Here is a 72,089-nt window from a genome sequence, read left to right on the forward strand (position 1 = left end):
CCCGGGGACTGAGAACCACACTCGGTTAAAAAGGAGGCAGACAAAAAGCAGGAAACTATAGACCAGTTCGCCTAACATCTGTGGTTGGGAAAATGTTGAAGAGTTCATTCTTCAAGAAGCAGTAGCACGCCATTTGGAAAAGCATAATTCGGTCAGGCAGTCAGCATGGAATTATGAAGGGGAGGTTAATTCTTTGAGCATGTAATGAACAGGGTGGATAAAGTGGGTGTGGTGTATTTGGACTCCCAGAAGACATTTGACAAGGTTCCACATAAAAGGTTACTGTACAAGATAAAAGTTCACGGGGCTGGGGGTAATATATTAGCATGGATAGAGGATTGGCTAACTAACAGAAAACAGAGAGTCAGGATAAATGGTTCATTTTCCGGTTGGCAATCAGTAACTAGTGGGGTGCCGCAGGGATCAGTGTTCGGACCCCAACTATTTACAATCTATATTAACGACTTGGAAGAAGGGACCGAGTGTAACGTAGCCAAGTTTGCTGGCAATACAAAGATGGGAGGAAAAGCAATGTGTGAGGAGGACACACGTAATCTGCAAAAGGACACAGACAGGCTAAGTGAGTGGCAAAAATTTGGCAGATGGAGTGTAATGTTGGAAAGTGTGAAGTGATGCAATGTGGCAGAAAAAAATCAAAGAACAAGTTATTATTTGAATGGAGAAAGATTGCAAAGTGCTGCAGTAGTGAGGGACCTGGGGGTACTTCTGCATGAAACACAAAAGGTTAGTATGCAGGTGCAGCAAGTGATCAGGAAGGCCAATGCAATCTTGGCCTTTTTTGCAAAGGGGTTGGAGTATAAGAGCAGGGAGGTCTTGCTACAGTTATACAGGGTATTGGTGAGGCCACACCTGGAATACTGCGTGCAGTTTTGGTTTCCATATTTATGAAAGGATATACTTGCTTTGGAGGAAGTTGAGAGAAAGTTCACTTGGTTGAGATGAGGGGTTGACTTATGAGAAAAGGTTGAGGAGGTTGGGCCTCTACTCATTAGAATTCAGAAGAATGAATGAGAGGTGATTTATCGAAACGTATAAGATAATGAGGGGGCTTGAGAAGGTGGTAGCAGAGAGGATGTTTTCACTGATCGGGGGAGACTAGAACTAGGGGGCATAATATTAGAATAAGGGGCACCCCATTTAAAACTGAGGTGAGGAGGAATTTCTTCTCACAGAGGGTTATAAACCTGTGGAATTCGCTGCCTCAGAGAGCTGTGGAAGCTGGGACATTGAATATATTTAAGACAGAGATAGACAGTGTCTTAACCGATAAAGGAATACAGGGTTATGGGGAACGGGCAGGGAAGTGGACCTGAGTCCATGATCGGATCAGCCATGATCGTATTAAACAGTGGAGCAGGCTCGAGGGACCATATGGCCCACTCCTGCTCCTATTTCTTATGTTCTTATTTTCTTATATAGTGAGTGTCTGGTATGGGAGTGTGGATTTGACTCTATCTGTCCATCTCTGGTATGTGGATGAGGGTTTTACTCTGTATGTTAGTTTCTGATACGAGAGCATGGATTTTATCCTGTACCTGTCAATTTCTGGTAATTGCCTGTGGGTTTAATTCTGTATCAAAAAGGGCCACATTACAACATAATTCTAAAAGGACAAAGAGTGTTTAAAAATAACAAGCCTGAAGGCTCTGAGTCTCAAAGCGAGAAGCATTGTAATAAGGTGGACGAATTAACTGCACAGATATCTGTTAACGGATATGATGTAATTGGTATTACTGAGACATGGCTCCAGGGTAACCAAGGCTGGGAACATAACATCCAGGGGTATTAAATATTCAGGAAGGATAGCCAGAAAGGAAAAGGAGGTGGTGTAGTGTTAATGGTTAAAGAGGAGGTTAATGCAACAGTAATGAAGGACATTGGCTGGGATAATGTGGAATCTATATGGGTAGAGCTGCGAAACATCGAAGGGCAGAAAACGTTAGTTGGGGTTGTGTACAGACCATCAAACAGTAGTAGGGGGGTTGGGGATGGCATCAAACAGGAAATTAGGGACGCGTGCAATAAGGGTACAGCAGTTATCATGGGTGACAACCTGCATATTGATTGGGCTAACCAAACTTGTAGCAATACTGTGGAGGAGGATTTTCTGGAGTGTATAAGGGATGGTTTTCTAAACCAATATGTCGAGGAACCAACTGGAGAGCTGGCCATCCTAGACTGGGTCTTGTGCAACGAGAGAGGATTAATTAGCAATCTGGTCTTGCATGGCCCCTTGGGGAAAAGTGACCATAATATGGTAGAATTCTTCATTAAGCTGGAGAGCAACACAGTTAACTCAGAGACTAGGGTCCTGAACTTAAAGGAAACTTCAATGGTATGAGACGTGATTTGGCTGGGATAAACTGGCGAATGAAACTTAAAGGGTTGACGGTGGATAGGCAATGGCAGACATTTAAAGATCACATGGATGAATTACAACTATTGTACATCCCTGTCTGGCATAAAAATAAAACAGGAATGGTGGCTCAACCGTGGCTCACAAGGCAAATTAGCGACTGTGTTAAATCCAAGGAAGAGGCATATAAATTGGCCTGAAAAAGCAGCAAACCTGAGGACTGGGAGAAATTTAGATTCAGCAGAGGAGGACTAAGGGTGTAATTAGGAGGGGGAAAATAGAATACGTGAGTAAGCTTGCAGGGAACATAAAAAACTGACTGCAAAAGCTTTTATAGATATGTGAAGAGAAAAAGATTAGTGAAGTCTAATGTAGGTCCCTTGCAGTCAGAATCAGGTGAATTCATAATGGGGAACAAGGAAAAGGCAGAACAATTGAACAAATACTTTGGTTCTGTCTTCACTAAGGAAGACACGAATAACCTCCCAAAAATACTAGGGGACCGAGGGTCTAGCGGGAAGGAGGAACTGAGGGAAATCCTTATTAGTCAGGAAATGGTTGGAGGGAAACTGATGGGACTGAAGGCCGATAAATCCCCAGGGCCTGATAGTCTGCATCCCAGCGTAGTTAAAAAAGTGGCCCTAGAAATAGTAGATGCATTGGTGATCATTTTCCAGAATTCCATTGACTCTGGATCAGTACCTATGGATTGGAGGGTAGCTAATGTAACCCAACTTTTTAAAAAGGAGGGAGAGAGAAAACAGGGAATTATAGACCGGTTGGCCTGACATCGGTGGTGGGGAAAATGCTGGAATCAATTATTAAAGATGTAATAACAGAGCATTTGGAAAGCAGTGACAGGATCGGTCCAAGTCAGCATGGATTTATGAAAGGGAAATCATGCTTGACAAATCTTCTAGAGTTTTTTGAGGATGTAACTAGTAGAGTGGACAAGGGAGAACCAGTGGATGTGGTGTATTTGGAATTTCAAAAGGCTTTTGACAAGATCCCACACAAGAGATTAGTGTGCAAATTTAATGTCCACATTTTTTTTTCTGCAGTTCTAGTCAGGTAGAACAGTTCCACTTTGGAACAGAATTTTTTCTTCAAAAGGGGGCGTGTCCGGCCACTGACGCCTGATTTGAAAGTTTCCACAGTGAAAACGTACTCCAAACTAACTCAGAATGGAGCAAGTGAAGATTTTTGTAGAACTGAAAAAACCTGTTCTGCACATTAAAAAATCAGGCGCAGATTTCAAATTAGGCGTCCAGAACGAGGTGTGGGTGGGGGGGGAGGGAAGTCATTAAATTCTACAATCAATCCTTATTGTTTTTATACAAATATTATACAAATAAATCCAACCTGAATAAACATTTATAAGCAAAGAAGAGATTAAATAAAGCATCTTCCTATCTGTGTGAACGTTCTTCAGCCAGGGAGAATGCTGCAGCAAGCCTCACAAAATGAGGCAGCCGTTCCCGAAGGTGGGCGGGCGGGAGTGAACCGAGCGACTGAACGCAGGGGGGGGACAAAGCCGTTCCAGATGGCGGGAGGGAGGGAGGGAGGGAGTGAACAGACCGACTGAACGCAGGGGGGGGGACAAAGCCATTCCAGATGGCGGGAGGGAGGGAGGGAGGGAGGAAAGGAGACAGAAGGCTGCAGGAAGCCACAAAAATTGAGGAGCCATTTCCCGACGGCAAAAGGGGGATGTTGTCGGGAAACGGCTGCCTGAACTTTCTGAGGCTTCCTGCAGCCTTCTCAGTGCTGATGGCAATGTGCTTTTATTTAAAAATGTTCAAAAACTAAACAGCTACAAAGAACTACAAAAATGGCCGAGTGCCAATGTGTCCTTCACACTGAGCATGCGCGAACGCTCCAACGCGCACGCGCAGCGTTGCCGGCAGGAAAAAAAATAATTTAAATCGTACCCGCCCCCTCCCACTTACAAAATCGATGCGAGTGTAGGCTCCACCCCCCCTGGGCGCCGCACCAAGCAGACAAGGAGCTGCAGGGCTCTCCAGAATCGCGAGTTTTTTTCCGGCGCCGTTTTAGGCGCGAAAAACGGGCGCCCAGCTTGGAGGGGTGACCGTTTTTTATCGTGTGGAGTCTTGGGCCCATAGTATTGGGGGTAATGTATTGACGTGGTGGGAGAACCGGTTGGCAAACAGGAAGCAAAGTGTGGGAATAAACAGGTCCTTTTCAGAATGGCAGGCAGTGACTAGTGGGGTGCCGCAAGGTTCAGTGCTGGGATCCCAGCTATTTGCAATATACATCAATGATTTAGATGAAGGAATTGAGTGTAATATCTCCAAGTTTGCAGATGACACAAAGCTGGATGGCAGTGTGAGCTGTGAGGAGGTGCTAAGAGGTTGCAGGGTGACTTGGATAGGTTAGGTGAATGGACAAATGCATGGCAGATGCAGTATAGTGTGTATAAATGTGAGGTTATTCACTTTGGTGGCAAAAACAGGAAGGCAGATTATCTGAATGGTGACAGGTTAGTAAAGTGGGAGGTGCAAAGAGACCTGGGTATCATGGTACATCAGTCACTGAAGGTAGGCATGCAGGTACGGCAGGCAGTAAAGAAAGCAAATAGCATGCTGGCATTCATAGCGAGAGGATTTGAGTATAGGAGCAGGGAGGTCGTACTGCAATTGTATAGGGCCTTGGTGAGACCACACCTTGAGTATTCTGTGCAGTTTTGGTCTCTTAATCTGAGCAAGGACGTGCTTGCTATTGAGGGAGTGCAGCGAAGGTTCACCAGACTGATTCCTGTGATGGCAGGACTGACATATGAAGAAAGACTGGATCAGCTAGGCTTATAGTCACTGGAATTTAGAGGAATGAGAGGGGATCTCATAGAAACATGTAACATTATGACGGGAGTGGACAGGTTAGATGTAGGAAGAATGTTCCCGATGTTGGGGAAGTCCAGAACCTGGGGTCACAATCTAAGGATAAGGGATAAGCCTTATAGGACTGAAATGAGGAGAAACTTTTTCACCCAGAGAGTGGTAAACCTGTGCAATTCTCTACCACAGAAAGTTGTGGAGTCCAGTTCGTTGGATATATTCAAGAGGGCGTTAGATGTGGTCTTTACGGCTAAGGGGATCAAGGGATAGGGAGAGAAAGCGGGAGTGGGGTACTGAAGTTGCATGATCAGCCATGATCATACTGAATTGCAATGCAGGCTCGAAGGGCCGAATGGCCTGCTCCTGCACCTATTTTCTATGTTTCTATGTATCTTTCCATTCCTGGTGTGTGAGTGTGTTCTGTGCTGTATCTGTCCATCTCTGTTATGTGAATGTGAGCTCTACTCCATACCCGGCATTCTCCAGTATGTTAGTATTGTTTTACTCTGCACCCCCAATTCCTGATAGTTAGAAAATAAAACAAATACTCTATCAATTTTTGTTATGGAGTGAGTTTTCTGCTGAATCTGTCGGTCTCTGGTAAATGAGTCTGAGTTTTACTCTGTATCTATCTATCTCTGCTATGTGAGTGTGGGCCTTTCTCTGTATCTCCATTTCTGTTATGGGAGTCTGGATTTTATGCTGTATCTGTCAAGTTCTGACATTTGATTGTGGGCCTTACTCTATAACTGCCAGTTTCTGTTTAATTGTGAGTGGACTTTCCTTTGTACCTGTCAGTTTCTGTAATGAAAGAGAGATCTTTACCCTGTACCTGTCAATTACTGGCTCGTGAGTATGGGCATGTCACTGTCTGTCAATTTATGTTATGGGAATATGGATTGTAATATGTCAGCCTCTGATATGTGAGTATGGGTTTTATATTGTATCTCTCAGTCTCTGATATGTGAGTGTGGGTTTTATACTGTATCTCTCAGTCTCTGATATGTGAGTATGGGTTTTATACTGTATCTCTCAGCCTCTTATATGTGAGTATGGGTTTTATACTGTATCTCTCAGTCTCTGATATGTGAGTGTGGGTTTTATACCGTATCTCTCAGTCTCTGATATGTGAGTATGGGTATATACTGTATCTCTCAGCCTCTGATATGTGAGTATGTGTTTTATACTGTATCACTCAGTCTCAGATATGTGAGTGTGGGTTTTATACTGTATCTCTCAGTCTCTGATATGTGAGTATGGGTTTTATACTGTATCTCTCAGTCTCTGATATGTGAGTGTGGGTTTTATACTGTATCTCTCAGTCTCTGATATGTGAGTATGGGTTTTATACTGTATCTCTCAGTCTCTGATGTGAGTGTGGGTTTTATATTGTATCTCTCAGTCTCTGATATGTGAGTGTGGGTTTTATACTGTATCTCTCAGTCTATGATATGTGAGTATGGGTTTTATACTATATCTCTCAGTCTCTGATATGTGAGTATGGGTTTTATACCATATCTCTCAGTCTCTGATATGTGAGTATGGGTTTTATACTGTATCTCTCAGTCTCTGATATGTGAGTATGGGTTTTATACTGTATCTCTCAGTCTCTGATATGTGAGTGTGGGTTTTATACTGTATCTCTCAGTCTCTGATATGTGAGTGTGTGTATTTTTCTGTAAGTGTCAGATTTTGGTGTATGTTGAGGTTCAATCTGTGCTTCTCAGTTTCTTCTATGTTGGACTGTACCTATTTGTTCCTGTTACTTGATTGTGTGTTTTAGACTGTACCTGTCATTTCCTGCTATGTGAGTGTAGAATTTCCTCTGTATTTTCCAGTCTCTGGTATGTGAACGTGAGAATCAATGTTAATTTTTACCTGTATTTCTCTGATGTGTGAGTGAAGATTTTGCGTTCTCCATGTCATTGTTCAGATGTGTGGGTGTGGGTTTTACTCTGCCCCTATCAGTTCCTGCGATGTAAGTAACAATTTTACTTACTGCCTTTCAGTTTTCCGATATGTGCACATGGGATTTACACTTTACCTGTCACTCTGTGGTATGCAAGTGGGGATTTTATTCTGTTACTGTCACTTTCATATATGTGGGTGTGTGTTGTATTCTGTATCTGTCAGTCTGTGGTACGGGAATGTGGGGTTTATTCTGCACCAGTCATCTTCTGGTATGTTCGGGGGGTTTAAATACTGAATCCGTCAGATTCTGAAACATGAATATGGCTTTTGCTCTGTACCCATCAGCTTCTGATATGCGAGTGAGGTTTATACTACCTGTTTAACATTTTTTCTGATAGATGATTGTCTTTTATTCTCCACCTGCCAGTTTCTGGCAAATGAGTGTTGGTGTTTAATGTACTGTCAGTGTGATCTGTTTCAATGGTGAAACAGCATGTGATTACACTGCTCCATGTGGCTGTAAGATTCACAATGTAACTCTGCCACTTCGGATCACTGTGGGACTGACAGCTTCTGCTGCCTGTGACAATAGGATTGAGGCCAGTTCTGAGACTCTGCGCTCTGTGAGTGATAATCTACTTACTGTGTGTGAGAAGGAGCTGCCTGCACTGTTCCTTGTGTTCCAGGTGGAGGAATGATCACATTTGTTCTGGCTGGTTGAAGAATTTTGTTCTGAGAATAATAATACGAGAACATTATTAGTTCTAAGATATGGATGCGGGGACATTATGATGTATCTGAGGGAGTGACAATGTATCTCTCAATCATCAGCAACACGGTTCTGGAAAACTCAACTCACCGAAACAATATAACCCGTCTTTAAAATATCTTCTCCCACACTCCTCTCCTGGTGCCTGCAATAGATGCACTTTGTGAAACTCCTCACATTCTCACTGTCAGGCTGTGTTTCCACTGCTCACTGCCCAATAACAACAGACACAGTGAGATTGGAACTGAATCAGGAACATTCACTGCTGATTTGGAGAAAGAAAGCAGCAATGATTGGAAAGAGCGAGGTGATTTACTTTCTCTGTTAGCTTACACTATCCATACACAGTCCGAGAATGGCCTCTCGCTTCCCCCACTCACATCTTGTTCCGGAACTAGTTCCTGATCCACTCTGCCCTTAGACACAGCCCCCGAGGGAACTAAACCAGGAACGTTCACTCCTGGTTTGGAGAGAAAGCAGCAGATTGTAAACAGCAGATTCTGCCCATTCTGTCTCCCTTACCCTGGACACACGTTGTCGAAACACAGCCCGAGAATGGCCTCTCCCTTCCCCCACTCACATCACGCACTGACACTGATTCTTGGTCCACTCTGCCTCTTACACACAGCCCACGACTCCCCCTGAACTCCCCCCGGACTCAATGCCGATCTCTGAGCCCATCTGCGGACACACTCGCAAAGCGCTGCACTGCTGTAAGGAGGCTGCTGCTCGCTGCCTTACCCCGGGGACACGGTGTCACCATTCCCGGCTGTTTTAAACCATCTTCTTCCGCTCACTGAGTGAATGGCGATCACAGGCAGTGCTGGGGGAGGGGAGGGCATGTGCTCCTCTGCTCACTGGGAACGACACAGGGGGTGGGGCTGAACTGTGCATGCGCAGCTCTCTGCAATAATTCAATCTGTAAAAATCAAAGTGCACTTTTCCCAATTTACTTTTATCAGAATCTGAGCAAAGGAACTGGGCCTGGGGGGAAAGGACAGAGAATGATTAAAGCTGCAAGCCTTGTCCCTTGGAGATGATCAATTTGGGATCATTCCGTGCAGGGTGTTTCTCTCCATTAGCCCGTCTTCACAAAGCAATCCAGCAGCAACATCGGAGGGACGAGGGAGTGGGAGTGTTTGCTGGGACCGTGCAGGAGTTAATATCTGACAGAAACAATCCAAGATCAGTTCAATTACAGTAAAACACTCAGTCACTGAGAGTAATACCGAAGTGTATAATCAAGGGGCTTTCGTGAGGGAAGAACTTAATACAATAACAATTCATAATGAAGTCATACTCAGTAAAATAATGGGACTAAAGGCAGACAAGTCACCTTGCCCTGATGGTTTACATCGTAGGATCTTAAGAGAAGTGGCTGCAGAGATAGTGGACACATTAGTTGTAATCTACCAAAATTCCCTGGATTCTGGGGCAGTCCCAACAGATTGGAAAACCGAAAATGTAACGCCTATATTTAAAAAAGGAGGCAGTCAAAAAGCAGGAAACTATAGACCAGTTAGCCTAACATCTGTCATTGGGAAAGTGCTGGAGACCATTATTAAGGAAGCAGTAGCGGGACATTTGGAAAAGCTTGATTCAATCAAGCAGAGTCAGTATGGCTTCATGAAAGGGAAATCATGTTAGACAAATTTGCTGGTGTTCTTTGAGGGTGTAATGAGTAGGATGGATAAGGCGGAACCAGTGGATGTGGTGTATTTGGATTTCCAGAAGGCATTTGATAAGATTGCACATAAGAGATTACTACACAAGATAAAAGCTCACTGGGTTGGGGGCAGTATATTAGCACAGATAGAGGATTGGTTAACTAACAGAAAACAGAGAGTCGGGATAAATGGGTCTTTTTCTGGTTGGCAAATGGTAACCAGTGGGGTGCCGCAGGAATCGGTGCTAGGTCCTCAACTATTTAAAATCTATATTAATGACTTGGATAAAAGAACCAAGTGTAATGTAGCCAAGTTTGCTGATGATACAAAGATGGGTGGGAAAGCAAATTGAGGACAAAAAAAATTTCCAAAGGGATATAGACAGGGTAAATGAGTGGGCAAAAATTTGTCAGATGGAGTATAATATGGGAAAATGTGAGGTTATCCACTTTGGCAGAAATAATAGAAAAGCAAATTATAATTTAAATGGAGAAAAATTGCAAAGTGCTACAGGACAGAGAGACCTGAGGGTGTTTGTGCATAAAACACAAAAAGTTAGTCTGCAGGTTCAGGAAGTAGTCAGGAAGGTAAATGTAATGTTGGCCTTTATTGTAAGGGGGATAGAATAAAAAGCAGAGAAGTCCTGCTCCAAGTGTACAGGGTATTGGTGAGACCACACCTGGAATACTGTGTGTTTAAGCAGAGAAGTCCTGCTCCAAGTGTACAGGGTATTGGTGAGACCACACCTGGAACACTGTGTGTTTAAGCAGAGAAGTCCTGCTCCAAGTGTACAGGGTATTGGTGGGACCACACCTGGAACACTGTGTGTTGAAGCAGAGAAGTCCTGCTCCAAGTATACAGGGTGTTGGTGGGACCACACCTGGAACACTGTGTGTTTAAGCAGAGAATCCTGCTCCAAGTGTACAGGGTATTGGTGGGACCACACCTGGAATACTCTGTGTTTAAGCAGAGAAGTCCTGCTCCAAGTGTACAGGGTATTGGTGAGACCACACCTGGAACACTGTGTGTTTAAGCAGAGAAGTCCTGCTCCAAGTGTACAGGGTGTTGGTGGGACCACACCTGGAATACTGTGTGTTTAAGCAGAGAGGTCCTGCTCCAAGTGTACAGGGTATTGGTGGGACCACACCTGGAATACTGTGTGTTTAAGGAAGGATATACTTACACTGGAGGCTGTTCAGAGGTTGATTCCGGCGAGGAGGGGGTTCTCTGATGAGGACAGGTTGAGCAGGTTGGGACGATACACTTTGGAGATCAGAACAATGAGAGAAATCCGAGGTGTGAGAATAAAATAACTCAGCTCTTACTTTACCAAATTGGCCGCGCATGCGCTTTGCTGCTCACTGTACCAAGATGGCGGAGGACTGACCCTGCCTTCCTGTACAAAGATGGCCGCCGTTACCCGGGACCTGTGACCGGGAGAAAGCCTCGAGGCTGCAGCCGCCGATATTCCGGTTATTATTCCGGGCTTCCGGCGGGCACCAGGTGTTTCTGAAGCCTCCCCGGCTCCCCGCTGGTCCTTTACTCCCCTCCGCCCCGCGGGGATTGAGCTGTTTGGCGTAACACATTTCACCACAGCCGCTCCGCCATTACACGCACCGCGCATGCTCCACATACCGCCAGGTCTCGCGCCTGCGCACTGGGCCCCTGTAGTCTGGGCTCGGCACATTCTCCATCGCGGGGAATGCTGGGTAAATACCCAAGACCACCTCAGTGACTGGGACATGATTTCCTGGGCCCCCATTGGGCACTGAACATGATCATTCTGGCCCTCAGTCATTGTTCCTGCTGCTCTGTATAACCCTGTCCCTGAGCTGGACAGTAATGTTCTGCCTCAGGATTGTTTCAAACACCCTGTGTCCAATATTGGATTTCTCCATAAAAATAGACTCATTAATGTTCCCTTCCCTTCCATTCTGGGCTTTCTCTTACTCTAGATTATTTCACTTCTCACGCAATTCATCTTTTCCCACATCAAATCCCAAACTTGTTTCATTTGAGTATCCGGCTTGTGGATGTCTCAGACTGAACCGGCGTGTCTCACTTTACACTCATTTAAGGTTCCTTTCAACCAACCCTTGATAGAACTATCGTAAGACGGTAAATCTGTTATTTCCTGTATTTAACGTTTGTTGAATGCGGTTAATAGATCTCCACACATACTGCATGTGATCAACTTTAAATGTTCTGACCTTTGAAATTGCCTTTGCTAATTTTGATGGGTTAGTTGATTACAATTACTTATTACTAACATACCCTGCAGTATTTCTTGCATCAAAATAATTGTTTAAATACTTCCTTTATCAGGTCTTTAGGTTCCCCACTGATCTCTGTTTCTTCTTGTGGGGGAATCTACAACTAGGTGGCAAAGCCTGAGCATAAGGGGGCGCCCATTTAAAATGGAAATGAAGAGGAATTTCTTCTCTTTGAGGGTCGTGAATCTTTGAAATTCTCTACCCCAAAGAACAGTGGAGTCTGGGTCATTGAAAATATTTAAGTTGCAGATAGCGTGCTTTTTGCAAGAGAGTGATGTCAAGGTTTATGAGGAGATGGCAGGGAAGCGAAATTGAGGCCAAGATCAGATCAGCCAAGATGTTATTGAATGGCGGGGTGGGCTGAAGGGGCCAGGTGGCTTCTGCTGCCCCTATTTCTTATATTCTTAGCATTGGTTAGGGGCTGGGTTTTGATGTAAGTTTAGTGGTTGTGTTTTGTGGTTATTTGTTAAGATTGGGATTAGTGATTGGGATCGTCAATAGGATATTCGGCTTAGGATTTAATGATTAACTTAGAAAGCACTATTGGCAATATAGGTGTTATTGGACATGCTCTTTTCCATTTCATGTTTTTAACCTCACAGAGCCGAGTCACAAAACAGCCTCACAATGTGTTCATTCAAGGAACCATCGTTCCTGCACAAGCCTCGTTTCTTTCTGTCAACAACACATCGTAATCTCTACATTTCTCATGGAAAAATAAATTAGTGACATTAGATTTTGGTATTTTGGAACAATAACAGATGGATACAGTTGTTGCACTGGTTACATCGAATCATCAACCTGCCTGAAAAGGACTTCTAACAATAATCTGTCACCAGGCCCCACCAGTCACCGTCTGATTATTCCATCGTCTCTTCATTCATTATCCACCATTTCCCCTAAATAGAGCTGCTTTCACCGGCATGACCATTCTCCATACTGAGGCTATCTCATTACCAAGCAGAGCATAATCACTGGCACGGATGGTTTAGTCCGAATGGCTGATTTCTGTGTAATTCTATAATTTTGAAGTCTCATTGTAAGTGGTCCCTGGATTTGATGATTCATTGTAACTGGTCCCTGGATTTGGAGCCTCAGTGTAAGGGGTCCATGGATTTCATGCCTCAGTGCAAGTGGTCCCTCGATTTGATGCCTCAGTGCAAGTTGTCCCTGGATTTGGAGTCACAATGCATGAGGTTCCTGGATTTGGTGTCTTAATGTAAGTGGTCCCTGGATTTTGTCACGTATTCAACTATCATTGTAACCCATGTATAAGCTGACCTAAGTTGTACACCTTGAGAACATTGAACACAAGGCGGTGAACTTGTGGCAGACACTCCTAACCTGGACTTACAGGTATAAAAGGGAAAGCTCCACCCACCTTCATCGCTTGAGGCCTTGGTAATAAAGGTAACTGGTCACAGAGTGACCTTCTCTCAAGTATGGGCCTCGTGTCCATTTATACTGTATAGTAAGTACATATCATTGGCGACGAGAAACTGGGATTTAAACCACGTGAGCATAGCCACTAGTAGCAGAGAAGAGAGGTACTGTGTTGGTGATGATTGGGACGACTTTATTGAGAGACTACAGCAAAGTTTTATCACTAAGGAATGGTTGGGACAGGATTCGGCCGACAAACGCAGAGCTCATATCCTGACGGTTTGTGGATCCAGAACGTACTCCCTGATGAAGGCCCTTCTAGCACCAGAGAAGCCGGAGATAAGACATTCGAAGAGCTCAGTAAGTTGATCGGGGAACACCTTAAACCTGCGAGCAGCATGCATAAAGCGAGACACCAGTTTTACATGAACTGGCGGTGAGAAGGACAAAGCGTTCCTGACTTCATGCCAGATCTCCGACGACTGGCGAGCCTATGTAAGTGCACAGATGCAGGCAGAGCGGAGATGATGCGAGACTTTTTTATTGAGGGCATCGGGCATGCTGGGGTTTTCAGGAAACTGATTGAGACCAAAGACTTGACCTTGGAAGCGGCGGCTCTGATAGCCCAGACTTTAACTCAGGGAAGGAAGAGACCAGAATGATGTATGACAAAAATCTTGGCTCAAATAGAAACATAGAAACATAGAAACATAGAAAATAGGTGCAGGAGTAGGCCATTCGGCCCGTCGAGCCTCCACCGCCATTCAATAAGATCATGGCTGAACATTCACCTCAGTACCCCTTTCCTGCTTTCTCTCCATACCCCCTTGATCTCTTTAGCTGTAAGGGCGATATCTAACTCCCTCTTGAATATATCCAATGAACTGGCATCAACAACTCTCTGTGACAGGGAATTCTACAGGTTAACAACTCTGAGTGAAGAAGTTCCTCCTCGTCTCAGTCCTAAATGGCCTACCCCTTATCCTAAGACTATGTCCCCTGGTTCTGGACTTCCCCAACATCGGGACTTCTGGACTTCCTCAACATGGGGAACATTCTTCCCGCATCTAACCTGTCCAGTCCCGTCAGAATGTTATACGTTTCTATGAGATCCCCTCTCATCCTTCTAAGCGCCAGTGAACAAAGGCCCAGTTGATCCAATCTCTCCCCATATGACAGTCCAGCCATCCCTGGAACTAGTCTGGTGAACCTTCGCTGCACTCCCTCAATAGCAAGAACGTCCTTCCTGAGATTAGGAGACCAAAACTGAACACAATATTCCAGGTGAAGCCTCACCAAGGCCCTGTAGAACTGCAGTACATAAGAACATAAGAACTAGGAACAGGAGTAGGCCATCTAGCCCCTCGAGCCTGCTCCGCCATTCAACAAGATCATGGCTGATCTGGCCGTGGACTCAGCTCCACTTACCCGCCCGCTCCCCATAACCCTATAATTCCCTTATTGGTTAAAAATCTATCTATCTGTGATTTGAATACATTCAATGAGCGAGCCTCAACTGCTTCCTTGGGCAGATAATTCCACAGATTCACAACCCTCTGGGAGAAGAAATTCCTTCTCAACTCGGTTTTAAATTGGCTCCCCCGTATTTTGAGGCTGTGCCCCCTAGTTCTAGTCTCCCCGACCAGTGGAAACAACCTCTCTGCATCTATCTTGCCTATCCCTTTCATTATTTTAAATGTTGCTATAAGATCACCCCTCATCCTTCTGAACACCAACGAGTAAAGACCCAGTCTACTCAATCTATCATCATAAGGTAAGCAACCCCCTCATCTCCGGAATGCGGCAAATGACCAGGGAGTCTACATTGTTAACGCACACACAGTTCTCTCGACAGACAAGGGCAATCGGACATGTCCCAGCATGCAGTAGAAACCAAAAGGGGAATTCAACAGAGACAATGGCTAGCTGAATGGTTAATCATGCCATTGCAATGGACAATGCGGCAAGTAATGGGGCAATCAACACCTGTTAATGGTGCACATAAGGACAGTTACAGAGACAGTCAGAGACGATCGACTGGTAATGGACATTTTGTTTCCAACAACGGGTCCTCCAGCTCATGCTAGAGGTGTGGAGCCAAACACCCAGCCAGAGCCTGCAGGTATCAGCAATATACCTGCAGAAACTGCAACGTCAGTGGTCATTTGGCGCGTATGTGCAGGAAGCCTGCAGCCAGGTTAATGTACGAGGACGGCAGGCCTGCTGTTAGCACTACAAGGCCAAATGAATACTGGGGAAAATCACTGGAAGCTGAAGTTCAGCGAGTTCGTGTGGAGCACATATACAGTTCATATACCAGGACGCTACCAATAATGAGGAAAGTGCTCCTCAATGGCATCCCATTATTAATGGAGCTAGACACGAGGGCCAGCCAATCCTTGATGAATATCAACCAGTTTGAAAGATTGTGGGTGTCCAAGGCCAGGAGGCCAAAATTATTGCCGATTGATGCACAGCTACGGACATATACAAAGGAGATAATTCCGGTGCGAGATTCGGAGAACATGTTGCCGCACTGGATTGTCCTGGGGGACGGTCCCACACTACTGTGGAGGAGTTGGCTTGCTGTCATGAACTGGAAATGGGGCGATGTCAATCCATTTCTTCTTTAGAGCAAGTAACATGCTCACAGGTCCTGGACAAATTTGACTCATTATTTCAAACCGGCATCAGCACTTTCATGGGGGCCAAGGTAGTGATTCACATAAACCCAGACGCCAGGCCAGTACACCACAAGGCCAGAGCGGTGCCGTACGTGATGCAGGAAAAAATAGAATGCGAATTCGACCGCCTGCTGAGGGAAGGCATCATCTTGCCAGTTGAATTCAGTGACTGGGCGAGCCCGATCGTGCCGGTGCACAAGGCGGATTGGTCAGTCAGTATATGTGGTGCTTACAAGGCCACCATCAATCGGGTGTCACTCCAACACCATTACCCACTACCGAGAGTGGAGGACCTCTTTGTGACACTATCCGCTGGCAAACTTTTTTCAAAATTGGACCTGACCTCAGCTCCCATGACCCAGGAACTGGCGAGTGAGTCGAAAAGCCTGACCACCATCACGACACACAAGGGGTTGTTTGAGTATAACAGATGTCCGTTCGGGATTCGTTCAGCCGCCGTGATCTTTCAGCAAAATATGGAAAGCCTCCTCAAGTCGATTCCAAGGACGGTGGTTTTTCAGGACGACATCCTCATCATAGATCGCGATGCTGAAGAACACCTCCATGACCTGGATGAGGTGCTACGCAGACTGTACCGGGTAGGTTTGCGACTGCAAAAGGCAAAGCGCGTCTTCTGAGCTCAAGAGGTAGAATTCCTGGGGATGAGGGTAGCAGCTGACGGGATCAGACCTGCTGTGTCCAAAACGGAAGCGATCCGGAGAGCACCCAGACCCCGTAACACGATGGAGCTGCATTCATTCCTGGGGCTCCTGAAATATTTTGGTAACTTTCTTCCCAAATTGAGCATACTGTTAGAGCGCCTGCACATGCTCCCATTCAAAGGTCGCGATTGGGTCTGGGGGAACAGCCAGGAAAGGGCTTTTGATAGAGCACGCAACTTGTTATGCTCCAACAAACTGTTAATATTACATGACCCATGTAAGAAACTTGTTCTAACGTGCGATGCGTCGTCCGATGGGGTCGGGTGTGTGTTGCAGCATGTGAATGCCAATGGTCAGTTACAGCCGGTAGCTTATGCCTCCAGAAGTCTGTCCCAGGCAGAAAGGGGCTGCGGGATAGTAGAAAAGGAAGTGCTAGCATGTGTATATGCAGTAAACAAAAATGCACCAGTACCTGTTTGGCAGGAAATTTGAGCTGGAGACAGATCACAAATGCCTAACGTCCCTTTTGGCCGACAACAAGGCCATAAATGCGAATGCGTTGGCCCGCATACAGAGGTGGCCACTTACGTTAGCCGCCTATGTATATACAATTCAGCACAGACCAGGCACTGAAAACTGCGCCGATGCACTCAGCAGGCTCCCACTAGCCACCACCGAGGGGGCAACTGAGCATCATGCTGAGATGGTCATGGCTATTGAAGCTTTCAAAAGCGAAGGTTCACCTGTGACAGCCCGTCAGATTAAAGTCTGGACAAATAAAGACCCCCTACTGTCTTTAGTTAAGAAATGTGTCGTGAATGGGGACTGGGCAGCCACGTACAGGGCATGCCCTGAGGAATTTAAACCGTTTCATCGGCACAAGGATGAACTCTCGATTCAGGCCGATTGCCGACTATGGGAAAAGCGAGCAGTCATGTCCCAGAGGGGCAGAGAGTAGTTTATCAGTGAACTTCACAATGGGCATCCGGGCACTGTCATGATGAAGGCAATTGCCAGGTCACACATTTGGTGGACAGGGATAGATGCAGACCTGGAACTTTGTGTTCGCAGGTGCAACACGTGTGCTCAGCTGGTCAACGCACCCAGGGAAGCCGCCATTAGCCCCTGGTCCTGGCCCACCAAGCCATGGTCACGCATCCATGTGAACTACGCAGGTCCTTTCATGGGAAAACATTTTTTGGATGTAGTAGACGCCTACTCTAAATGGATTGATTGTGCCATTTTAAATTCAAGCACATCCTCTGCAACGGTAGAAAGTATACGGGCAATGTTCGCTGCCCATGATGTACCGGATGTCTTGGTAAGCTACAATGGCCCGTGCTTCACAAGCACTGAATTCCAGGACTTCATGGCAGGCAATGGAATCAACCATGTCAGAATGGCACCGTTCAAGCCGGCCTCAAATGGCCAGGCGGAACGAGCAGTGCAGATAATCAAACAGGGGATGCTCAGAATCCAAGGGGGTTCCCTACAAAGCCGCTTATGACGCCTCCTGTAGGCCAATAGATCCCGACCACACTCACTCACAGGGGTTCCACCCGCAGAACTGCTAACGAAAAGGACGGTCAAAATACAGTTATCCCTTATACACCCTGCTATGAAAGAAATTTTTGAGAGCAGGCGTCAGTCACAATGTGACTACCATGACAGGAATGCGAGGGCGCCATGTATTGATGTCAATACACTGTTTTTTTCCTTAATTACGCTGCAGGGCCCAAATGGCTTGCAGGAACTGTGATTGCCAAAGAGGGGAATTGGGGTTTTGGCAGTTAACTTACCAATGGACAAATCTGCCGTAAACTAGTGGATCAAACTAAAAGGAGGATCAGCAACCGCATAGAAGAAGCAGAGGAAGAACACGACGTTGAGTTTACTCCACCACAGGTGACCAAACATCGGAACCAAGTGGAGGAGAGCCCAGTCACTGTGGGCAGTCCGGACGTCTGAGGCATCGCAAACAGCAGACACTCAGGCCAGCGCCCAACAAACGGAACCCCAACTCAGGCGCTCGACAAGGGAGTGTAAACCACCAGAGAGACTTAACCTGTGATCTCAATAAGACTTTGGGGGGAGGTGATGTCATGTATTCAACTATCATTGTCACCCATGTATAAGCTGACCGAAGTTGTACACCTTGAGAACATTGACCACAATGGGGTGAACTTGTGGGAGACACTCCTAACCTTGACTTTCAAGTATAAAAGGAGGAGCTCCACCCACCTTCATCACTTGAGGTATTGGTAAAAAAGGTGACTGGTCACAGAGTGACCTTCTCTCAAGTATGGGCCTCGTGTGCATTTATAGAGTATCGTAAGGACATATCAGATTTGGTGTCACAATGTAAGTGGTCCCTGGATTTGGTGTCACTATGTAAGGGAAGCCTGGATTTGTTGTCAACAGCACCTGTGGACAACCCCGCAGACCAGCAACGCATTCAGCACAGAATGATCCCACTAAAATCTATTCCCAATTAACACTACCCATATTAATTCACCAGAAACAGCCCCTGCAAAGAACTGCAGCCCCGCATTTAGCTTCGCTGGAATACACAATACCAAACATTTTAAAGAAAAAGGAAACCCATCATAGTTCAAGAAAGGCGATTATTGGGCAGTAAATACCCCTCACTCATACAACTCATTCACCTCTACTCTCCAACTCCCCCTCGCCAACTACTATTTCGCCCCTACTCTACAAACCCCTCACCCAACTGCTCTATCACCCCTTTTCTTTCAAACCCTCACCCCAATTCCTCTTTCACCCTTCTCTCCAAACCCCTCCCCCAACTCCTCTTTCACCCCGACAATTTCATTTTCAACATCACTTACACAAGTCATCCACACTGGAGGTAAATCTGAGGAGCGTCTGTGTGATGGTGAGGTGATCACTGGACAATAAAGTGCAGAGTCTGATGGGAGGCTGCTCATTACCCTCGGTGAGATTTAATCCCCTTACCACTGAATACTGCACACAGACGGTCACCTTGGTAACGGAATGGTCATTGTGACATCACTTTCTAAACAAGGGCACACAAGACAATGGGTCATCAATAAATGGTAAAGGGATTAAACACTCTGCAATTACATTGTAAATAATAGGAAATAAATGCTGAAAAATAACTGGCGAAGACAACAGCTTATCTCTGTGAAATTCACGAGCTAACAATAAGAATGATGTGTTTAGTTTACACACACACACACTTCGACATATATATATAGCAAAGACTTTGTGTGCACACTTTTCAGTTGTTGTACTTAAGCTGATGCAATATGTTTTATTAGGTCTTGCTGTGTCAGGATATAAAGATACCGCACGCTATTGCTCCTCCCGCTGCCTGGAGGAATGGAGCAGATATTTAAAGGGACAGGGACTCCCTTTCCTCTGCCTAGTTATACTTAAAAGAACAGTCCAGTTTATCTCGGAGTGTCGGAGGACTTCACAAGCCGAGCTCCGATTAACAGTCGCTCCCTTCTGTACTGTGCCGTGATTGTAAAGCTGTTTATTTTCAGTGACTTGAGCCTTTCTATAATGCCTCAATTGTTTTTGATGATCCATTTGAATTGCTTTTCTAACTTGAAAGGATTTAAGAATTGTGCATTGTGACGAAGGATTTGTTTAAAGGTGGATTTAAATTTGTTTGAAAATATTCTTTCTAACCCTCCCCCAACCCCACAAATTTTAGAACACTCTGCAATACTGACTGGGAAGGTCCCAAGTTCGGTCCTTGATCTGGGCTGTTAGTTGTTCTCAGTCAAGGCAGCAATTCAGGGGTTCTAATTGTCCTCACTACCACTGGGTTAAATATAAGTAAAAATTATCCAGTGCCCTTGCTCTTGATACCGATCCAGTGACATCAACTGGGAAGTGTGTGGATGTCACTTGAGGTCAGGATTGAACTCGGCTCTGATGCCTATCACAGTGGAAATTTATATCTTGTTCTTAAAGTAACAACTTTTGTAACCTCCATTTGCAGGGTATTAGAATGGGAGGATCTGCAGCTTGGAAACTCAAACCAATCATCACGTCAGTATTTGAGGGAATCATCAGTTTCATCAGGATCACCTTATCATCAGTCTTTGGAAAAACACCAATCACAGCGAGGAGAAACAGAACATATGTTCTGTGTGTGGATGTACCTTCAACCAGTCGTCTAGCCTGTGAGACTCGTGTGCCCAGCTGACTCAACACTGTAAATGTGGGGACAGTGGGAATGGATGCAGTTGCGCGTCAGGTGAAAACACATCAGGGAGAGGCCGTTTACCAGCTGAATGTGGAAAGAGATGCAGTCGCTTATCTCAACAACTGCTGTAGGCACATGCTAAGTCTTGTCACTGAAAGTGATTAACAGACTGGAATTTGTGTTCAGTGATCCCGGGCGTGTTCGCTATCCCTAACCTGGACACCAAGGCAAAGAGAGGCATTCTGGAAGGTGTGGGGAACTGGAACTTGTCTCTGAGAGTAACCAAAGGCTTGAGATCCGAAACAATCGAGAGTTAGAAAGGAGAAAAGGCCCCAAATGGAGCAGTCGGAAACAGGACATCAATAGTCGCCTCTTATCATAGAGATATCAAATATTGACACATTGTGTAATTTGAAATATCCAAATATTAAACTCCAGCCCAGTTTTCAGAATGATTAACATCAGCAGAAACAAATCCCAACTGACAGAACGAACACGATTCATTCAGAATGTGATTAACAGCAGTAATAACAGAAGAACCCGACCCCTGCAGTCACTGGAGAACTCGCAATTCAGATAACTGAATGAATCTCTTCCCACACTTCCCCCGTGTGAACTCGCTGGAGTTTCAGCAGATGATGGAGTGAAACTCTACCCACACACGGAGCAGGTGAACGGCCTCTTCCCGGTGTGACTGTGCCAATGAATTTCTACATCAGACGGGGAGCTGAATCTCTCCCCACAGTCTCCACATTCCCACGGTTTCTCCATGGTGTGGGTGTCCTTGTGTCTCTCCAGTTTGGGCGATCAGTTGAAGATTCGTCCACACACACAACACGAGTAGCTTCTCTCCGCTGTGAATGGTGCGAAGTTCTTTCAGGCTGTGTAACTGGTTGAAGCTCTTTCTAGTGCACTGGAACAATCTCACTCAGATGTTTGTGTGTCGTGGTGCTTTCCCAGATGTTTGAAATATTTTCCCACAGAGAGAAGAGACAAACATTCCTGCTTCAACATTCAAAGGCCGAGGATGTTGATCATTTCCACCTTACATGGTTGGGTTCAGACCTGCACCAGCTGTGTGCAAAGTGAGAATAAAATCAATGAGATGCTGATTTTCTCTGCTGGCCACTGGGTCTTTTGTGCTGGCCCAATAGGGTGAGACTGTGTTGCCCGCGAAGGTGAGATTGTGCTGGCCCAACAGTGTGAGACTGTGCTGGCCGATAGTGTGAGACTGTGCTGGCCGATAGTGTGAGACTGTGCTGGCCGATAGGGTGAGACTGTGCTGGCCGATAGTGTGAGACTGTGCTGGCCCGATAGTGTGAGCCTGGATTGGCTCGATAGGGTGAGGCCGGGCTAGCCCAATAGGGTGAGCCAGTGCTGGCTCAATGGGGTGAGCCTGGGCTGGCCCGAGAGGGTGAGGCCCGATTGCCCCAATAGGGTGCATCAGTGTTGGCCCAATAGGGTGCGATGTCTCCTGTATAGCGTGCACATTTCTGAGCCATACAGAAGGGGTTAATTACACAGCCCTGCAGACCATGTGCATGCTGAAAGCTTTGAACTTAAATTGCTGGAGAAATACCATCAACGATGTCTTCACAAGATACTGCAAATCCCCTGGGAGGACAGATGCACCAACGTTAGCGTCCTTGACCAGGCCAACAGTATTGAAGCACTGACCACACTCGACCAGGTCCGCAGGGCGGGCCGCATTGTTCACAAGCCTGACACAAAACTCCCAAAGCAAATGCTGTAGTCGGAACTCCGACATGGCATTCGATCCTAAAGGTGGGCAGAGGATGCGTTTCAAGGACCCTCAAAGCCTGTCTGATAAAGTGCAACATCCCCACCGGCACCTGGGAGTTCCTGGCCAAAGACCACCCTAAGTGGAGGAAGTGCATCCGGGAGGGCATTGAGCATCTCGAGTCTCATCGCTGAGAGCATACCGAAATCTAGCACAGGCAATGGAAGGAGCGTGCAGCAAACCAGTCTACAGACCTTTTCCTTCAACCACCGTCCATCTCAACTGGGACAGAGACTGTAATTCCCGTATTGGACTGTTCAGTCACCTGAGAACTCACTTTTAGAGTTGGATCAAGACATCCTCGATTTCGAGCGACTGCCTATGATGATGATGAATTGGGTGAGCTTTGGATGGCCCAAAACGGTGAGCCTGTGCTGGCCCAATAGGGTGAGCATGGGTTGGCCCAATAGGGTGAGCCAGGGTTGGACCAATAGGATGAGCCCAGGCCCAGGGTCACCAGACAGCAATCAGACAGCAAGGCTCTCTTTCTGGGGCCATTGACCTGGGCACAAACATGTGATCAATCAAACTGATATACACCCTGAAGCACCGCCCACACGTTGTCCCTGCACAAAGGACCACACATGCGCCGTGAGGCCCGCCCTGACCAAGATGGCGGCCGCTGAGCCCGCTCCCCGCCCGGGAAAAAGTTACCACCAAGAAAGTAATCAAGAAAACATCAGCGAAGGGCGGCAAGGAGCGCAGAAGGTGGAGGAAGGAGAGTTACTCCATCTACATCTTCAAAATTCACCCCGACACCGGCATCTCCTCCAAGGCCATGGACATCATGAACTCGGTTGTGAACGATATTTTGGAGCACATAGCGGGTGAGGCTTCCCGCCTGGTCCATTACAACAAGCGCCGCACCATCAGCTCCCGGGGGATCCAGACCTCCGTGCGCCTGCTGCTGCCCGGGGAGCTGGCCAAGCACGCCGTGTCGGAAGGGACAAAGGCGGTGACCAAGTACACCAGCTCCAAGTAAAACTGCACGCTCTCCTAAGAGATCAAACCCAAACATAACGGCTCTTTTAAGCGCCACCCACAACCTCTCTGAAAGAGCTGCACAAACCCATCTCCCTTTAGACTCAATTTACTGTAATTATTTCCTGAACAAGTGTGTGTGGACCTTTGCAGTTCCAGCTGTAGATTTAGTTTTAATTTCTCAGATAACTGATTTTACTGTCCGGTTCTTCCTTTTCCCGCCTTAAACTACAAACACGGTCCCTGGTCGCCCTTTTCCTTTGCTCTCAGACCCGTTCATTTGCAGCGCCTGCCAAAGAATTAGAAACTTGTTTTAGGATGAGACTCAGACTTTAGCCACCTCGTTCTCTCTCACGCCTTCTTCAATTCAAAAGAACATTCTACTTAGGAGTCAATCAGTTTATTAACCTTCGAGTCCGAATGTAACAACCCAGAATGGGAGTTCTTACAGAGACCAGAACCGGGGCAGTTTGAACACTCTGACCCTCTTCCCTTTTCACAGAAGGACTCCCAGTTCTGGTCTCATGCTGCCTGTGCGGCGGATCGATCGATAATCTATGTAATCCAACTTTTACAAAGATTGAGTGGATTGTGTCCCGTTACAGAATAAGTGGGGAGTGATTCCCTCCCATTACATATAGTTTGAAACTGAACCCAAATTTAATCCTGATTGTAACAGCCTGGAATTTACAAGTGAAATGTGGATTAAGACAAAGGGAAACAAAAAAGTGTTTGGAAATATGTGCCTAATGGGGAAGTTACTAACATAATCCGCAATTGTAACAATTATTGGCGGGATTTTTGAATTTCTAAATCCTTCGAAGACTGACTGTTCAGAACAGTCATTTCCGCCCAGGTTTCTTTGGTGGGCTAAGCAGGCTGCGATTGGTCATCCGAAAGGACCAATGAAATTAACCACGGAGCGACCAATCACAAGTTAGCTCCCTGCATTCCTCCAGAAGGTAAAAGGCAGATGTGGGAGGAGTTTCTCATTCTTTCCATGAACGTGTAGATTGTGGAAACGTGTAGAAGATGAAAAACCGGCGGTAAAGCTCGGGCCAAGTCCAAGTCTCGCTCCTCCCGGGCCGGACTGCAGTTCCCTGTGGGCCGTGTTCACAGGCTCCTGCGGAAGGGGAACTACGCTGAGCGTGTGGGTGCCGGAGCCCCGGTCTACATGGCTGCTGTGCTCGAGTATCTGACCGGCTGAAATCCTGGAGCTGGCCGGCAAACTGGCCCGCGACAACAAGAAGAACCGCACCATCCCCAGACACCTGCAGCTGGCCATCCGCAACGACCAGGAGCTCAGCAAGCTGCAGGAAAAGGTGACCATCGCTCAGGGTGGGGTGCTGCCTAATATATAGGCTGTGCTGCTGCCCAAGAAAACCAACAGTGTGTCCAAGAGCAAGTAAAGCGGACAGGATTTAATCTAATAAACCAAAGGCTCTTTTCCGAGCCACCCACAGTATCAATGTAAGGGCAGGTTAATGCTCTCTGGATCACAATTGTACCAGATCTAAATTAACTTTGAATCTCTGCAATTTAGCGGTTAGTTTCCTGATCAGAAATGGCCCTCAGACATTGTCGGTTCTAAACTGGTCACTGCTGACAGACAGTGCAACAGGTTTGCTGTTATAAAATCCTGCTGTAAGGTACCATAAATCATTTCTGGCCTGCGAGGCGGTAAACTTACCCCGATTGCGATGGCCGGGTTGGTCTGCGACTGAAAAAGGTGAAGTGCATCTTCATAGCTCCAGAGGTAGAATTCATGCGGATGAGGGTAGCAGCAGACGGGATCAGACCTACTGTGTCCAAAACGGAAGCGATCCAGAGAGCACCCAGACCGCGTAACACGACGGAGTTGCATTCATTACTGGGGCTCCTGAATTATTTTGCTCACTTTCTTCCCAAATTGAGCACGCTGTTAGAGCTGCTACACGTGCTCCTGCACAAAGGTCGTGAATGGTTCTGGGGGGACAGCCAGGAAAGGGCTTCTGATAGAGCACAAAATTTGTTGTGCTCCAACAATCTGTTAACGCTATATGACCCATGTAAGAAACTTCTTTTAACATGCGATGCATCGTCCTATGTGGCCAGGTGTGTGTTGCAGCATGTGAATGCCAATGGTCAGTTTCAGCCAGTAGCTTATGCCTCCAGATGTCTGTCCCAGGCAGAACGGTGCTACGTGATGGTAGAGAAGTAAGCGCTTGCATGGATATATGCTGTAAAAAAAATGCACCAGTAACTGTTTCGCAGAAAGTGTGAGCTGGAGACAGATCACAAACCCCGAACATCCCTTTTGGCCGACAACAAGGCTATAAATGCAAATGCATTGACCCCCATACAGACGGGCCACTCACGTTAGCCGCCTATGACTACACAATTCATCACAGACCGGGTACTGAAAACTGCACCGATGCACTCAGCAGGCTCCCACTAGCCACCACCGAGGGGCCAACCGAGCATGCTGCTGAGATGGTCATGGCTGTTGAAGTTTTCGAAAGCGAAGGCTCACCTGTGACAGCCCGTCAGATCAAAATCTGGAAAAATAGAGACCCACTACTGTCTTTTGTCAAGAAATGTGTCCTAAATGGGGACTGGGCAGCCACGTACGGGACATTCCCTGAGGAATTCAAACCATTTCACAGACGCAAAGATGAACTCTCGATTCAGGCCGATTGCCTACTATGGGCAGAGAGATGTTCAAGAGAGAACTCCACAATGAGCACCCGGGCATTGTCATGATGAAGGCAATTGCGAGGTCACACGTTTGCTGGCCAGGGATAGATGCCGACCTGGAATTTTGTGTTCACAGATGCAACACGTATTCCCAGCTGGGCAATGCTACCAGGGAAGTTTCCCCTTAGCCCCTGGTCCTGGCCCGCCAACCATGGTCATGTATCCATGTGGACTACGCACGTCCTTTCATGAGAAAAAATGTTTTTGGTTGCAGTAGACGCCTACTTCAAATGGATCGATGTGACATTCTGAATTCAAGCACATCCTCCGCCAAGATAGAAAGTCAACGTGCAATGTTCGCTGCCCATGGTGGACCGGACGCCTTGGTCAGCGACAATGGCCCGTGCTTTACAAACATTGACTTCCAGGACTTCATGGCAGGAAATGGTATCAACCATGTCAGAACGGCACCGTTCAAGCCGGCCTCAAATGGTCAGGTGGAACGAGCAGTGCAGATAATCAAACAGTGGATGCTCAGAATCCAAAGGGGTTCCCTACAAAGCCGCTTATCATGCCTCCTGTTGTCCAATAGATCCCGACCACACTCGCTCACAGGGGTTCCACCCGCAAAGCTGCTAATGAAAAGGATGCTCAAAACCAGGTGATCCATTATACGCCACACCATGAAAGAAATTGTTGAGAGCAGGCGCCAGTCACAATGTGACGACCATGACAGGAATACGAGGGCGCGATGTATTGATGTCAATGACTCTGCCTTTGTCCTCAACTACGCTGCAGGGCTTAAATAACTTGCAGGAACTGTGATTGCCCAAAGAGGGAAATAGGATTCTGATAGTTAAACTTACCAATGGACAAATCTGCCGCAAACACGTGGATTTAACAAAAAGGGGGTTCAGCAACCCCATGGAAGAAGCAGAGGATGAACACGATGTAGAGTTTACTCCACCAAGTGGAGGAGAGCCCAGTCACTGTGGGCAGTCCGGACAGGCCTGAGGCATCGCAAACAGCAGACACTCAGGGCAGCGCCCAACAACCGGAACCCCAACTCAGGCGCTCGACAAGGGAGTGTAAACCACCAGAGAGACTTAACCTGTGATCTCAATAAGACTTTGGGGGGAGGTGATGTCATGTATTCAACTGTCATTGTCACCCATGTATAAGCTGACCGAAGTTGTACACCTTGAGAACATTGACCACAATGGGGTGAACTTGAGGGAGACACTCCTAACCTTGACTTTCAAGTATAAAAGGAGGAGCTCCACCCACCTTCATCACTTGAGGTTTTGGTAAAAAAGGTAACTGGTCACAGAGTGACCTTCTCTCAAGTATGGGCCTCGTGTACATTTATACAGTATCGTAAGGACATATCAGATTTGGTGTCACAATGTAACTGGTCCCTGGATTTGGTGTCACTATGTAAGGGAAGCCTGGATTTGTTGTCAACAGCACCTGTGGACAACCCCGCAGCCCAGCAACGCATTCAGCACAGAATGATCCCACTAAAATCTATTCCAAATTAACACTACCCATATTAATTCACCAGAAACAGCCCCGTGCCTGCAAAGAACTGCAGCCCCGCATTTAGCTTCGGTGGAATACACAATACCAAACATTTTAAAGAAAAAGGAAATCCATCATAGTTCAAGAATGGCGATTATTGGGCAGTAAATACCCCTCACTCATACAACTCATTCACCTCTACTCTGCAACTCCCCCTTGCCAACTACTCTTTCGCCCATACTCTCCAAACCCCTCACCCAACTCCTCGATCACCACATTTCTTTCAAACCCTCACCCCAACTCCTCTTTCACCCTTCTCTCCAAATCCCTCCCCCAACTCCTCTTTCACCCCGACAATTTCATTTTCATCATCACTTACACAAGTCATCCACACTGGAGGTAAATCTGAGGAGCGTCTGTGTGTTGGTGAGGTGATCACTGGACAATAAAGTGCAGAGACTGATGGGTGCTGCTCATTACCCTCGGTGAGATTTAATCCCCTTACCACTGAATACTGCACACAGACGGTCACCTTGGTAACGGAATGGTCATTGTGACATCACTTTCTAAACAAGGGCACACAGGACAATGGGTCATCAATAAATGGTAAAGGGATTAAACACTCTGCAATTACATTGTAAATAATAGTAAATACATGCTGAAAAATAACTGGCGAAGATAATAGCTTATCTCTGTGAAATTCACGAGCTAACAATACGAATGATGTGTTTAGTTTGCACACACACACACACACTTACACATATATATATATAGCAAAGACTTTGTGCACACACTTTTCAGTTGTTGTACTTAAGCTGATGCAATATGTTTTATAGGTCTTGCTGCGTCAGGATATAAAGATACCGCACGCTATTGCTCCTCCTGCTGCCTGGGGGAATGGAGCAGATATTTAAAGGGACAGGGACTCCCTTTGCTCTGCCTAGTTATACTTCAAAGAACAGTCTAGTTTATCTCGCAGTGTCGGAGGACTTCACAAGCCGAGCTCCCATTAACAGTTGCTCCCTTCTGTATTGTGCAGTGATTGTAAAGCTGTATATTTTCAGTGACTTGAGCCTTTCTATAATGTCTCAATTGTTTTTGATGATCCATTTGAATTGCTTTTCTAACTTGAAAGGATTTAAGAATTGTGCATTGTGACGAAGGATTTGTTTAAAGGTGGATTTAAATTTGTTTGAAAATATTCTTTCTAACCCTCCCCCAACCCCACAAATTTTAGAACACTCTGCAATACTGACTGGGAAGCTCCCAAGTTCGGTCCTTGATCTGGGCTATTAGTTGTTCTCAGTCAAGGCAGCAATTCATGGGTTCTAATTGTCCTCACTACCACTGGGTTAAATATAAGTAAAAATTATCCAGTGCCCTTGCTCTTGATACCGATCCAGTGACATCAACTGCGAAGTGTGTGGATGTCACTTGAGGGCAGGATTGAACTCGGGTCTGATGCCTATCACAGTGGAAATTTATATCTTGTTCTTAAAGTAACAACTTTTGTAACCTCCATTTGCAGGATATTAGAAGGGGAGGATCTACAGCTTGGAAACTCAAACCAATCATCACGTCAGTATTTGAGGGAATCATCTGTTTCATCAGGATCATCTTATCATCAGTCTTTGGAAAAACACCAATCACAGCGAGGAGAAACAGGACATATGTTCTGTGTGTGGATGTACCTTCAACCAGTCGTCTAGCCTGTGAGACTCGTGTGCCCAGCTGACTCAACACTGTAAATGTGGGGACAGTGGGAATGGATGCAGATGAGCCTCGGGTGAAAACACATCAGGGAGAGGCCGTTTACCAGCTGAATGTGGAAAGAGATGCAGTCGCTTATCTCAACACCTGCTGTAGGCACATGCTAAGTCCTGTTACTGAAAGTGATTAACAGACTGGAATTTGTGTTCAGTGATCCCGGGCGTGTTAGCTATCCCTAACCTGGACACCAAGGCAGAGAGAGGCACTCTGGAAGGTGTGGAGAACTGGGACTTGTCTCTGAGAGTAATCAAAGGCTTGAGAACTGAAACAATCAAGAGTTAGAAAGGAGAAAAGGCCCCAAATGGAGCAGTCGGTAACAGGACATCAATAGTCGCCTCTTATCATAGAGATATCAAATATTGACACATTGTGTAATTTGAAATATCAAAATATTAAACTCCAGCCCAGTTTTCAGAATGATTAACATCAGCAGAAACAAATCCCAACTGACAGAACGAACACGATTCAGTCAGAATGTGATTAACAGCAGTAATAACAGTAGAACCCAACCCCTGCAGTCACTTGAGAACTCGCAATTCAGATAACTGAATGAATCTCTTCCCACACTTCCCCCGTGTGAACTCGCTGGAGTTTCAGCAGATGATGGAGTGAAACCCTACCCACACACGGAGCAGGTGAACGGCCTCTTCCCGGTGTGACTGTGCCAATGAATTTCTACATCAGACGGGGAGCTGAATCTCTCCCCACAGTCTCCACATTCCCAAGGTTTCTCCATGGTGTGGGTGTCCTTGTGTCTCTCCAGTTTGGACGATCAGTTGAAGATTTGTCCACACACACAACACGAGTAGCTTCTCTCCGCTGTGAATGGTGCGAAGTTCTTTCAGGCTGTGTAACTGGTTGAAGCTCTTTCTAGTGCACTGGAACAATCTCACTCAGATGTTTGTGTGTCGTGGTGCTTTCCCAGATGTTTGAAATATTTTCCCACAGAGAGAAGAGACAAACATTCCTGCTTCAACATTCAAAGGCCGAGGATGTTGATCATTTCCACCTTACAAGGTGGGTTCAGACCTGCACCAGCTGTGTGCAAAGTGAGAATAAAATCAATGAGATGTTGATTTTCTCTGCTGGCCACTGGGTCTTTTGTGCTGGCCCAATAGGGTGAGCCTGTATTGCCCGCGAGGGTGAGATTGTGCTGGCCCAACAGTGTGAGACTCTGCTGGCCCAATATGGTGAGCCTGGGCTGGCCCGATAGTGTGAGACTTTGCTGCCCGATAGGGTTAGTCTGAGCTGACCCAACAGTGTGAGTCTGAGCTGGCCGATAGTGTGAACCTGTGCTGGCCCGATAGGGTGAGACTGTGATGGCCCGACAGGATGAGCCTGTGCTGGCCCGATAGTGTGAGACTGTGCTGCCCGATAATGTGAGACTGTGCTGCCCGATAATGTGAGACTGTGCGGCCCGATAGTGTGAACCTGTGCTGGCCCGATAGTGTGAGACTGTGCTGGCCCGATAGGGTGAGACTGTGATGGCCCGACAGGATGAGCCTGTGCTGGCCCGATAGTGTGAGCCTGTGCTGTCCGATAGTGCGAGACTGTGCTGGCCCGATAGTGTGAATCTGTGCTGTCCCGATAGTGTGAACCTGTGCTGGCCCGATAGTGTGAACCTGTGCTGGCCCGATAGGGTGAGACTGTGATGGCCCGACAGGATGAGCCTGTGCTGGCCCGATAGTGTGAGACTGTGCTGGCCCGATAGTGTGAATCTGTGCTGGCCCGATAGTGTGAACCTGTGCTGGCCCGATAGTGTGAGACTGTGCTGGCCCGATAGTATGAATCTGTGCTGGCCCGATAGTGCGAGCCTGGATTGGCTCGATAGGGTGAGGCTGGGCTAGCCCAATAGGGTGAGCCTGTGCTGGCTCAATGGTGTGAGCCTGGGCTTGCCCGAGAGGGTGAGTCTGGGTTGCCCCAATAGGATGCATCAGTGTTGGCCCAATAGGGTGCGATGTCTGCTGTATAGCGTGCACATCTCTGAGCCATACAGAGGGGGTGTATTACACAGCCCTGCAGACCATGTGCTTGCTGAAAGCTTTGAACTTAAATTGCTGGAGAAATACCATCAACGATGTCTTCACAAGATCCTACAAATCCCCTGGGAGGGCAGATGCACCAACGTTAGCGTCCTTGACCAGGCCAACAGTATTGAAGCACTGACCACACTCGACCAGGTCCGCAGGGCGGGCCGCATTGTTCACAAGCCTGACACAAAACTCCCAAAGCAAATGCTCTAGGCGGAACTCCGACATGGCATGCGATCCTAAAGGTGGGCAGAGGATGCGTTTCAAGGTCCCTCAAAGCCTGTCTGATAAAGTGCAACATCCCCACCGGAACCTGGGAGTTCCTGGCCAAAGACCACCCTAAGTGGAGGAAATGCATCCGGGAGGGCATTGAGCACCTCGAGTCTCATCGCCGAGAGCATACCGAAATCTAGCACAGGCAATGGAAGGAGCGTGCAGCAAACCAGTCTACAGACCTTTTCCTTCAACAACCGTCCATCTCAACTGGGACAGAGACTGTAATTCCCGTATTGGACTGTTCAGTCACCTGAGAACTCACTTTTAGAGTTGGATCAAGACATCCTCGATTTCGAGCTACTGCCTATGATGATGATGAATAGGCTGAGCTTTGGATGGCCCAAAAGCGTGAGCCTGTGCTGGCCCAATAGGGTGAGCATGGGATGGCCCAATAGATTGAGCCAGGGTTGGACCAATAGGATGAGCCCAGGCCCAGGGTCACCAGACAACAATCAGACAGCAAGGCTCTCTTTCTGGGGCCATTGACCTGGGCACAAACATGTGATCAATCAAACTGACAGACACCCTGAAGCACCGCCCACACGTTGTCCCTGCACAAAGGACCACACATGCGCCGTGAGGCCCGCCCTGACCAAGATGGCGGCCGCTGAGCCCCCTCACCGCCCGGGAAACAGTTACCACCAAGAAAGTAATCAAGAAAACATCACAGAAGGGCGGCAAGGAGCGCAGAAGGTGGAGGAAGGAGAGTTACTCCATCTACATCTACAAAGTTCACCCCGACACCGGCATCTCCTCCAAGGCCATGGGCATCATGAACTCGGTTGTGAACGATATTTTGGAGCCCATCGCGGGTGAGGCTTCCCGCCTGGCCCATTACAACAAGCGCCGCACCATCAGCTCCCGGGAGATCCAGACCACCGTGCGCCTGCTGCTGCCCGGGGAGCTGGCCAAGCACGCCGTGTCGGAAGGGACAAAGGTGGTGACCAAGTACACCAGCTCCAAGTAAAACTGCACGCTGTCCTGAGAGATCAAACCCAAACACAACGGCTCTTTTAAGAGCCACCCACAACCTCTCTGAAAGAGCTGCACAAACCCATCTCCCTTTAGACTCAATTTACTGTAATTATTTCCTGAACAAGTGTGTGGGGACCTTTGCAGTTCCAGCTGTAGATTTAGTTTTAATTTCTCAGATAATTGATTTTACTGTCCGGTTCTTACTTTTCCCGCCTTAAACTACAAACACGGTTCCTGGTCGCCCTTTTCCTTTGCTCTCAGACCCGTTCATTTGCAGCGCCTGCCAAAGAATTAGAAACTTGTTTTAGGGTGATACTCAGACTTTAGCCACCTCGTTCTCTCTCACGCCTTCTTCAATTCAAAAGAACATTCTACTTAGGAGTCAATCAGTTTATTAACCTTCGAGTCCGAGTGTAACAACCCAGAATGGGAGTTCTTACAGAGACCAGAACCGGGGCAGTTTGAACACTCTGTCCCTCTTCCCTTTTCACAGAAGGACTCCCAGTTCTGGTCTCACTGCTGCCTGTGCGGCGGATCGATCGATAATCTATGTAATCCAACTTTTACAAAGATTGAGTGGATTGTGTCCCGTTACAGAATAAGTTGGGAGTGATTCCCTCCCATTACATATAGTTTGAAACTGAACCCAAATTTAATCCTGATTGTAACAGCCTGGAATTTACAAGTGAAATGTGGATTAAGACAAAGGGAAACAAAAAAGTGTTTGGAAATATGTGGCTAATGGGGAAGTTAGTCATATAATCCGCAATTTTAACAATTATTGGCGGGATTCTTGAATTTCTAAATCCTTCGAAGACTGACTGTTCAGAACAGTCATTTCCGCCCAGGTTTCTTTGGTGGGCTAAGCAGGCTGCGATTGGTCATCCGAAAGGACCAATGAAATTCACCACAGAGCGACCAATCACAAGTTAGCTCCCTGCATTCCTCCAGAAGGTAACAGGCAGATGTGGGAGGAGTTTCTCATTCTTTCCATGATAGTGTAGATTGTGGAACTGTCTCGAAGATAGAAACATAGAAACATAGAAAATAGGTGCAGGAGTAGGCCATTCGGCCCTTCTAGCCTGCACCGCCCATGAAGATGAAAAACCGGCGGTAAAGCTCGGGCCAAGGCCAAGTCTCGCTCCTCCCGGGCCGGACTGCTGTTCCCTGTGGGCCGTGTTAACAGACTCCTCTGGAAGGGGAACTACGCTGAGCGTGTGGGTGCCGGAGCCCCGGTCTACATGGCTACTGTGCTCGAGTATCTGACCGGCTGAAATCCTGGAGCTGGCCGGCAACCCGGCCCGCGACAACAAGAAGACCCGCACCAGCCCCAGACACCTGCAGCTGGCCATCCGCAACGACCAGGAGCTCAACAAGCTGCAGGGAAAGGTGGCCATCGCTCAGGGTGGGGTGCTGCCTAATATATAGGCTGTGCTGCTGCCCAAGAAAACCACCAGTGTGTCCAAGAGCAAGTAAAGCGGACAGGATTTAATCTAATAAACCAAAGGCTCTTTTCCGAGCCACCCACAGTATCAATATAAGAGCTGTTAATGCTCTCTGGATCACAGTTGTCCCAGATCTAAATTAACTTTGAATCTCTGCAATGAAGCGGTTAGTTTCCTGATCAGAAATGACCCTCAGACATTGTCGGTTCTAAACTGGTCACTGCTGACAGACAGTGCAACAGGTTTGCTGTTATAAAATCCTGCTGTAAGGTACCATAAATCATTTCTGGCCTGCGAGGCGGCAAACGTACCCCGATTGCGATGGCCGGGTTGGTCTGCGACTGAAAAGGTGAAGTGCATCTTCATAGCTCCAGAGGTAGAATTCATGCGGATGAGGGTAACAGCAGACGGGATCAACCGACTGTGTCCAAAACGGAAGCGATCCAGAGAGCACCCAGACCGCGTAACACGACGGAGTTGCATTCATTACTGGGGCTCCTGAATTATTTTGCTCACTTTCTTCCCAAATTGAGCACGCTGTTAGAGCTGCTACACGTGCTCCTGCACAAAGGTCGTGAATGGTTCTGGGGGGACAGCCAGGAAAGGGCTTCTGATAGAGCACAAAATTTGTTATGCTCCAACAATCTGTTAACGCTATATGACCCATGTAAGAAACTTGTTTTAACATGCGATGCATCGTCCTATGTGGCCAGGTGTGTGTTGCAGCATGTGAATGCCAATGGTCAGTTTCAGCCAGTAGCTTATGCCTCCAGATGTCTGTCCCAGGCAGAACGGGGCTACGGGATGGTAGAGAAATAAGTGCTTGCATGGATATATGCTGTTAAATAAATGCACCAGTACCTGTTCCGCAGGAAGTGTGAGCTGGAGACAGATCACAAACCCCGAACGTCCCTTTTGGCCGACAACAAGGCCAAAAATGCAAATGCATTGAGCCCCATACAGACGGGCCACTCACGTTAGCCGCCTATGACTACAGAATTCATCACAGACCGGGCACTGAAAACTGCACCGATGCACTCAGCAGGCTCCTACTAGCCACCACCGAGGGGCCAACCGAGCATGCTGCTGAGCTGGTCATGGCTGTTGAAGTTTTCGAAAGCGAAGGCTCACCTGTGACAGCCCGTCAGATCAAAATCTGGAAAAATAGAGACCCACTACTGTCTTTAGTCAAGAAATGTGTCCTAAATGGGGACTGGGCAGCCACGTACGGGACATTCCCTGAGGAATTCAAACCATTTCACAGACGCAAAGATGAACCCTCGATTCAGGCCGATTGCCTACTATGGGGAAACCGTGTAGTCATGCCCCAGATGATCAGAGAGATGTTCAACAGAGAACTCCACAATGAGCACCCGGGCATTGTCATGATGAAGGCAATTGCCAGGTCACACGTTTGCTGGCCAGGGATAGATGCCGACCTGGAATTTTGTGTTCACAGCTGCAACACGTATTCCCAGCTGGGCAATGCGCCCAGGGAAGTTTCCCCTTAGCCCCTGGTCCTGGCCCGCCAACCATGGTCATGTATCCATGTGGACTACGCAAGTCCTTTCATGAGAAAAAATGTTTTTGGTTGCAGTAGACGCCTACTTCAAATGGATCGATGTGACATTCTCAAAACAAGCACATCCTCCGCCAAGGTAGAAAGTCAACGTGCAATGTTCGCTGCCCATGGTCGACCGGACGCCTTGGTCAGCGACAATGGCCCGTGCTTTACAAACATTGACTTCCAGGACTTCATGGCAGGAAATGGTATCAACCATGTCAGAACGGCACCGTTCAAGCCGGCCTCAAATGGTCAGGTGGAACGAGCAGTGCAGATAATCAAACAGTGGATGCTCAGAATCCAAAGGGGTTCCCTACAATGCCGCTTATCATGCCTCCTGTTGTCCAATAGATCCCGACCACACACGCTCACAGGGGTTCCACCCGCAGAGCTGCTAATGAAAAGGACACTCAAAACCAGGTGATCCATTATACGCCACACCATGAAAGAAATTGTTGAGAGCAGGCGCCAGTCACAATGTGACTACCATGACGGGAATACGAGGGCGCGATGTATTGATGTCAAAGACTCTGCCTTTGTCCTCAACTACGCTGCAGGGCTTAAATAACTTGCAGGCACTGTGATTGTCCAAAGAGGGAAATAGGATTCTGATAGTTAAACTTACCAATGGACAAATCTGCCGCAAACACGTGGATAAAACAAAAAGGGGGTTCAGCAACCCCATAGAAGAAGCAGAGGAAGAACACGATGTAGAGTTTACTCCACCACAGGTGACCAAACGTCGGAACCAAGTGGAGGAGAGCCCAGTCACTGTGGGCAGTCCGGACAGGCCTGAGGCACCGCAAACAGCAGACACTCAGGCCAGCGCCCAACAACCGGAACCCCAACTCAGGCGCTCTACAAGGGAGTGTAAACCACCAGAGAGACTTAACCTGTGATCTCAATAAGACTTTGGGGGGAGGTGATGTCATGTATTCAACTATCATTGTCACCCATGTATAAGCTGACCGAAGTTGTACACCTTGAGAACATTGACCACAATGGGGTGAACTTGTGGGAGACACTCCCAACCTTGACTTTCAAGTTTAAAAGGAAGAGCTCCACGCACCTTCATCACTTGAGGTATTGGTAAAAAAGGTATCTGGTCACAGAGTGACCTTCTCTCAAGTATGGGCCTCGTGTGCATTTATACAGTATCGTAAGGACATATCAGATTTGGTGTCACAATGTAACTGGTCCCTGGATTTGGTGTCACTATGTAAGGGAAGCCTGGATTTGTTGTCAACAGCACCTGTGGACAACCCCGCAGCCCAGCAACGCATTCAGCACAGAATGATCCCACTAAAATCTATTCCCAATTAACACTACCCACATTAATTCACCAGAAACAGCCCCGTGCCTGCAAAGAACTGCAGCCCCGCATTTAGCTTCGGTGGAATACACAATACCAAACATTTTAAAGAAAAAGGAAACCCATCATAGTTCAAGAAAGGCGATTATTGGGCAGTAAATACCCCTCACTCATACAACTCATTCACCTCTACTCTCCAACTCCCCCTCGCCAACTACTCTTTCGCCCCTACTCTACAAATGCCTCACCCAACTCCTCTATCACCACATTTCTTTCAAACCCTCACCCCAACTCCTCTTTCACCATTCTCTCCAAATCCTTCCCCCAACTCCTCTTTCACCCCGACAATTTCATTTTCAACATCACTTACACAAGTCATCCACACTGGAGGTAAATCTGAGGAGCGTCTGTGTGATGGTGAGGTGATCACTGGACAATAAAGTGCAGAGACTGATGGGAGGCTGCTCATTACCCTCGGTGAGATTTAATCCCCTTACCACTGAATACTGCGCACAGACGGTCACCTTGGTAACGGAATGGTCATTGTGACATCACTTTCTAAACAAGGGCACACAGGACAATGGGTCATCAATAAATGGTAAAGGGATTAAACACTCTGCAATTACATTGTAAATAATAGTAAATAAATGCTGAAAAATAACTGGCGAAGATAATAGCTTATCTCTGTGGAATTCACGAGCTAACAATAAGAATGATGTGTTTACTTTACACACACACTTACACATATATATGTAGCAAAGACTTTGTGTGCACACTTTTCAGTTGTTGTGCTTAAGCTGATGCAATATGTTTTATTAGGTCTTGCTGTGTCAGGATATAAATATACCGCACGCTATTGCTCCTCCTGCTGCCTGGGGGACTGGAGCAGATATTTAAAGGGACATGGACTCCCTTTTCTCTGCCTAGTTATATTTAAAGAACAGTCCAGTTTATCTCGCAGTGTCGGAGGACTTCACAAACCGAGCTCCCATTAACAGTCGCTCCCTTTTGTACTGTGCAGTGATTGTAAAGCTGTATATTTTCAGTGACTTGAGCCTTTCTACAATGTCTCAATTGTTTTTGATGATCCATTTGAAGTGCTTTTCTAACTTGAAAGGATTTAAGAATTGTGCATTGTGACGAAGGATTTGTTTAAAGGTGGATTTAAATTTGTTCGAAAATATTCTTTCTAACCCTCCCCCAACCCCACAAAATTTAGAACACTCTGCAATACTGACTGGGAAGCTCCCAAGCTCGGTCCTTGATCTGGGCTGTTAGTTGTTCTCAGTCAAGGCAGCAATTCAGGGGTTCTAATTGTCCTCACTACCACTGGGTTAAATATAAGTAAAAATTATCCAGTGCCCTTGCTCTTGATACCGATCCAGTGACATCAACTGCGAAGTGTGTGGATGTCACTTGAGGGCAGGATTGAACTCGGGTCTGATGCCTATCACAGTGGAAATTTATATCTTGTTCTTAAAGTAACAACTTTTGTAACCTCCATTTGCAGGGTATTAGAAGGGGAGGATCTGCAGCTTGGAAACTCAAACCAATCATCACGTCAGTATTTGAGGGAATCATCAGTTTCATCAGGATCACCTTATCATCAGTCTTTGGAAAAACACCTATCACAGCGAGGAGAAACAGAACATATGTTCTGTGTATGGATGTACCTTCAACCAGTCGTCTAGCCTGTGAGAATCGTGTGCCCAGCTGACTCAACACTGTGAATGTGGGGACAGTGGGAATGGATGCAGATGCGCGTCGGGTGAAAACACATCAGGGAGAGGCCGTTTACCAGCTGAGTGTGCAAAGAGATGCAGTCGCTTATCTCAACACCTGCTGTAGGCACATGCTAAGTCCTGTCACTGAAAGTGATTAACAGACTGGATTTTGTGTTCAGTGATCTCGGGCGTGTTCGCTATCCCTAACCTGGACACCAAGGCAAAGAGAGGCATTCTGGAAGGTGTGGGGAACTGGAACTTGTCTCTGAGAGTAATCAAAGGCTTGAGAACTGAAACAATCGAGAGTTATAAAGGAGAAAAGGCCCCAAATGGAGAAGTCAGAAAAAGGACATCAATAGTCGCCACTTATCATAGAGATATCAAATATTGACACATTGTGTAATTTGAAGTATCAAAATATTAAACTCCAGCCCAGTTTTCAGAATGATTAACATCAGCAGAAACAAATCCCAACTGACAGAACGAACACGATTCAGTCAGAATGTGATTAACAGCAGTAATAACACTAGAACCCGACCCCTGCAGTCACTTGAGAACTCGCAATTCAGATAACTGAATGAATCTCTTCCGACACTTCCCCAGTGTGAACTCGCTGGAGATTCAGCAGATGATGGAGTGAAACCCTACCCACACACGGAGCAGGTGAACGGCCTCATCCCGGTGTGACTGTGACAATGAATTTCTACATCAGACGGGGAGCTGAATCTCTCCCCACAGTCTCCACATTCCCACGGTTTCTCCATGGTGTGGGTGTCCTTGTGTCTCTCCAGTTTGGACGATCAGTTGAAGATTTGTCCACACACACAACACGAGTAGCTTCTCTCTGCTGTGAATGGTGCGAAGTTCTTTCAGGCTGTGTAACTGGTTGAAGCTCTTTCAAGTGCACTGGAACAATCTCACTCAGATGTTTGTGTGTCGTGGTGCTTTTCCAGATATTTGAAATATTTTCCCACAGAGAGAAGAGACAAACATTCCTGCTTCCACATTCAAAGGCCGAGGATGTTGACCATTTCCACCTTACATGGTTGGGTTCAGACCTGCAGCAGCTGTGTGCAAAGTGAGAATAAAATCAATGAGATGCTGATTTTCTCTGCTGGCCACTGGGTCTTTTGTGCTGGCCCAATAGGGTGAGACTGTGTTGCCCGATAGGCTGATCCTGGGCTGGCCCAATAGGATGAGCCTGTGCTGCCCGATAGGGTGAGACTGTGCTGGCCCAATATGGTGAGACTGTGCTGGCCCAATAGTGTGAGCCTGTATTGCCCGCGAGGGTGAGACTGTGCTGGCCCAATAGTGTAAAGCTCTGCTGGGCCGAACGGGTGAGCCTGTGCTGGGCCAATAGGGTGAGATTGTGCTGGACCGGTAGGGTGAGCCTGGGGGCTGGGCCAATAGGATGAGACTGTGCTTGCCCGATAGAGTGAGACTGTGCTGGCCCGATAGTATGAGACTGTGCTGGCCCAATAGGGTTCGTCTGATCTGGCCCAACAGTGTGAGCCTCTGCTGGCCGATAGTGTGAACCTGTGCTCGCCCGATAGGGTGAGACTGTGATGGCCCGACAGGATGAGCCTGTGCTGGCCCAATAGGGTTAATCTGAGCTGGCCCAACAGTGTGAGCCTCTGCTGGCCGATAGTGTGAACCTGTGCTCGCCCGACAGGATGAGCCTGTGCTGGCCCGATCGTGTGAACCTGTGCTGGCCCAATATTGTGAGACTGTGCTGGCCCGATAGTGTGAATCTGTGCTGGCCCGAAAATTGCGAGCCTGGATTGGCTCGATAGGGTGAGGCCAGGCTAGCCCAATAGGGTGAGCCTGTGCAGGCTCAATGGGGTGAGCCTGGGCTTGCCCGAGAGGGTGAGGCCGGGTTGCCCCAATAGGGTGCATCAGTGTTGGCCCAATAGGGTGCGATGTCTGCTGTATAGCGTGCACATCTCTGAGCCATACAGAGGGGGTGTATTACACAGCCCTGCAGACCATGTGCTTGCTGAAAGCTTTGAACTTAAATTGCTGGAGAAATACCATCAACAATGTCTTCACAAGATCCTGCAAATCCCCTGGGAGGACAGATGCACCAACGTTAGCGTCCTTGACCAGGCCAACATCCCCAATATTGAAGCACTGACCACACTCGACCAGGTCCGCAGGGCGGGCCGCATTGTTCACAAGCCTGACACAAAACTCCCAAAGCAAATGCTCTAGTCGGAACTCCGACATGGCATGCGATCCTAAGGTGGGCAGAGGAAGCGTTTCAAGGACCCTCAAAGCCTGTCTGATAAAGTGCAACATCCCCACCGGTACCTGGGAGTTCCTGGCCAAAGACCACCCTAAGTGGAGGAAGTGCATCCGGGAGGGCATTGAGCATCTCGAGTCTCATCGCCGAGAGCATACCGAAATCTAGCACAGGCAATGGAAGGAGCGTGCAGCAAACAAGTCCCACACACCCTTTCCTTCAACCACCGTCCATCCCAACTGGGACAGAGACTGTAATTCCCGTATTGGACTGTTCAGTCACCTGAGAACTCACTTTTGCAGTTGGATCAAGACATCCTCGATTTCGAGCTACTGCCTATGATGATGATAATAACCTGAGCTTTGGATGGCCCAAAAGCGTGAGCCTGTGCTGGCCCAATAGGGTGAGCATGGGATGGCCCAATAGGGTGAGCATGGGTTGGCCCAATAGGATGAGCCCAGGCCCAGGGTCACCAGACAACAATCAGACAGCAAGGTTCTCTTTCTGGGGCCATTGACCTGGGCACAAACATGTGATCAATCAAACTGATATACACCCTGAAGCACCGCCCACACGTTGTCCCTGCACAAAGGACCACACATGCGCCGTGAGGCCCGCCCTGACCAAGATGGCGGCCGCTGAGCCCGCTCCCCGCCCGGGAAAAAGTTACCACCAAGAAAGTAATCAAGAAAACATCAGCGAAGGGCGGCAAGGAGCGCAGAAGGTGGAGGAAGGAGAGTTACTCCATCTACATCTACAAAGTTCACCCGGACACCGGCATCTCCTCCAAGGCCATGGACATCATGAACTCGGTTGTGAAGGATATTTTGGAGCGCAGCGCGAGTGAGGCTTCCCGACTGGTCCATTACAACAAGCGCCGCACCATCAGCTCCCGGGAGATCCAGACCACCGTGCGCCTGCTGCTGCCCGGGGAGCTGGCCAAGCACGCCGTGTCGGAAGGGACAAAGGTGGTGACCAAGTACACCAGCTCCAAGTAAAACTGCACGCTGTCCTGAGAGATCAAACCCAAACACAACGGCTCTTTTAAGCGCCACCCACAACCTCTCTGAAAGAGCTGCACAAACCCATCTCCCTTTAGACTCAATTTACTGTAATTATTTCCTGAACAAGTGTGTGGGGACCTTTGCAGTTCCAGCTGTAGATTTAGTTTTAATTTCTCAGATAACTGATTTTACTGTCCGGTTCTTCCTTTTCCCGCCTTAAACTACAAACACGGTCCCTGGTCGCCCTTTTCCTTTGCTCTCAGACCCGTTCATTTGCAGCGCCTGCCAAAGAATTAGAAACTTGTTTTCGGGTGATACTCAGACTTTAGCCACCTCGTTCTCTCTCACGCCTTCTTCAATTCAAAAGAACATTCTACTTAGGAGTCAAACAGTTTATTAACCTTCGAGTCCGAGTGTAACAACCCAGAATGGGAGTTCTTACAGAGACCAGAACCGGGGCAGTTTGAACACTCTGACCCTCTTCCCTTTTGACGGAAGGATTCCCAGTTCTGGTCTCACTGCTGCCTGTGCGGCGGATCGATCGATAATCTATGTAATCCAACTTTTACAAAGATTGAGTGGATTGTGTCCCGTTACAGAATAAGTGGGGAGTGATTCCCTCCCATTACATATAGTTTGAAACTGAACCCAAATTTAATCCTGATTGTAACAGCCTGGAATTTACAAGTGAAATGTGGATTAAGACAAAGGGAAACAAAAAAGTGTTTGGAAATATATGGCTAATGGGGAAGTTACTAATATAATCCGCAATTTTAACAATTATTGGCGGGATTTTTGAATTTCTAAATCCTTCGAAGACTGAATGTTCAGAACAGTCATTTCCGCCCAGGTTTCTTTGGTGGGCTAAGCAGGCTGCGATTGGTCATCCGAAAGGACCAATGAAATTCACCACGGAGCGACCAATCACAAGTTAGCTCCCTGCATTCCTCCAGAAGGTAAAAGGCAGATGTGGGAGGAGTTTCTCATTCTTTCCATGATAGTGTAGATTGTGGAACTGTCTCGAAGATGAAAAACCGGCGGTAAAGCTCGGGCCAAGGCGAAGTCTCGCTCCTCCCGGGCCGGACTGCAGTTCCCTGTGGGCCGTGTTCACAGGCTCCTGCGGAAGGGGAACTACGCTGAGCCTGTGGGTGCCGGATCCCCGGTATACATGGCTGCTGTCCTCGAGTATCTGACCGGCTGAAATCCTGGAGCTGATCGGCAAACCGGCCCGCGACAACAAGCAGACCCGCACCATCCCCAGACACCTGCAGCTGGCCATCCGCAACGACCAGGAGCTCAACAAGCTGCAGGGAAAGGTGGCCATCGCTCAGGGCGGGGTGCTGCCTAATAGATAGGCTGTGCTGCTGCCCAAGAAAACCACCAGTGTGTCCAAGAGCAAGTAAAGCGGACAGGATTTAATCTAATAAACCAAAGGCTCTTTTCCGGGCTACCCACACTATCAATGTAAGGGCAGGTTAATGTTCTCTGGATCACAATTGTCCCAGATCTAAATTAACTTTGAATCTCTGCAATTAAGCGGTTAGATTCCTGATCAGAAATGACCCTCAGACATTGTCGGTTCTAAACTGGTCACTGCTGACAGACAGTGCAACAGGTTTGCTGTTATAAAATCCTGCTGTAAGGTACCATAAATCATTTCTGGCCTGCGAGGCGGTAAACTTACCCCGATTGCGATGGCCGGGTTGGTCTGCGACTGAAAAAGGTGAAGTGCATCTTCATAGCTCCAGAGGTAGAATTCATGCGGATGAGGGTAGCAGCAGACGGGATCAACCGACTGTGTCCAAAACGGAAGCGATCCAGAGAGCACCCAGACCGCGTAACACGACGGAGTTGCATTCATTACTGGGGCTCCTGAATTATTTTGCTCACTTTCTTCCCAAATTGAGCACGCTGTTAGAGCTGCTTCACATGCTCCTGCACAAAGGTCGTGAATAGTTCTGGGGGGACAGCCAGGAAAGGGCTTCTGAAAGAGCACAAAATTTGTTATGCTCCAACAATCTGTTAACGCTATATGACCCATGTAAGGAACTTGTTTTAACATGCGATGCATCGTCCTATGTGGCCAGGTGTGTGTTGCAGCATGTGAATGCCAATGGTCAGTTTCAGCCAGTAGCTTATGCCTCCAGATGTCTGTCCCAGGCTGAACGGGCTACGGGATGGTAGAGAAGTAAGCGCTTGCATGGATATATGCTGTAAAAAAAATGCACCAGTACCTGTTTCGCAGGAAGTGTGAGCTGGAGACAGATCACAAACCCCGAACGTCCCTTTGGCCGACAACAAGGCCATCAATGCAAATGCATTGACCCCCATACAGACGGGCCACTCAGGTTAGCCGCCTATGACTACACAATTCATCACAGACCGGGCACTGAAAACTGCACCGATGCACTCAGCAGGCTCCCACTAGCCACCACCGAGGGGCCAACCGAGCATGCTGCTGAGATGGTCATGGCTGTTGAAGTTTTCGAAAGCGAAGGTTCACCTGTGACAGCCCGTCAGATCAAAATCTGGGAAAATAGAGACCCACTACTGTCTTTAGTCAAGAAATGTGTCCTAAATGGGGACTGGGCAGCCACGTACGGGACATTCCCTGAGGAATTCAAACCATTTCACAGATGCAAGAATGAACTCTCGATTCAGGCAGATTGCCTACTATGGGGAAACCGTGCATTCATGCCCCAGATGATCAGAGACATGTTCAACAGAGAACTCCACAATGAGCACCCGGGCATTGTCACGATGCAGGCAATTGCCAGGTCACACGTATATTGCCCAGAGATAGATGCAGAACTGGAATTTTGTGTTCACAGATGCAACCCGTGTATCCATGTGGACGCCGCAGGTCCTTTCATGAGAAAAATGTTTTTGATTGTAGTAGACGCCTAATTCAAATGGATCGAGTGTGACATTCTCAATTCAAGCACATCCTCCGCCAAGGTTGAAAGTCAACGTGCAATGTTCGCTACCCATGGTCGACCGGACACCTTGGTCAGCGACCATGGCCCGTGCTTTACAAGCATTGAATTCCAGGACTTCATGGCAGGAAATAGTATCAACCATCTCAGAACGGCACCATTCAAGCCGGCCTCAAATGGTGAGGTGGAACGAGCAGTGCAGATAATCAAACAGGGGATGCTCAGAATCCAAGGGGGTTCCCTACAAAGCCGCTTATCATGCCTCCTGTTGGCCAATAGATCCCGACCACACTCGCTCACAGGGGTTCCACCCGCAGAGCTGCTAATGAAAAGGACACTCAAAACCAGGTTATCCATTATACACCCCACCATGAAATAAATTGTTGAGAGCAGGCGCCAGTCACAATGTGACTACCATGACGGGAATGCAAGGGCACGATGTATTGATGTCAATGACTCCGTCTTTGTCCTCAACTACGCTGCAGGGCTTAAATAACTCACAGGCACTGTGATTGCCCAAAGTGGGGAATAGGATTCTGATAGTTAAACTTACCAATGGACAAATCTGCCGCAAACACTTGGATTAAACAAAAAGGAGGTCCAGCAACCCCATTGAAGAAGCAGAGGAAGAACACGATATAGAATTCACTCCTCCATATGTGACCGAACTTCGGAATCAAGCGGAGGAGAGCCCAGTCACTGTGGGCAGTCCGGACAGGCCTGAAGCACCGTAAACAGCAGACACTCAGACCAGCGCCCAACAACTGGATCCCCAACTCAGGCGCTCTACAAGGGAGTGTAAACCACCAGAGAGACTCAACCTGTGATCCAAATAAGACTTTGGGGAGAGGTGATGTCATATATTCAACTGTCATTGTAACCCATGTATAAACTGACCTAAGTTGTACACCGTGAGAACATTGACCACAAGTGGGTGAACTTGTGGGAGACACTCCTAACCTGGACTTTCAGGTATAAAAGGGGAAGCTCCACCCACCTTCATCACTTCAGTGCTGGCTAATAAATGTTACTGGTCACAGAGTGACCTTCTCTCAAGTATGGGCCTCGTGTGCATTTATAATGTGTAGTAAGGACATATTAGACAGAGTGTTCAAACTGTCCCGGTTCTGGTCTCTGCAAGAACTCCCATTCTGGATTGTTATACTGCGGGGAGTGTCGGGTTAATAAACGGACTATCGCAACAGGAATTGAAAAATAAATTTGATAAGTACTTGCGAGAGAGAATGTGTGACTGAAATCTGAGTCTCAGCCCCTGAACATGCTCTTAATTCGGCAGGCGGTGTAAATGAACAAGTCTGAGAGTGAAGCTGCTTATCTGAGAATTCAAAACTAAATCTACAGCTGGAACTCCAAAGGTTCACACACTTGTTCAGGAATTAATTACTGATTTAAGTTTAAAGGGAGATGGGTTTGTGCAGCTCTTCAGAGAGTTTGTGTGTGGCTCTTAAAAGAGCCATTGTGTTTGGGTTTGATCTCTCAGGACAGCGTGCAGTTTTATTTGGAGCTGGTGTACTTGGGCACCGCCTTTGTCCCTTCTGAGAAGGCGTGCTTGGCCAGTTCCCCGGGCAGCAGCAGGCGCACGGCGGTCTGGATCTCCCGGGAGCTGTTGGTGTGGCGCTTGTTGTAATGGGCCAGGCAGGAAGCCTCACCAGTGATGCGCTCCAAAATATCGTTCACAACCTTGTTCATGATGCCCATGGCCTTGGAGGAGATGCCAGTGTCAGGGTGAACCTGATTCATCACTTTGTAGCTGTAAATGTGGTAACTCTCTATGCTCGACTTTCTGCGCTTCTTGCCGCTCTTCAGTGCTGTTTTAGTGACTGTTTTCTTGGCGCCTTTCTTGGCAGTAACTAACAAGAACATAAGAACATAAGAATTAGGAACAAGAGTAGGCCTTCTAGCCCCTCGAGCCTGCTCGATCATTGAACACGATCATGGCTGATCTGGCCGTGGACTCAGCTCCACTTACCCGCCCGCTCCCCATAACCCTTAATTTCCTAATTGGTTAAAAATCTTTCTATCTGTGACTAGATTACATTCAATGAGCCAGCCTCAACTGCTTCCTTGGGCAGAGAATTCCACAGATTCACAACCCTCTGGGAGAAGAAATTCCTTCTCAACTCGGTTTTAAATTGGCTCCCCCGTATTTTAGGCTGTGCCCCCGAGTTCTAGTCTCCCCGACCAGTGGAAACAACCTCTCTGCATCTATCTTGTCTATCCCTTTCATTATTTTAAATGTTTATATAAGATCACCCCTCATCCTTCTGAACTCCAACGAGTAAAGCTGTTTCCCCCGGTGGTGGGAGAGTGCTCAGCGGCCGCCATATTGGTCTGGCGGTCTCACGGCGCATGCACGGTCCTTTGTGCAGGGACAAAAGGTGGGCGGGGCTTCAGATTGGTCACATGTTTATGTCCAGCTCAGTGGGCCCTGAAAGGGAGCCTTGTTGTTCTGATAGTTGTCTGGTGACCCTGCACCAACACGCCTCACCCTATTGGGTCAGACCAGTCCAAGCTAACCCTATTGGGCCAGTCCAGGCTCACCCTAATGGGCCAACACAGTCTCACCTCCTTGGGTCAGCCCGGGCTGACACTATTGGGCCAGACCGGGCTCACCCTATTGGGACAGCAAGGCACATCCTATTGGGCCAGTCCGGGTTTACCCTATTGGGCCAGCACAAAAGGCCCAGTGATTAGCAGAGAAAATCAGCAGTTCATTTATTTTATTCTCACTTTGCGTACTTACCCAACCATGTAAACTGGAAATGATGGATACCATCTGCCTTTGAATGTGGAAGGAGAAACATTTTTCAGTTCTGTCTGTGGGAAAATATTTCAAACATCAGTTTGACTGGAAAAGCAGCGACACACACATACCCTATCCGAGTGAGAATGTTCCAGTGTACTGACTGTGGAAAGAGCTTCAACCAGTTACACAGCCTGAAAAACATCGCACCATTCACAGCGGGGAGAAACTACACGTGTTCTGTGTGTGGACCAAACTTCAACTGATCGTCCAACCTGGAGAGATACAAGGACACCTGCTCCATGGAGAAATCATGGAAATGTGGAGACTGTGGGAAGGGATTCAGTTCCCCATCTGATCTAGAAATCCATCATCACAGTCACACTGGGGAGAGACCATTCACCTGCTCTGTGTATGGCCAAGGTTTCACTCAATCATCTGATCTGCTGAAACTCCAGCGAGTTCACACTGGGGAAGTGTGGGAAGGGATTTACTCAATCATTTGAATTGCTAGTTCGCAAGTTACTGCAGAGTTTGGGTTCTACTGTCATTACTGCTGTTAATCACATCCTGACTGAATCGTGTTCATTCTGTGAGTTGGGAATTGTTTCTGCTGATGTTAATCACCCATAAAACTGGGCTGGAGTTTAATATTTTGATATTTCAAACAACACAGTGTGTCGATATTTGATGTCTCCATGATAAGAGGAGACAAATTGATGTCTTGTTAGCGACTGCTACATTTTGCGCCTTTACTCTTTTCTAACTCTAGATTGGTTCAGTCCTCAGACCTTTGGTTAATCTCAGGACAAGTCCCAGTTCCCCATACCGTCCAGAGTGCATTGATGTCCAGGGTAGGGATAGCTAACACGCCCGGGATCACTAAACACAAAATCCAATCTGTTAATCACTTACACATACTGGAATTTTCGTGTGTCCACAGCATCTCTCTCACCTTCAATGTGTGAATAGAGTATCACACCTGCAAAGCTGGTTTCAATTTAAATTTGAATCATTTCAGTAAAAGTATTTAAAAAAAATATCTACAAGTAAACCGATCACATCAACTAATTGGCAAAGGTTTACAGTCAACTAGATGAACAAGTAAAAACATCATGGCCCAATAACGCAACTCCATATTCACAGGAGAAAGTCTGTTATCTAAGTCCTCGAATGTCAGTTGGTGAGATAAGAGACTGAATCTCTTTCCACACTCAGCTGGTAAACGGTCTCTCCCTGATGTGTATCCACCCAACGCACATCTGCATCGATTCCCACTGTCCCAACATTTACAGTGTTCATTCAGCTGGGCACACAATCTCTCAAATCTTGACGTGATGTTTGGTTTGAGTTTCCAAGCTGCAGATCGTCCCATTCTAATACCCTGCAAATGTAAGTTACAAACGTTGTTACTTTAAGTACAGGATAGAAATTCAGAACAGACAAGTCTTGATTCTATAGGAGATTCTTTCCCCTCCTGCCCCTCCAAATCTGTAAATTCCTTTTTCTAGACACTCTCCCTCTATGCTTACTGTCTAAAATCAACTGCGACTTACTTTCTCCAGGAAGTGCTAAATCTGGCTGGGTGCAATTCCACAGACATTTGTTAACCTCTGGTGCCTCATCATCAGTCGACTCAGTGAGTGTCAGCAGGATTTTAACCGTGGTCGGCATCAGAGAAGAGTCCAATCCTATCCTCAAAGACATCCATAAACTTCACAATTGATGTCAGTGGATCAGTATCAAGAGCAATTGCAGTGGCTAATTTTTACTCATATTTCGCCCAGTGGTACTGAGGACAATTATAACCCCTGAACTGCTGCCTTGGCTGAGATGAACTAACAGCCCTGATCAAGGACGGAACTTGGCACCTTCCCAGTCAGTATTGCAGAGTCTTCTAAAATTTGGGGTGGGGGTGAGGGAGATTTAGAAAGATTATTTTGAAACAAATTTTACCCCACTTTTAAACAAAACCTTCGTCAAACTTCACAAATCTGAAATGACCACCAATGCGTCCACTATTTCTCGGGCCACTTCTTTAACTACTCTGCGATGCAAATTATGTGGCCCTGGGGATTTATTGGACTACAGTCCCTTCAATTTCCCAAACACCATTTCCTGACTAATAAGTATTTCCCTCAGTTCCTCCTTCCCGCTAGACCCTCAGTCCCCTAGTATTTTCGGGAGGTTATTTGTATATTCCTTAGTGAAGACAGAACCAAAGTATTTGTTCAATTGGTCTGCCATTTCTTTGTTCTCCATGACGAGTTCACCTGATTCTGACTGCAAGTGGCCTACATTAGACTTCAGATATCTTTTTCTCTTCACATATCTATAGAACCTTTTGCAGTCAGTTTTTTATGTTCCCTGCCAGCTTACTCTCATATTCTATTTTCCTCCTCCTAATTGCAACCTTAGTCCTCCTCTGCTGAATCTTAAATTTCTCCCAGTCCTCAAGTTTGCTGCTTTTTCTGGCCAATTTATATGCCTCTTCCTTGGATTTAACACTGTCCCTAACTTCCCCTGTGAGCAACGGTTGAGCCACCTTTCCTGTTTTATTTTTCCGTCAGACTGGGATGTACAATAGTTGTAATTCATCCATGAGATCTTTAAATGTCTGCCATTGTCTATCCACCGTCGATCCTTTAAGTAACATTCGCCAGTTTATCCCTGCCAAACCACGTCTCATACCATCGAAATTTACTTTAAGTTCAGGACCCTAGTCCCTGAGTTAACTGTGTTGCTCTCCAGCTTAATGTAGAATTCTACCATATTATGGTCACTTTTCTCCAAGGGGCCACGCACGACTAGAATGCTAATTAATCCTCTCTCATTACAAAAGACCCAGTCTAGGATGGCCTGCTCTCTAGTTGGTTCCTCGACATATTGGTCTCGAAAACCATCCCTTATACACTCCAGGAAATCCTCCTCCACAATATTGCTTCCAGTTTGGTTAGCCCAATCAATATCGAGGTAAAAGTTACCCATGTTAACTGCTGTACCCTTATTGCATGCATCCCTAATTTCCTGTTTGATGCCATCCCCAACCTGTCTACTACTGTTTGGTGGTCTGTACACAACCCCAACTAACGTTTTCTGCCCTTTGGTGTTTCGCAGCTCTACACATATAGATTCCACATTATCCCAGCTAATGTCCTTCCTTACGATTGCATTAACCTTCTCTTTAACCATTAGCACTACGCGACCACTTTTTCCTTTTTGGCTATCCTTCCCGAATATTGAATACCCCTGGATGTTATGTTCCCAGCTTTGGTTACTCTGGAGCCATGTCTCAATAATCCCAATTACATCATATCCGTTAACAGCTATCTGTGCAGTTAATTCGTCCACCTTATTACGAATGCTTCTCGCTTTGAGACTCAGAGCTTTCAGGCTTGTTTTTTTAACACTCTGTCCTTTTAGAATTATGTTGTAATGTGACCCTTTTTGATGCAGAATGAAACCCACAGGCAATTACCAGAAATTGACAGGTACAGGATAAAATCCATGCTTTCGTGTCAGAAACTAACAGAGTAAAACCCTCAGCCACATCCCCGAGATGGACAGATACAGATTCAAATCCACACTCCCATACCAGACACCCACTATATAAGAAAATAAGAACTTAAGAAATAGGAGCAGGAGTAGGTCATACGGCCCCTCGAGCCTGCTGCACCATTTAATACGATCATGGCTGATCGGATCATGGAATCAGGTCCACTTCCCTGCCCGCTCTCCATAACCCCTGATTCCCTTATCGGTTAAGACACTGCCTATCTCTGTCTTAAATATATTCAATGTCCCAGCTTCCACAGCTCTCTGAGGCAGCGAATTCCACAGATTTACAACCCTCAGAGAAGAAATTCCTCCTCATCTTAATTTTAAATGGGGGGCCCTTATTCTAAGATTATGCCCCCATTTCTGGTCTCCACTATCAGTGAAAACATCCTCTCTGCTACCATCTTTTCAAGCCCCCCATAATCTTATACATTTCAAAAATCATGTCTCATTCATTCTTCTGAATTCAATGAGTAGAGGCCCAACCCCCTCAACCTTTTCTCCTAAGTCAACCCCTCATATCTGGAATCAACTGACCGAACCTTCTCTCATCTTCCTCCAAAGCAAGTATATCCTTTCATAAATATGGAAATCAAAACTGCACGCAGTATTCCAGGTGTGGCCTCACCAATAACGGCTGTAACTGTAGCAAGACCTCCCTGCTTTTATACTCCAACCCCTTTGCAATAAAGGCCAAGATTGCATTGGCCTTCCTGATCACTTGCTACACCTGCCTACTAACCCCTTATGTTTTATGCACAAGTACCCCCAGGTCCCGCTCCACTGCAGCACTTTTCTATCTTTCTCCATTTAAATAATAACTTGCTCTTTGATTTTTTTTCCACCAGAGTGCATGATCTCTCACTTTCCAACATTATAATCCATCTGCCAAATTTTTGCCCACTCACTTAGCCCATCTGTTTCCTCTTGCAGATTATGTGTGTCCTCCTCACACATTGCTTTTCCTCCCATCTTTGTATTGCCAGCAAACTTGGCTACGTTACAGTCTGTCCCTTCTTCCAAGTCGTTAATATTGATTGTAAATAGTTGGGGTCCCAGCACTGATCCCTGCGGCACCCCACTAGTTACTGATTGCCAACCCGAGAATGAACCATTTACCCCAACTCTCTGTTTTCTGTTAGTTAGCCAATCCTCTATCCATTCTAATATATTACCCCCAACCCCGTGAAATTTTATCTTGTGCAGTAACCTTTTATGTGGCACTTTGTCAAATGCCTTCTGGGAGTCCAAATACACCACACCCACTTTATCCACCCTGTTCATTACATGCTCAAGGAATTCCAGCAAATTTGTCAAACATGACTTCCCCTTCATAAATACATGCTGACTCTGCCTGACCGAATTATGCTTTTCCAAATGTCGTGCTAATGCTTCTTTAAGAATGAGCTCTTCAACATTTTCATAACCACAGATGTTAGGTTAACTGGTCTATAGTTTCCTGCTTTTTGTCTGCGTCCTTTTTAACCAAGTGCGGCTCTCAGTCCCCGGCAACACCGAGTGCGGCTCTCAGTCCCTGGGCAACACCGAGTGCGGCTCTCATTCCCCGGGCAACACCGAGTGCAGCTCTTGGGACCCAGGCAACACCGAGTGCGGCTCTCGGGCCATGAGTCAGAGCCACTCGGCCCAGCACCAGCAACCCCCGGGGGTAGCACCTCCCCCACACCAGGAAAACAACAACTTGCAGGCCCAGCAATTCCCAGCCGCTCTGTATCAATGTGGGCGCTGGATGTGTAATTTACTCCCTGGCCTCCTGTGTGGATCAGTTTCTAGCATCAGTTTGAGAAGGATGGAGAGAGGGGAGAAGCTGCTGGGTTTCACCCCCAGTACTTCTGGGCCCAGTGGGACCAACAATTTCCCATGTGGGCCTGTCGCGAGAGGTGGGTTCACTTCCCTGAAGGACAGTACTGACCCAGATGTGTTTTTACGACAGTCCCGCAGCTTTCATGGTCACATTTTTCTAGTGCTGGCCCCACAAATGACCAGATTCATTAAACTCAATTTCACAACCTGCCTTTGTGTTTTTGTGGGTTCTCTCCCACACTCCCTATTTCCTGTTTGAAATTCACTTTACAGGGTGTTAAAAGGGAAGGATTTGTAGACTGGAAGCTCAAACCAAACATCACCTCAAGATCTGACAGTCACTCGATATATCGGGACTGGAATATCATCAGTTTTTGACCATGGAAGCAGAAGGCACCGTTCACAGTGGGGAGAAACGGTACACGTGCTCTGTGTGTGGACAAGGCTTCAGCCGATCATCCAAACTGGAGAGACACAAGTGCAGTCACACTGGGGAGAAACCGTGTAAATGTGGGGATTGTGGGAAACGTTTCAACTCCCTGTCCCAGCTGGAAACACATCGGCGAGTTCACACTGGGGAGAGGCCGTTCACCTGCTCCAACTGTGGGAAGGGATTCATTCAGTCATCCGACCTGCTGACACACCAGCGAGTTCACACTGGGAAGAGGCCGTTCACCTGCTCCGACTGTGGGAAGGGATTCACTGCATCATCCAAACTGCTGAGACACCAGGGAGTTCACACTGGGGAGAGGCCATTCACCTGCTCTGAGTGTGGGAAGGGATTCTCTCTGTCAGGCAACCTGCTGAGACACCAGCGAGCTCACAAGTGACTGCAAGGGTTGGATTCTGTTGTTAATCGCATCCTGGACTGCATTGTCTTCATTTTGATAGTTGCGGTTTATAACTCCTGTAACGCTGATGTTAATAACTCCTGTAACTGGACTGAAGTTTAATATTTGGGATACAGACACATAAATTAGTGCTGCTTCCAATACATTGCTGTGAATTTTTGTCTTTCCGACCTGATAATTTAGCATCTCCTGACTGGAGCTGAGAAAGGACAATCTGTGGGGAGGATCTTACACGGGGAACTTCAGCCTGGACACAGTCCTTCAGGGCCACACTGAGATTACCTCATTATTCTGAACTCCAATGTGTATAGGCCCAACCTACTCAACCTATCGTCATAAGTTAACACCCTCATCTCCGGAATCAACTCTGGAATCTGCAGCAGATATGAACAAGGACCTGGGGCTTATTAAAATACACACATTTCATTACAGAAAAGGTTACACTGGGTGAAATGTTCAGTTAGAACATGAGAATATAATAAATAGGAGCTGAAGTAGGCCATTTGGCCCCTCGGGCTTGCTCCACCATACAATAAGATCATCGCTGATGTGATCATGGACTCAGTTCCACTTCCCTGCCCACTCCCATAACCCTTTACTCCCTTATCGCTCAAAAATCTGTCTATTTCCGCCTTAAATATATTCAAAGACCCAGCCTCCACCGCTCTCCTGGGCAGAGAATTCCATAGATTTACAACCCTCAGAGAAGAAATTCCTCGTCTCAGTTTTAATTGGGTGGCCCCTTATTCTAAGACTATGTCCCCTAGTTTAAGTTTCCCGTATAAGTGGAACTATCCTCTCTGCATCCACCTTGTCAAGCCACCTCATTATCTTATGTTTCGATAAAATCATCTCTCATTCTTCTGAACTCCAATGTGTTTAGGCCCAACTTACGCAAGCTATCTTCAAAAGTAAATCCCCTCCTCTCCGGAATCAACCGAGTGAACCTTCTCTGAACTGCCTCCAATGCAGGTATATCCTTTCTCAAATACGGAGACCAAAATACGGAGTCCATTACAGGAAAAATGCCAAGCAAACCAGCAGTACACTGGCACCTTAACAGTGTCTCATTGGCCTACAGGCTTTTCCTCAATAGATTTGCTGAGTGGATATAAACTTAAATAATGTTTGCAGGCGTGATGCTCTATTCACATATTGAAGGTAGAAGAGATGCTGTGGGGTGCATGCTAAGTCCAGTAGCTGAAAGTGATTAACAGACTGGGATTTGTGTTTACTGATCCCAGGCGTGTTACCAATACCAGAACAATCGAAGCCCATGGAATAACGGGGACAGTGGCAGCATGGATATGAAAGTGGCTAAGTGACACAAACAGAGTACTGGTGAATGTTTATTTTTCAGACTGGAGAAATTGCTGTCCCCCAGAGGTCGGTACTCGGGCCACTGCTTTTTTTAATCTATATTAATGACATAGACTTGGGTGTACAGGGCACAATTTCCAAATCGACAGCTCACACAAAACTTGGAAGTACAGTGAACAGTGAGGAGGACAGTGATAGACTTCAGAAAGACATAGACAGGCTGGTGGAATGGGCAGACATGTGGCAGATGAAACTTAACGGAGAAAAGTTTAAAAGTGCTACATTTTGGGAGGAAGAAAGAGGAGAGTAAATATAAACTAAAGGGTACAATTGTAAAGGGGTGCGTGAACAGACGGACCCAGGAGTATAGGTGCACCAATCACTGAAGGTGGCAGCACAGGTTGAGAAAGTGGTTACAAAGACTTACAGGATCCTCGGCTTCATGAAATGAGATATGGAGTACAGAAGTGAGGATATTATGATGAAACTGCATAAAACTCTGGTTCGGCCTCAACTGGAGTATTGTGTCCAATTCTGGGTCATCATCATCATCATAGCCAGTCCCTCGGATCGAGGAAGACATGCTTCCACTCTAAAAATGAGTCCTTAGGTGGCTGAACAGTCCAATACAGGAGCCACAGTCCCCGTCACAGGTGGGACAGATAGTCGTTTAGGGAAGGGGTGGATGGGACAGGTTTGCCGCACGTGCTTTCTGATGTGTGCGGTTGATTTCTGCATCGAGGTGGATGCTCTTCCTCCACTTAGGGCGGTCTTTAGCCAGTGACTCCCAGGTGTCAGTGGGAAGATGTTGCACTTTATCAGGGAGGCTTTGCGGGTGTCCTTGTAACGTTTCCTCTGCCACACCTTTGGCTCGTTTGCTGTGAAGGAGTTCTGAGTAGAGTGTTTGCTTTGGGAGTTTCATGCCTGGCATGTGAAAAATGTGGCCTGTGCAGTGGAGCTGATCAAATGTGTTCCGTGCCTCAATGCCTCAATGCTGGGGATGTTGGCGTGGCAGCTGGAACACACTCTTTCACTTTCATTATCTTATCTTATAAACCTCAATCATATCGCCCTAAGTCGATGCTGCTCTCATATAAAGAGTCCCAGATCTTTTAACCTATATTGATAATTAAGAAGCTTTAGACTTGGAATTAGTCGAGTGACCCTTTCCAGAACCTCAATATTACCCACCATGTGAGGAGACCAAAACTGGACACAGTATTCCAAGTGTGGCCTGATTAAGGTCTTGCAGCAGCACAAAACACTACTCCTCGTCTTATTCTCAATTGTCCTATGGATACACCCGAACACCCTATTTGCTCTAACTGTCGCTTCACTGCGTTGCTCGTGTACCTTCAAGGATGTATTCACTAGAATGTCTAAATCTCTTTCTATCTCCACTATCTTTAATGCTTTTCCCTGGAGTGTGTATGAATGTTGAGCATTTGCCCTGCCCACATACATAACACTGAACTTATCTAAGTTGTACATCATTTTCCAGTCATGAGGCCAGTGTCCCAACACAATTAATATCTGCCTGAATCAGACGAGCTACTTCTACAGTTCGAGCACTCGCACAGATCTTGGTATCATTTCAAATTTGTGCCCCTAACACCAAAATCCAGATCATTAATAAAAATAGTAAAAAGCAACAGTCCCAACACTGATCGCTGCGGGACACCACTGGTGACCAGTCTCCAAACAGATCCAAATCCATCTATAACTGCTCTTTACCTACATCCTGCCAGACAGTTCTGTATCCAGCTCAATATATTTCACTAATACCGGAGGCTCCGATCTCATAGAGAAGGCTCTTGTGCGGTAACTTATCAAAATGTTGTTGGAAATCTAAGTAGATAATGTCTACTGGGCTTCCCTCATCCACCAACTTTGTAACTTCTTCAAAAAATACAATTAGAGTTGTGAGACAAGAACTCTTTTTTATGAAGCGATGTTGGATTTCCCTAATAGGTCCTTCCCCTTCCAAGTATTCATATATTGCATCCCTTATGATTCTTTCCAGCATCTTACCTATTACTAATATTAAACTGATGGGCCTATAGCTACCCAGGTCTGCCTTTTCACATTGTTTTAAAATGGGGACTACTTTAGCCTCCTTCCCATCTGTAGGAACCATGCCAGAGTGCAGTGAGCTATTAAACATACAGGACAGGGGCTCGCACAGCACATGTCCCATCTCCCGGAGGACCCTCACACAGTACATGTCCCATCTCCCGGAGAACCCTCACACAGCACATGTCCCATCTCCCGGAGGATCCTCACATAGCACATGTCCCATCTCCCGGAGGACCCTCACACAGCACATGTCCCATCTCCCAGAGGGGATCACATAGCAGATGTCCCATCTCCCGGAGGACCCTCACACAGCACATGTCCCATCTCCCAGAGGGGCTCACACAGCACATGTCCCATCTCCCGGAGGGGCTCACACAGCACATGTCCCATCTCCCGGAGGGGCTCACACAGTACATGTCCCATCTCCCGGAGGGGCTCACACAGCACATGTCCCATCTCCCGGAGGGGCTCACACAGTACATGTCCCATCTCCCGGAGGACCCTCACACAGCACATGTCCCATCTCCCGGAGGACCCTCACACAGCACATGTCCCATCTCCCGGAGGACCCTCACACAACACATGTCCCATCTCCCGGAGGACCCTCACACAGCATATCTCCCATCTCCCGGAGGACCCTCACACAGCACATGTCGCATCTCCCGGAGGGGCTCACACAGCATATGTTCCATCTCCCGGAGGACCCTCACACAGCACATGTCCCATCTCCTGAAGGATCCTCACACAGCACATGTCCCATCTCCCGGAAGGGCTCACACAGCACATGTCCCATCTCCCGAAGGGGCTCACACAGCACATGTCCCATCTCCCGGAGGACCCTCACACAGCACATGTCCCATCTCCCGGAGGGGCTCACACAGCACATGTCCCATCTCGTGAAGGACCCTCACACAGCACATGTCCCATTTCCCGGTGGGGCTCACACAGCACATGTCCCATCTCCCGGAGGGGCTCACACAGCACATGTCCCATCCCCCGGAGGATCCTCGGGTGGCTGCTCTATATATTTTGAAGTTTTTAATTTTTTCTTAAACAATATTCATATCTATGTTAATGTTACTGAGAAAATCTAGTATTATTAAATCTAATATTTGAGCATGATCTTCAAGGGTGAAGACTGATGCAAGATACTCACTAATATTTCAACCATACTCAGTGAGTCCTTTGTAACCTGTCCTTGAACACACTTCAGTGGCCCAATACAGTCTTTAATAGTTCTCTGACACTTTACATAAATAAAAAAGTCTCTTCCCATGACTGCCACAGTTGCCGACAATTCTTTTTTCAAAACAACCTTTTTGCTGATCGAATAGCAGCTTCCGTTTTCACATTTCTTTAATTTATAGAGACATTTCTGTTTACTTGTTATTTGTCTTTGTACAGAGCCAGTCAGCCACCTTGGCTTTTTCTTACCACATTTCCATCTTTAGATTTTGGCTGCGTTAGTTTTCCACATTTTTAATCTGAATTACATTCCATTTATATTCAACATCGGTCACATCACCACCGAGTAGGGTTGGCCAATTTACCTGTTGCAAGTCCTCTGCCATTTTGGAGACGTTTGCCCTTCTGAAATGCAGTGCGAGTTGCAGGTTCTCAGTCACTTTAGTGCTCCCGGCCAATTGGGACCCTACAATGTGATCACTATTGCCCAGATGTTCCCCCACACGGAGGCCTGATATGAGGTCAGGCTCACTACTAAACACCACATCCAATATGTAATTTTCCCAAGTTCCTTCATTAACATGTTGAGTCAGGAAACATTCCTGTATATTTTCAATAAATAAGAACATAAGAAATAGGAGCAGGAGTAGGCCATAAGGCCCCTTGATCCTGCTCCGCCGTTCAATAAGATCATCGCTGATCCGATCATGGACTCAGCTCCACTTCCCTGCCCGCTCCCCGTAAACCCTTATCCCCTTATCGTTTAAATACATTTAAAACAAGAATAGACAGTTTCTTAATATCCCAACTTCCACAGCTCTCTGAGGCAACGAATTCCACAGATTCACAACCCTTTGAGAGCAGAAATTTCTCGTCTTCTCAGTTCTAAATGGGCGGCCCCTTATTCTAAGATCAAGCCATCTAGTTATACTCTCCCCCATCAGTGGAAACATCCTCTCTGCAACCCCCCTGTCAAGCCCCGTCATAATCTTATCTGTTTCTGTAAGATCACCTCTCATTCATAGTAACATCGAAAATCGGTGCAGGAGTAGGCCATTCGGTCCTTCGAGACTGCACCACCATTCAGTCAGATCATGGCTGATCACTCCCTCAGTATCCTTTTCCTGTTTTCTATCCATACCCCTTGATCCCTTTAGCCGTAAGGGCCATATCTAACTCCCACTTGAATATATCCAATGAACTGGCATCAAAACTGTCTGCGGCAGGGAATTCCACAGGCTAACAACTCACTGAGTGAAGAAGTTTCTCCTCATCACAGTCCTAAATGGCCTACCCCTTATCCTAAGACTGTGTCCCCTGGTTCTGGACATCCCCAACATTGTGAACATTCTATCCGTATCTATCCTGTCCAGTCAGAATCTTTTATGTTTCTATGAGATCCTCTCTCATCTTTCTAAATTCCAATGCATAAAGGCCCAGGTGATCCAGTCTCTCCTCAAATGTCAGTCCTGCCATCCCGGCAATCAGTCTGGTGAACCTTCGCTGCGCTCCCGCAATAGCAAGAACACCCTTCCTCAGATTAGGAGACCAAAGCTGAACACAATATTCCAGGTGAGGCCTCACCAAGGGCCTGTATAACTGCATTAATAAGTCCCTGCTTCTTTACTTAAATCCCCTAGCTATGAAGGCCAACATATCATTTGCCTTCTTCACCGCCTGCTAAACCTGCATGCCAACTTTCAATGACTGATGAACCATGACACCCAGGTCTCGTTGCTCCTCCACTTTTCCTAATCTGCCACCATTCAGATAATATTCTGTCTTCGCGTTTTTGCCCCCAAAATGGTTAAGCTGACATTTATCCACATTATACTGCATCTGCCATGAATTTGCCCACTCACCTAACCTGTCCAATTCAACCTGCAGTCTTTTAGCGTCCCCCTCACCGCTCACGCTGCCACCCACTTTAGTGTCATCTGCAAACTTGGAGATATTACACTAAATTCCTTCATCTAAATCGTTAATGTAGATTGTAAATAGCTGTGGTCCCAGCACTGAGCCCTGCGGCACTCCACTAGTCACTGCCTGTCATTTAGAAATGGACCCGTTTATCCCGACTCTCTGCTTCCTGTCTGCCAAACAGTTCTCTATCCACGTCAGTATATTACCCCCAATACCATGTGCTTTGATTTTACACACAAATCTCTTGTGTGGGACTTTGTCAAAAGCCTTTTGAAAGTCCAAATACATGACTTCCACTGGTTCTCCTTGTCCACTCTACACGTTACATTCTCAAAAAATTTAAGAAGATTTGTCAAGCATGATTTCTCCTTCATAAATCCATGCTGACTTGCAATGATCCTGTCACTGCGTTCCAAATGCGCTGCTTTTTAGTATTTAATAATTGATTCCAACAATGTCCCCACTACTGATGTCAGGCTAACCCGTCTATAATTACCCGCTTTCCCTCTCCCTCCCTTTTTAAAAAGTGGTGTTACATTAACTACCCTCCAGTTCACAGGAACTGATCCAGAGTCGATATACTGTTGGAAAATGATCACCAATGAATCTACTATTTCTAGGGCCACTTCCTGAAGTACTCTGGGTTACAGACTATCAGGTCCCGGGGATTTATCGGACTTCAATCCTATCAATTTCCCTAACACAATGTCCAACCTAATATAGATATCCTTCAGTTCCTCCTTCTCACTAGGCACTCTGTCCCCTCGTACTTCCAGAAGGCTATTTGTGTCTTCCTTCGTGACGACAGAACTGAAGTATTTGTTCAATTGGTTTGCCATTTCTTTGTTCTGCATTATAAATTCACCTGAATCCGACTGCAAGGGACCTACGTGTGTCTCCACTAATCTTTTTCTCTTCACATATCTCTATCAGCTTTTGCAGCCAGTTTTTATGTTCGCGGCAAGCTTCTTCTCGTAATCAATTCCGCCCCCCCCCTTAATTATACCCTTTTTCCTCCTCTGCTGAATTCTAAATTTCTCCCAGTCCTCAGGTTTGCTGCTTTTTCTGGCCAATTTATAAGCCGCTTTCTTGGATTTAACACTATCCTTAATTTCCTTTGTTAGCAATGGTAGAGCCACCTTCCCAGTTTTATTTTTACTCCAGACAGGGATGTACAATTGCTGAAGTTCATCCATGTGATCTTTAAATGTTTGTCATTGCCTATCCATCGTCAAACCTTTAAGTATCATTTGCCAGGCTATTCGAGCCAATTCACGCATCAAACCATCGAAGTTACCTTTCCTTAAGTTCAGGACCTTAGTTTCTGAAATAAGTGTGCCACTCTCAATCATAATAAAGAATTCTACCATGTTATGGTCACTCTTCCCCAAGGGGCCTCGCCCAGCAAGATTGCTAATTAGTCCCTTCTCATTACATATCACCCAGTCTAGGATGGTCAGCTCCCGAGTTGGTTCCTCGACATATTGGTCTAGAAAACTATCCCTAACACACTCCAGGAAATCCTCCTCCACCGCATTGCTACCAGTTTGGTAGCCCAATATATATGTAGATTAATGTCGCTCATGATAACTGCTGTACCTTTATTGCATGCATCCCTAATTTCTTGTTTGATGCTGTCCCCAACCTCACTACTATTGTTTGGCGGTCTGTACACAACTCCCTCTAGTGTTTTCTGCCTTTTGGTATTCCGTAGCTCCGCCTATACCGATTCCACATCATCGAAGCAAATGTCCTTTCATTCTATTGCATTAATTTCCTCTTTACCTAACAATGCCACACTGCCTCCTTTTCCTTTCTGTCTACCATTCCTAAATGTTGAATACCCCTGGATGTTGAGTTCCCAGCCTTGGTCACCTTGGAGCCATTTCTCCGTGATGCCAATTACATCATACCAGTTAATTGCTATCTGCACAGTTAATTCGTCCACCTTATTCCGAATACTCCGCGCATTGAGGCACAGAGCCTTCCGGCTTGTCTTTCTTACACACTTTGCCACTTCAGAATTTAGCTGTAATGTGGCCCATTTTGCCTTAGGTTTCTCTGCCCTCCACTTTTAATTTTCTTCTTTCTATATATCTTTTGCTTCTGCCCACATTCTACTTCTCTCTGTCTCCCTGCATTGGTTCCCATCCCCCTGCCATAGTAGTTTAGCTCCAGCCCAACAGCACGAGCAAACACTTCCCCTATGACATTGGTTCCAGCCCTGCCCAGGTACAAACCGTCCAGTTTGCACTGGTCCCACCTTCTCCAGAACCGGTTCCAATGAACCAGGAATTTGAATCCCTCCCTTTTGTACCACTCCTCAAGCCACGTATTCATCTGAGCTATCCTGAGAATCCTACTCTGACTAGCACGTGGCACTGGTAGCAATCCTGAGATTACTACTTTTGAGGGAGCATTATTCTGTATTTAACCCATGTTGTACCTGTACTGGGAGTGTTTGATGGGACAGTGCCGAGGGAGCTTTATTCTGTATCTAACCCGTGCTGTACCTGCCTGGGAGTGTTTGATGGGACAGTGTAGAGGGAGCATTATTCTGAATCTAACACGTGCTGTATCTGCCCTGGGAATGTTTGATGGGACAGTGTAGAGGGAGCTTTATTCTGTATCTAACCCATGTTGTATCTGTACTGGGAGTATTTGATGGGTTAGTGTAGAGGGAGCCTTACTATGTTTGTAAACCATGTGGTAATTGTCCTGAGATTGTTTAATGGGACATTGTAGAGGGAGCTTCACTCAGCATGTAACCTCTGCTGTATGTGTTTGGGAATGTTTGATGCGACAGTGTAGAGGGAGCTTTACTCTGTATCTAACCCTTGCTGTACCTGTCCTGGGAATTGGACAGTGCAGAGGGAGCTTTACTCTGTATCCAACCCATGCTGTGTTTGCCCCTCTGAGTGTTTAGTGGGAGAGTGCAGAAGGAGCTTTCCTCTTAGTCCAACGCGTGACGTACCTGCCTGAGTGTTTGATGGGGCAGTATAGAGGGAGCTTTACTCTCTATCTAACCCAGGCTGCAACTACCCTGGAGTTGTTTGGTTTGACAGCATTGTGTGAGCTTTACCCAATATCTAACCCGTTCTGTACCTGCCTGGGAGTATTTGATGGGACATTGTAGAGGGAGCTTTACTCTGTATCTACCCCTTGCTGTACCTGCTCTGGGAGTGTTTGATGGGACAGTGGGAGGGAGCTTTTTATCTGTATCTAACCCGTGCTGTACCTGCTCTGGGAGTGTTTCATGGGACAGTGTAGAGGGAGTTTTACTCCATATATAACCCGTGCTGCACCTTCTCTGGGAGTGGTGAAGTGAACCGAGCTGTGTCCATTCTCATTCTTGTTGAAGTTGTTGGATCTTTCCCCTGTTTGGACCTTCAGCCATGGCGGTGACAGGCGTTCCCAGGTTCTGATGCTCTATAATAAATATATTAATAGGAGGGTTAGAGGGAAATATTAAAATGGGAAGGAGGACATTGCCATGATACCCAATCCCTCCTCCCCCACCGGTACAACAGCGGTTAGCTCTGGGATCGAGCATTTCCCAGTGTTACGAACAACTCTTCACATCAGGTGTGACACAGAAAGCTGCCCAGTAAAACCAGTGAGTCCCACTGATCTGCACAACCCAGTTCCAGACGGGCTCCCGTCGGCCGAGAGTCCGCACTGGGAGCACCCATTGGTGAGATTTACTCACAATGCAGGCACAAACCATTATACCCAAGGTAGGGAATATTCAGCAGGGAAATGTGGAGCGGGTGATAATTGATGAATTAAATGATCCTCCATTCAGTTTTACTTGGTCTGGCATAAGAACATAAGAAATAGGAGGAGGAGGCGTTCTGGACCCTCAAGCCTGCTCCGACATTTAATGGCGGTATTGTATTATTTTTATTCACAGATGTGTGTTTAATATTTTTGAGTTGGGATATTAAATTATGCCATTTTATGACTATTATATCTATCAACGTACACAACATATAGCTGGGTGTAATTCCTCTGGTCTCTATGGGCAGTGATATTGTCCGTGTGTTCAGGGAGATGTGAACTGGTTGCTGCTTCTATTTGAATATATTGACCATATATTATGGTGTCAGCATCTGACTAATGAACTCCACTGGGCGGGCCACATTGTTCACATGCCTGACACAAGACTCCCAAAGCAAGTGCTCTACTCGGAACTCCTTCACGGCAAACGAGCCCAAGGTGGACGGAGGAAACGTTTCAAGGATACCCTCAAAGTGTCCTTGATGAAATGCAACATCACCACTGACACCTGGGAGTCCCTGGCCAAAGACCATCCTAAGTGGAGGAAGTGAATCCGGGAGGTCGTTGAGCACCTCGAGTCTCGTTGCTAAGAGCATGCAGAAATCAAGCTCAGGTAGCGGAAGGAGCGTGCGGCAAACCAGCGCCGCCCACCCTTTCCCTCAACAGCTGTCTGTCCCACCTGTGACAGAGATTGTGGTTCTCGTATTGGACTCACTTTTAGAGTGGAAGCAAGTTTTCCTCGATTCTAACGGACTGCCTGCGATGATGAAGAATGAGCACTTTAGGGGGTGAGGACATTTCCCACTGTCCCACTGATAACATAATGTAGAATGAATTGTGTACCTTCACAGTCGGGGATATATAACATTGATTTGTTTCATTATCTTTAGGTGTTTTACAATCTCAAGACACCATAAATATATAATTGGTAGAGTTAGCTGCTGTTTTACAATCACAATTCTCCACTTGTGCGTGTGCAGACACACGCTCATGCACGTTAACTCTCAGCATCCTTTCCTTTCCCCACTGTGGAAATGAAAGCGATTCAGTCTCGGATAAGGAATTTCTCCAAACAGGTGCTGAAGTTATTCTCTGGCATTAATTTGTGAGGAGTTAGGAAATGAGCAACAGGGTTTTGGATGAGTGCAAGTTTACGGGAGGGTGTAAGAAGGGAGGCCGGCCAGGAGAATGATGGAATATTCAAGTCTAGAGGTAGCAAAGGCAGAGATAAGGTTTTCAGCAATAGATGGTTCACCTGCTGTTGTTCCTCAGTCTGCAACCCCTGTTCACATCCAGCTGCAGACCTTTTTTTTATCACTCCATCATTTACCCGAGATCTAATTATGCGAGACAGAAAATTAGATAAATATTGATAAAGTGACGTGGATTGGGTCTCCCTCTGACCTTTTTCCCCAGTCCATCCCCAGGACCAGTGTGTATCTGAGTCAATGGGACTCTCTCTGACCTTTCTCCCCAGTCTATCCCCAGGACCAGTGTGTATCTGAGTCAATGGGACTCTCTCTGACCTTTCTCCCCAGTCTATACCTAGGACCAGTTTGTATCTGAATCAATGGGACTCTCTATGACCTTTCTCCCCAGTCTATCCCCAGGACCAGTGTGTATCTGAGTAAATGGGACTCTCTCTGACCTTTCTCCCCAAACCCCCAGGACCAGTGTGTATCTGAGTCAATGGACTCTCTCTGATCGTTCTCCCCAGACCCCCAGGACCAGTGTGTATCTGAGTCAATGGGACTCTCTCTGACCTTTCTCCCCAGACCCACAGGACCAGTGTGTATCTGAGTCAATGACACTCTCTGACCTTTCTCCCCAGTCTATCCCCAGGACCAGTGTTTATCTGAGTCAATGGGACTCTCTGACCTTTCTCCCCAGTCTATCCCCAGGACCAGTGTGTATCTGAGTCAATGGGACTCTCTCTGACATTTCTCCCCAGTCTATTCCCAGGACCAGTGTTTATCTGAGTAAATGGGACTCTCTCTGACCTTTCTCCCCAATCTATCCCCAAGAGCAGCGTGTATCTGAGTCAGTGGGACTCTCTCTGACCTTTCTCCCCAGTCTATCCCCAGGACCAGTGTGTATCGGTGTCAATGGGACTCTCTGACCTTTCTCCCCAGTCTATCCCCAGGACCAGTGTTTATCTGAGTCAATGGGACTCATTCTGAACTTTCTCTAAATCTATCCCCAGGACCAGTGTTTATCTGAGTCAATGGGACTCTCTCTGACCTTTCTCCCCAGTCTATCCCCAGGACCAGTGTGTATCTGAGTCAATGGGACTCTCTGACCTTTCTCCCCAGTCTATCCCCAGGACCAGTGTTTATCTGAGTCAATGGGACTCATTCTGACTTTTCCCCCCATTCTATCCACAGGACCAGTGTTTATCTGAGTCAATGGGACTCTATCTGACCTTTCTCCCCAGTCTATCCCCAGGACCAGTGTTTATCTGAGTCAATGGTACTCTCTGAACTTTCTCCCCAGTCCCCCAGGACCAGTGTGTATCTGAGTCAATGGGACTCTCTCTGACCTTTCTCCCCAGTCTATCCCCAGGACCAGTGTTAATCTGAATCCATGGGACTCTGTCTTACCTTTCGCCCAAGTCTATCCCCAGGACCAGTGTTTATCTGAGTCAATGGGACTCTCTCTGACCTTTCGCCATTGTCCATCCCCAGGACCAGTCTGTATCTGAAGCCATGGGACTCTCTCTTACCTTTCGCCCCTATCGATGTATGAAAGTTCTTTGAATCGATAGTTTTCTCTGTTTGGTGCTATCAAAATCCTGGGCTCGTTCACCTGGTGTTGTTCCTCAGTCTACAATACCTGTTAGGTCCACAGCTGGAATTTTCTCAAGCACTCCTACATTCACCGGGATATCTAATCAGGACAGAAAATGAGAACAAAATTATCGGGGTGAAATAGAGTGCGATGTTAACCTACCTTGTAGTTACTGGTCGAAACAAAACATTCAAGTAAAAATAATTCCATATTCCGCGATTAGAGACTCCTCATATACTGGACGTGCATTTTCCAGGAGTAGGTCACATATTGAAGTTGGAAACATAGAAAATAGGTGCAGGAGCAGGCCATTCGGCCGTACAAGCCTGCACCGCCATTCAATAAGATCATGGCTGATCATTCAAACTCAGTACCCCATCCCTGCCTTCTCTCCATACCCCTTGATCCCTTGAGCCCTAAAGGCCACATCTAATTCCCTTTTGAATATATTTAGTGAACTGGCCTCAACAACTTTCTGCGGTAGAGAATTCCACAGGTTCACCACTCTCTGAGTGAAGATGTTTCTCTTCATCTCGGTCCTAACTGGCTTACCCCTTTTCCTTAGACTATGTCCCCTGGTTCTGGACTTCCCCAACATCGGGATAATTCTTCCTGAATCTACCCTGTCTAATCCCATCAGAATGTTTTATGTTTCTATGAGATCGCCTCTCATTCTTCAAAATTCCAGTGAGGATAAGCCTAGCCGATCCAGTCTTTCCTCATATTTCAATCCTGCCATCCCCGGACTCAGTTTGATGAACCTTCGCTGCACTCCCGCAATAGCAAGAATGTCCTTCCTCAGATTAGGAGAGTAAAATTGCACACAATATTCCAGGTGTGGCTTCACCAAGGCCCTGTACAACTGCAGTAAGACTTTCCTGCTCCGATACTCAAATCCTCTCGCTATGAAGGCCAGCATGCTTTTTCCGCTATCTACAATCACTGCACATTCCTTTATATTCCTGGCTGAAGCCCATCCAGGACACACCCGCCCCGTCTCCACCTGTCTGTCTGTCCCTCGTGTTTTGCTTTCTCTCAGTGACACCTCAGGCAAAGAGAGAGCTGAGAGCAATATATACAGCTCAGACACTCAGCAGCTTCCCTGGAGCGTTGGCCAGCTTTAATAAAACTGATTAACATGGGCTTTCTCCCTCCCACTGTCTGGGGCTCTCTCTGTGTCCGGAGAGACAACAATGGACATCCAACTCGCTCTCAATTCCTGTCTGTGAGAGGGACAGCCCACCGTGTGTGAGGTCAGGGCCCCGCCCACCGTGTGTGAGGTAAGGGCCCCGCCCCCACAGCCCCTGAGCCCAGCAGCGGGAATGCTGCAATGTGAGAGAATAAAGAGAGAAGGTGCTGGGAACAGTCAGCCTGAGAGCTCAGGCAGTGTGTGTGGGGGGAGAGAGAGAGAGAATGGAGCTGAGGAAAGATCATTGTCATTGGCCTGACATTCAGGGTCACGGGCCTTTACCTGTTGCTGGGGGCAGTGCAGCTGAAAGATTGAGTGACAATATACAGCACTGTTTCCTGACACAACATGTTAATGCAGTAACTGGGGAAAACCAGAGATTGGATCTGGTGTTTAATAGTGAGCCTGACCTCGGATCAGGCCTCCGTGTGGGGAACATCTGGGCAACACTGATCACATTGTACCGTCCCGATTGGCCGGGAGAATCAAAGGGACTGAGACCCTGCGACACGGACCGCATTTCAGGGCAAACTTCTCCAAACTGGCAGAGGATTGTAACAGGTAAATTGGTCAACCCTCCTCGGTGGTGATGTGACCAATGTTGGATATCAATGGAAAGGTTTTAAGAACAAGTTTAAAAATGTGGTAAACAAACGTGGTCAAAATTAAAAGACAGAAATATGGTAAGAAAAAGCCGAGGTGGCCGACTGGCTCTGTACAAAGATGTACACAGAAAAGTTTCCATAAATTAAATAATTTTACCGTAAATAAATAGGGTGAATACAAAGAACAACTAAAGAAAACGAAGGCTGCTATTTGATCAACAAAAAGGCTCTGGGAATAAAAGGATTGTATTCAACTGACCGTCATGGGCAGAGCTTTTTCAGTTATGTGGAGAGTCCGAGAACTATCAAAGTCTATATTGGGCCACTGAAGGGTATTCAAGGACAGGTTACACAGGAGTCACTGAGTATGGCAGGAATATTAGTGAGTACTCTGCATCAGTCTTCACCCTTTAACATCATGCTCAAATATTAGAATTTAATAATGATACACTATTTGTTCAGTAACATTAACTTAGATAAGCATATTGTTTTAGAAAACATTCAGAACTTAAAAAGAGATAGAGCAGGAGGGCCGGAGTATATACATGTGAGGGTCCTCCGGGAGATGGGACATGTGCTGTGTGAGGGTCCTCCGGAAGATGGGACATGTGCTGTGTGAGGGTCCACGGGGAGATGGGACATGTGCTGTGTGAGCCCCTCCGGGAGATGGGACATTTGCTGTGTGAACCCCTCTGGGAGATGGGAGATGGGACATGTGCTGTGTGATGGTCCTCCGGGAGATGGGGACATGTGCTGTGTGAGGCTTATCCGCGAGATGGGACATGTGCTGTGAAAGCCCCTCCAGGAGATGGGACTTGTGTTGTGCGAGCCCCTGACATGTATGTTTAATAGCTCATTCTGAAATAGTTCCGACAGATTGGAAGGAGTCTAATGAAGTCCCCATTTTAATAAAAATGTGAAAAGGCAGACCCGGGTAACCAGAGGCCCATAAGGTTAACATCAGTAACAGGTAAGATGCTTGAAAGAATCATAACGGATGCAATATATGAATACTTGGATAGGGAGGGACATATTAGGAACTACACAACCCATTATAAAGAGTTCATGTCTCCATACTCTAATTGTACTTTTTGAAGAAGTTACAAAGTTGGTGGATGAGGGAAGCCCAGTAGACATTGTCTGCTTCGATTTCCAAAACCCTTTTGACAAGGTGCCACACAAGCGGCTTCTCTATAAGATCGGAGCCTCTAGTGGTAATAATATATTGAGCTGGATACAGAACTGGCTGCAGGATGCAGGTAAAGAGCAGTTATAGATGGATTTGGATCTGTTTGGAGACCGGTCACCAGTGGTGTCCTGCAGGGATCAGTGTTGGGACCATTTCATTTTACTATTTTTATTTATGATCTGGATTTTGGGGTTGGGGGCACAATTTGCAAATTTTGAAATGATACCAAGACCTGTGCGAGTGCTCGAACTGTAGAAGAGGCTCGTCTGATTCAGGCAGATCTTAATGTGTTGGGACACTGGCCTCATGACTGGAAAATGATGTATAACTTAGATAAGTTCAGTGTTATTCGTGTGGGCAGGGCAAATGCTCAACATGCATACACCCTCCAGGGAAAGGCATTAAAGATGGTGGAGAGAGAACGAGATTTAGACATTCGAGTGAATACATCCTTAAAGGTACACGAGCAATGCAGTGTAATGACAGTAAGAGCAAATAAGGTGTTGGGGTGTATCCATAGGACAATTCAGTATAAGGCGAGGAGTACTGTTTTGTCCGAGTACAAAACCTTAGTCAGACCACACTTGGAATACTGTGTCCAGTTTTGGTCTCCTCACATGGTGGGTGATATTGAGGTTCTGGAAAGGGTCACTCGACTAATTCCAAGTCTAAAGCATCTTAGTAACCAAGATAGGTTAAAAGAGTTGGGACTCTTTACCTTAGAGTAGTGCAGAATTAGGGCAATGTGATTGAGGTTTATAAGATAATGAAGGTGAAAGAGATTGTTCCAGCTGACTGTTTGTTTATGTCAATTAAATATGTTAGGCAGCACCAGGGGACACAAATTTCAGTTGTACAAGGATAGATCTTGGTTAGACATCAGGAGGTGGTTCTTTTCCCAGAGAACAGTAGACCTCTGGAACAAGCTGCCCTCTCATGTGGTGAATACAGACTCACTGAATTCCTTCAAGTAAAAGCTGGATTTGTTTTCTGGCTGCTGTGGAGATTAACACTTACAGAAGGTAGGTACTGCAGGGAGTTTAATGGCCAGAGCGATCTCCTGGACTAGTTTCCATCACTTAGATGCCTTGGAGAGGAATTTCCCAGATTTATTTTCCCAAATTGTCCTCGTTTTTTTTTAAATCTGTATTTTTGCCTCTCCCAGGAGATCACATGGATTCGGGTGGAGTGGAGTGTATACGCTGTGACATATCGCAATTGTGTGGGACAGGCTTGATGGACCAGATGGTCTTTACCTGTCCGTCATTTTTCGTATGTATTAAAATGCTTCCTCTACACTGTCCCATCGAACACTACCAGAGCAGGTACAGCACGGCTTAGATACAGAATACATCTCAGGCCCCGAATTCGAGCCCACAGGCCCCGTGCTGACATGCCCGGGGGAGCAGGGTCACGGGCCGCCTTCTTGCACAGGGCGGGATCAGGGCGCATGTGCGGCCATCTTGGTTCAGGAACTGAGAGTGGGCGGGGCTTCAGGGTCTCTGTTCCCAACTGGGTCCCAGTGCCCGGGAGATGGAGCATCCTGGGCAACACACTTTTCATCATCATAGAATCAGAGACTGGTTACAACATGGAAGGAGGCCATTTGGCCCATCGAGCCGATGCCGGCTATCTGCAAGAACTTCTACGAGTCCCACTCTATCTAGTCTGTCCAGACCCCTCATGATTTTGAGCACCTCTGTCAAATCTCCTCTCAATTTTCTCTGTTCTGAGAACAACCCCAACTTCTGCAGACTATCCACGGAACTGAAGTTCCTCATCCCTGAAATCATTCTCGTAAATCTTTTCTGCACGCTCTCAAAAGGCCTTTGTATACTTACTAAAATGTGGAAGCCAGAATTGCTCCAGTTCAGTCAACAAGCTCCCTGCTGGAGTGGAACTGAACTGCAGAACCAGTGGGAACCTTTTCAACCTTCGTCGTCTAAAGGCCAGGTCCAAGACCACCCCAATCTCTGTCGTTGAGCTACCGTACGCGGACAATACC

General features: G+C 46.8%; 3 protein-coding genes across 3 annotated transcripts in view; 1 reads left to right on the forward strand and 2 right to left on the reverse strand.

The window, feature by feature from the left end:
• Positions 1-10,903, reverse strand: part of LOC139256317 (zinc finger protein 239-like) — a 12,701-nt gene extending 1,798 nt beyond the window's left edge. The window contains exons 1-2 of the mRNA XM_070874194.1: positions 10,760-10,903; positions 7,784-7,872 (exon numbers count right to left, since the gene is read on the reverse strand). The gene's annotated coding sequence lies outside the window, so the exon portion shown is untranslated. The remainder of the gene's footprint in view (positions 1-7,783; positions 7,873-10,759) is intronic.
• Positions 10,904-23,192: 12,289 nt separating this feature from the next.
• On the forward strand, positions 23,193-32,801 carry LOC139256321 (uncharacterized). The gene is made up of 4 exons (XM_070874197.1): positions 23,193-23,288; positions 23,398-23,558; positions 24,829-24,899; positions 32,470-32,801. Exons 1-4 carry the CDS (start codon positions 23,193-23,195, stop codon positions 32,799-32,801), a joined length of 660 nt encoding a protein of 219 aa, XP_070730298.1.
• A 13,750-nt stretch (positions 32,802-46,551) lies between these two features.
• Positions 46,552-49,474, reverse strand: LOC139256322 (histone H2B 1/2-like). The gene is made up of 2 exons (XM_070874198.1): positions 49,357-49,474; positions 46,552-46,907 (listed from the first exon to the last, which is right to left on the reverse strand). Exons 1-2 carry the CDS (start codon positions 49,472-49,474, stop codon positions 46,552-46,554), a joined length of 474 nt encoding a protein of 157 aa, XP_070730299.1.
• Between the last annotated feature and the right edge of the window lie 22,615 nt (positions 49,475-72,089).

This window comes from Pristiophorus japonicus, unplaced genomic scaffold (assembly GCF_044704955.1).
Source record: "Pristiophorus japonicus isolate sPriJap1 unplaced genomic scaffold, sPriJap1.hap1 HAP1_SCAFFOLD_71, whole genome shotgun sequence".
In the NCBI taxonomy this organism is placed as follows: domain Eukaryota; kingdom Metazoa; phylum Chordata; class Chondrichthyes; family Pristiophoridae; genus Pristiophorus; species Pristiophorus japonicus.

What these genes read in the sequence shown, in the direction of transcription:
- LOC139256321 (XM_070874197.1), top strand. Translation starts at nt 23,193, where the DNA reads ATGGCGGCCGCTGAGCCCGCTCCCCGCCCGGGAAAAAGTTACCACCAA. An exon ending in ACCAAGTACACCAGCTCCAA is followed by an intron (nt 23,559 to 24,828) that starts GTAAAACTGCAC and finishes CACCATCCCCAG; the next exon opens with ACACCTGCAGCTGGCCATCC. An exon ending in AAAGGTGACCATCGCTCAGG is followed by an intron (nt 24,900 to 32,469) that starts GTGGGGTGCTGC and finishes CCCGGGAAACAG; the next exon opens with TTACCACCAAGAAAGTAATC.
- LOC139256322 (XM_070874198.1), bottom strand. Translation starts at nt 49,474, where the DNA reads ATGCCGACCACGGTTAAAATCCTGCTGACACTCACTGAGTCGACTGAT. An exon ending in TTTAGCACTTCCTGGAGAAA is followed by an intron (nt 46,908 to 49,356) that starts GTAAGTCGCAGT and finishes TGTTCTTGTTAG; the next exon opens with TTACTGCCAAGAAAGGCGCC.